Source organism: Pelecanus crispus, chromosome 2 (genome assembly GCF_030463565.1).
Source record: "Pelecanus crispus isolate bPelCri1 chromosome 2, bPelCri1.pri, whole genome shotgun sequence".
Lineage (NCBI taxonomy): Eukaryota > Metazoa > Chordata > Aves > Pelecaniformes > Pelecanidae > Pelecanus > Pelecanus crispus.
This window is the reverse complement of record NC_134644.1, coordinates 18,715,248-18,787,336: the sequence shown is the minus strand read 5'-3', so window position 1 is coordinate 18,787,336 and position 72,089 is coordinate 18,715,248. Positions and strand designations below refer to the sequence as shown.

Genomic DNA, 72,089 nt, shown 5'->3' with positions numbered 1-72,089 from the left:
AAGCTAAGACTCTATATTGAAGCTGCTCTGGCCAGAAATTGCATCTCTGTTGAAGCATAAAGAATCCATAGAGGGCAGGTGATAGAATTACTCAGTAGGGGAGAATAATGAATATGCCATGGAGAAAAAGTCCTTTTGTTTTAGTACAAGCTTGCCACATCTTATAGCACACAACCATAGTTCTCAAAGGCGCAATGGTAATACGTAACTTTAGCTTTGATTTTTTTAAAAGCAATCCTAATATTTAGTGTTTTGTTACAGGGGAATGGAGATGAAGTGGTGAATAAAATGTAAGTAAAAGATCATTGAAAGAATTTCAATGACTTGAAAGAATTTCTAGATAACACATTTACTGCTAGCACATGGATGCATGTCACCGCATTTTGGAAAAGTACAGGTTCCTGCCTTGCCTGGTAGCGGTACAGAAAAAAGGGTTTGACAGTTCTTTTCGATGGGAAAAAAGTGAGTGGTAGTTCTATCAGCAACCAGTTGATCTTATAATGTAGCTTAATTGGTTTGAGGGATGAGTTATGTAGGTGAAGAGGTAAAGACAATGTTACAAATAAGTCTGCTGGATACTTACATGCAAAGTTCATGTATATTATGCTTTCAATAAGTTTAAGAAAAAATAAAAGTATTACCTATGAGTGCTCACAACTCATAGTCCAGTACGTAGGTTCTGTTAGGGGGAGAAATTGCTCATTAAATGATGTGCTTTTGAGGCTAGCCTCTTTATTCACAGTGAGCACCCAAAGTTTTTTTTCCGCAGCACAGGAGGAATTGAACAGCAGAGGGCTGGCATTCTGCTCACAGTTCCTTGTCTCTTTTGCAGGACAGCTGGCCAAAGAATTTCTTTTTTTTTTTTTTTTTTTTTTGAGTTTTTCATGAAGCTTGTTGGGTCAAGATTCTTAATTTCCTGCTCTTCTGTTCCATTCTGTCACTACTTCAGACACCCAAGTCTCACAAAGAAAGACCAATAGAGACTTGTCTTTCCATACACGCATGTGTAGCAGTGCCCATGTGTCATATGGAGGCTGTTGATGTTGAGATCCACAAAAGGATTTAACTCCTTCCAGCTGAAAGGCAGCAGCTACATTTAATCCATAGAAACACCTTTACTTCATTGTCACCAATGTCATGACTCTGCAATGGTGGTAGTCTAAAGAGTATGTTCCAGACAAAAAGAAAAATGGTACCTATTGTAATCATATTTCAAGTAGTTATTGTTAAATTATAAACTATTACATAATTATGCAACACCCTCTTGTCAGAGTATTTTCATTTTGCTGTTCCACAATGATTTTATCCCCATCTAAGCAGTAGTGAAGATATATAAAGAAAACTTTTACCCCAAGGTGTGCTTCAGTAATACAATAAATCATCTGAGAGACCTGAAACTTTTGCTGCAATTGGGACACTTTCAAATCCTATATGTTGCTGTAGCAATACTGTCTCTAAACTATAAGTTCAGTCTCTGTTAGCATCTGTTTCCTATGTGAAAGGCAGTTTAAAACCCAGAAAAGCAAACTTGTGAATGGTCACAAGAGCCTTTGTAACTCCGCAAATGCTGAATTGTGTTCTCGTGACCATTGCAATGGTTTTCTGTCACAAGCTCACCCAAGCTAGCGGGTGTTGTGCAGTATCTGCAAGCTTAGAAATAAACCTCTTGTTTGGAAACAAAGTCCTCTCCAATCCTGCACGCCCAGGAGGAGCGGCTGTTTCTGGACAGCTCCGCTGTCATTGTGTCAGCAGAAATTCCTCCTTCACTCCCCAAAGCAAACTGCTTTTTTATTAGGAAAAACGCTCTTTCCTGGGAGTTTTATTGCAGTCGGGCAGACTTAAGCTTGTCTCAGACCATCTGTAAACCCACCAGGTAGGGGCCACAGCTTTTGATGTGTGCAGCAGAACTGCCTCACCAAGGAGCCAGAGAAGGTGGCTCCCTCAGGGCATGTCACTGCTCCCAGGGTGAGCTGCGACATCCGCAAGACAGATGCACCAGTGTCATGTGGAGATGCTTAAAAGCAGTTTGACTGTGCCTCTGCAGGGCTGTGCTTGATGTACGACCCCTTGCCCCATGGCAGGGGGCAAGCAGCCATATTCACTGGCCACTGGGGTCTTCACTCTGCCACCGTGAAGCAGATACTTCTACCGAGGTCCACAGCTGTTTGTCAGATCCAGAGTGGAAAACCAGGCTTCAGTGGTCCTTGCAGCCTTGAACAGGACATGGGGCTGCCCTCCTTCCTCTGAACAACCAGTGAAGCCCAAGGTGATGTGAAAACTCATTCTTGCCTTCCTGACATTCCCAGCTGCCCAGAATATCTCCTGCACTTGGTGTCAGTTAAGGAGTGAAGTGGCTGCTCCATGGCTACCTTCCTATATTTTGGTCCTGTGCTGCTTTGGCAGCGGGAGGGAGGACAACTCCTAGACCCTCAGCAGCAAAGGTTTGTAAGCCATCCTCAGCACTGAATACCAAGCTCCCTGCATGTACCTCCACTCTTCTTTCCCTGCTAGATTTCTTCTGTATATTTACTCCATCTGCCTACTTTGTTGTGCTTTCTGGCCCTCATTCCCTTTTGCTGCCCTTTTATTTGCTCCTCGTCAGCAATGTCTAGCACACCAAGGGGGAACAGTTTCCTGCTTCCAATATACCACTTGAGCAGCTAAAATCCCTTTGAGATCCTAGGTCTCAAAACAGGTTTCAGCCTCTGGGAGTTGACTTTTTTGGCTGGAAAGCTCCCATGGTATGTCACTTAAAACGGTGCCGTTCCCTGTTCTCTGCAAACCAGTTTTCTACAAATCATTTTGCTCACCTATGCCACATCTTTATAAAAAATTTTCACAGGCAGGGTCTGTAAGACATGGTTTCCTGGCACTTACTCAGCTATTAGGCGTAATGAAATCCAAACTGTTTATTAGCTCATCCACTATCTCGGCTATCCAGAAATCTAGCTCAAATTCCAGATGTCCAATTTGCAGACCTAACTTTCCCAACTGTTGGACGAATGCATGTTTCCCTGTCACTGTCTCCATTTGAGACCAATTAGTTGGTTCACTTTTGGACAGTCTACTCCTTACTGTTTTTAGCATGTCTGCTCTATTAATGGTTAACCTTGAGGCAGTGTCCACTTTTTCCATGCATTTCACAGATACCAGCAGATGATTTGTAGCCAGTCTCCTTCTTCTGTTGTTCAACTGCGAGGATCTAAACAAAAACCTGGGGCCTCATTTGTGTACCTCTGGGCTTCACTGACATAATGTGGTGTCCTTGCAACAATCAGACTGGGAAAGAGGCCTTTTACTAGGCTCTTGTGATGTTTTGTTCTGGCCCAGCCTCATATTATAACAAGTTGACATTTTATAGCGAACTTTTTCACTGTACCAGCACTTAACTCAACTGCTTTCTTTAGTTTTTGCATTATTGCCAACTTCTCTTGTTTTACAAACCAAATCTATCACTTTTTCTAATTGTTCAAAAATGCCACAGACCAGACTAGAGTCACCTTTTCCATTTGACATATCTGTGCTTACGGGGCTCATGGCAATTAATGTCCATCTTTCTTGCTAGCAGCTGCTTCCTTTCCTGGTTGGCTGCTGCAGAGAAACACTCAAATGGTGGGGCAAATTCCCCAAGCCCTTGGGGTGTCTGATTTCCTTTGCTGATCTGGCCCTGCAAGTTGAAGTCCAGCTAAATGTGTATAAGTTGTTCCACTGTCCATTTATCCTGGGAGTCCTTGTTTGCACCGGATTATGCCAAGAACAGGTCTCGTCTGGTCCTCAGCCAGGCCAGAGGATTCAGCTTTCCCCTTGCTGCGAATTCTCTGATCCGGCTCTTTCTGCCTGATGGCTGCCTGCGCGCCACATCTCAACAGCTCCTGCAAACTTGGAGCGCTTGGTTGTCTGTCGTGGGCTGCTCTGTAGCACGGACAGAGCTGGCATGCGCCGGCTGGCTGCTGGAAACCTCTCCTATTTCTCTTCCTAGCCACTCACTTGGGTGAGACACTGAGCAGAGCCAAGAAGCCTGTCAGGGAGTTTTCTCTCAAAGAAATCAAGTTTTGCATTATTTGAACTGGACAATCTCTTCTCTCCCTGATTGGTCTCTGAGGGTTACAAATGGAGTCGAAAATAGTTTTACTGAGGTCATTTGGCTAACCCACTTGTGCAGCCAGGTGGCTAAGTGAGGTCTGCTCTGACCTCTGCCCCTTTCATTGCTTTCTCAACACAGTTTCTGAGATCTGTCATTCCTTGCTGCTGCTCACGTCTATTAGCAGGCTTTAGGTTGTCAAGACACCTTTGAGTCTCCCTGGCTCCATAGAAATCCTCCTTGTTCAGAGCAGACAGGTCTCTGCCTTCAGCTATGGGGCTTCCCGGTCTGGCTAGACACTCTGTAGCTATTGCTCCAAAAGCAATTTTGTCTCCATCTACAAGTCATCTCTCCACCATTATCAAGAGACTTCTGGATGTTTCTTCCTTCTTTATTTGATGCTTTCTCTTTTAATGATGCCTCATGCTGTTGGCTGTAGGTCAAGGGAGACTTTGTTGCCCCGGAGGGTTTGAATGAGCTCAAATGTGGTGAGGGTTGTCCCAGCCCTTTCCCAGCACCACACTGGCAACACAGGTAGCATTGACAGCCACATGGCTGACATGGGACAGCTCTGTCCTTCCACCACTTGGCACTGTAGAGTCAAGAAGAGTTGAGGGTGGAGGGGGAGAGGACCACTGGGGAGAGAAGGAGGCAGGAGCACCACAGAGGGTGAGATGGAGGAGGGATGAAAGTAGAGCAAGGACTTTGGTTGCCCACAGGCTCCACAGGATGCAGCTGCAGATCAGATGTAGCCTGTGAGCCCCATGCTTCCCACTTGGCTTTCAGCTCTGCTTCCACCATGGATGAATCTCCATTACCTTATCTCTCTTGAGCCTGTGCACACACAGCTCCTCAGTTGCTCCTCCTGGAGCCTGGCTCTTGCTCCTGATATGCACAGCAATGCTTTGCACTCCAGGTCACTCACCAAAATTCAGTGTTGTGGGCTGTGTTGATTAGGAGATGAAGGGAATGATAGAGTCAGGCTTCTTTACTATGGTCCTCTGTCTACAAGGAATGTGCAATGTGCGGTGTGCCCAGACACAGGAGGAATTAGGAGCTGTTTTTTCATGTTACAATTGTCTTTTAATCAGCCTAGCCAAAATCTCTCTCCTCCTCCACACTGCCTCTGTTCTTGGAGCCATAATCCTAATGTTTGTTTAGGCTGTGTCCTTGGCTTCTCTGATCTGCTCTGCCTTCTTTCCATAAACACACAAAACCAATAGCCAGTGAGATATGAGACACCTGTAAGTAAAGGTAATTTCTTCATATTATTTATGCAGGAATGCATGTGTCTGCATGGAGGCCACTTTGGTTTTTCTGGCTGCACAAAGCATCTTGAAGGCTTTTGTTTCTTGTAGTTATCCCAAAGGGATGGTGGCTGTTACAGTTCTCTTTGACTCCTCTGAGGATAATCTGTGTTCGCCTGCCTCTGCAATTGGCATCTTACTTCTTTAAAGAGAAGGCAGGGTTGTGTTTTTGTAGGTTATTATCAGCCATTTAGCCTCAGTGTCACTAATTTGCTTTAGCACTAACTAAAAGGGCACAAAATTAACACAAAGTCAGGTATCTTCATGGTGGCTTTAGTCAAGTCCAGTTAGATTGATGTCTGCAGACAAATCACTACCCTAGCTGAGAACTATCTTAGGACCATTAACAGAAAGTCACAGTAATGTGTAGGTCTGGGGGAAGGAGTACCCTCCTCTGCCCATCTGAGATGGATTAGCACATCGCCATCAGAAAGGCAGCTCAGCCGCTTCTTGTGCCTGCTGTGGACAGCAAATGGAGTCTTCAACTTCAAGAACAGCCTATCAAGGTACTTTTGCCAATGCTAAATTCAATCATTAGGAAAAAAGTACTCACTGGGGACCTGTTCAAGTGTGATGCAAAGCAGCATGGGTGGGGAAGAGAGGTAGGGAACCAAAGAGTGGCTGGACCAAAGCTCTGACTTTGTAATTCAAATGGAATGAGCTCAAATCCTTTGAAGGTTGTCCATTTGAAAACATTTCTGGTAACTTTTTTCCTCACATCAATTTGCTTACAGATTAATTTTTATAAGCTTTCCATGGGGGGAAAATTGATAATGTGACCCAAAATATTTCTCTTCCAAAAATGTCCAAGTTACAGTGGAAAAAAACAGTTCAGCCACATAAAGATGTGATAGTTATAAAAGCAATGTGAGGGACTTGCACAGCTCTCCACCTGCAGCAGCTAATTAAGAAGCAGCAGCTGAAGCCAGGTCTTTTGCCGTCCTCGGAAAGGACTGCTTCCTGTCCGCCGGCACGGCAAGATTTGGGGCTTGCTTCTGGGATTATCCACTGCCTCCAGCAGACAGCCAGCATGGGAGGAGGGTTAAAAGCCCTTTCCCAACAATGATTGCTCTTTCCTGGAGGGACCAAATTGCAGAATTAGGCCCTAATTCTGCCTTTCTTGTACGGTTGCAGCTAGGTGAGTGATCAAAGCAGCAGTCTTAGGAAAGGATTAGGTATTTATACAGCCAAATAAACTAGTCCAGCACCCACACTGGTGCTGTTGCGTTAAGTCTTCTACTTCCATGTGGAAGGACAAAGCCAGAGCACCTTGTCCTTGGCCATGGTGCTCTGGGGCTCAGTTCCTCTGTCACATCTGCACTGTCCAGGGCATCCATAGGGTACCACATACTGCAAGACCTTTTGACATCTTTGGGCATTGTCAATGGTCACCTCTCACTGACGCCCCTCCACCCCTTGCTGCCCCTCTGTACTCTGCCTACCCTGGGACTCCCCAGGATCAGGCAAGGTGGAGAGGATGCTGAAATCTCCACTGAAGGAAGACTGGACAGCCACCAGTGGTGGGGTGCCAGCCACGCAGCTTGTCTCATTGCCTGGGGTACATGCCAACACAAACTGTCTCAGATGGACCTGGAGCTTGGCTAGCTGGGGGCCACACCCTCTTTTGGGATTCACGTTCGTGATCTCATTTTTGTAATGATTGATGCATGCTCTATATTTGTTTGTAAACCATGGTAGTGGTCAGCATCTAATGATGCACAGCCAGCCAGCCAAGTGCTGGATTCAGAGACTGCAAGCACAGAAGAGAGGAGCTGTGTGGCCCTCTTTAACTTTCCACTTACTGTACCTCTGTAGGCACATGCTGGTGCCTCATATTTGTTCCTCACATGCCTTTAAGATCCAAGCCACAACAGGTCTGCATGTCTTTCCTCTTCTCTCTATGTAACATATGTCAAACTATAGCCTAAAGAAAGTCTCTGGGTACAACCACTGAATAAGGAATAGGATGCATTTCTCAGCCAGGGTGACCTGAAATGACTGAGCTGAAAACACTTTCTAGTTCTGAACACACCAAAACTTTGAGGAAGGTGTGCTAGTCCCAGGAGGAAGGCCGACTGCTCCTTCTTGTCCTGCTCTGAGTGTTAATATTATCTCTTGCTTCTGCAGCCAGAAGTCCTCAGAAGGCTGCTCAGCACAGCCTGGCTTTTGGGGCTTCTCCTTGTCACTTCAAGCTGGGCAGTGCTGGCAAATTGCTGCTACAGGGTGCTGGGCATGTCCCATCCAGGGGACAAGAGAGGGCTTGGCAGAGAGCAGCCAGCACGTGGCTGTGATCACAGTGGTGCTGCAAATAGAGATACTGCTGCTACTGTGCTGTAGCTGTTACACATCTCTAAGGGCAGGGTTTCACTTGGTGACAGATGACTAAATGGGGGTTTCTGAAGGTAGATGTCCACAGGTATCTGAGGTAGAGGGGGGTGTAGGCAGTGCAGCAGGGAAATTGTGCTTTAGGCAGGGCAGAATCCCTCTGCATGCTCCTCCAGCAGTCTCGATGAGATCTCCATCATGTCAGTGGGAGTTTAAGTGCCTGGCTCACATGGAAGCCTGCATTTTGACTCCAAGATTTGGTGTCTCGAACTGAATCATGCCCATGGGGGCTCATCAGGATCTGTTCTCATGAAGAGATGCTCATCCACCTCTGGGCTGGCTCATGGACCTGGAAGACAATCCTGGGAGTGCTGTAAAAGCCAGGCTGCTCCCCACATTTTGCAGTCATCCTGCCTTTGTAGCTCAGGATTGGGGTGTCTGCAGTCCCAGCTCCTTCTGGGTACGGTCCTAGGAAAAGCCCGAGGGAGCGTGCCCAGGTGGTGCTCTAAGGACTCAGCAAACGCCCTGTAACACCGGCTGTGGCATCCAAGGGGCACCCCGATGTGTTCCTACAGGTAAACACTATGGGAAAGTATCACATCTGGGCTTGACCATTCTGCACGGGCTGCTATACGTGACAGACTAGTGCAGCTGAGTTTTTGGACTAATCTGAGTCCTTTCTCTGCCTGAATCAAGCCACTGATTTGAACCTGTCCTTCTACCTCCCAGCTATCTCCTGCAGCCGTTAAACCCTGACAGCAGTTACTGCCTCTGTCCTCATCCCAATGACATTCAGTTACCTTCAGATAGAGCCTCAAGAGAAAGATGCCGAGTGGTAGGCTCAGATATTAGGCTGAACCTGACTAATGTCCCACAGAGACTGCTTCAGCAGCCGGTCTCAGGGCTAAGTGTCAAATCTGTCCCAGCCTCTGCCTGGCAGCAGGAGAAGGCCTAGTGACACCTTCCTCCTTCCCCTTTTAGGGTTGAGCCTCAAGTTCACAACACTCCCCTGAACTTCGAAAGAGAAGGCATTTCTTGAAAGTCCCAACTCAGCTGCCACAGCCATGCATTAAATCAGTTGTCCTTGCTGGTCACTGTGGTCCCAGCGTGCAGCACTAGTGTAGGTTGGTTCTTCACTGTCTGCACACGCTCTCCCAGTGCCTTCTGGTGCCTCGCACAAAACCAGGCATGACCTCTGCCCGAAGGAATTCGACCAGGCAGCAAGATGTCTAGCTGCTAGAAAATCACCTGCAATTATTCACACCCTCAAAATTGCAGGAGCAAAATGAGAGCCTGCTTTTCAAAATCAGGTCCATTATGTGTCTGCAAAGTATATAATCTCCACATAATTCATCAACACCATTAATCTAAACTCCTAGGTACTGAGCTCAATAGCGCATGTGTTTTCCATGTGTGTGTAATATCAAACAAACCTGTGTTTAACTTGTCAGAATATAATCAACTTCCATTAATTACTTCAGTATGAAGTCTCCAGTACCAATGGTTCTTCATATAATCACTCAAAAAGCTTTTATTGGGGAGCTAAACAGCTCAATAACACTAATTAATTGTGTTTCTTGGACAACTGAGATTGTATAAGTGGAAAGGTGGTTTTGGTACATTTCCCACTACATTGATTTTCACATTTCTGGAACGCATTTCCCCATAATAGTCATTACTGCACAGAGAGAAGAGTTGGAAAGGTGGGGTAGAAGCACGGCATTCCTGAAATATGATTTGAGATTTGTACTGGATCTGCACTGTTTGCCAGAAATTCAAACTCTGGCAAATAACTTAGCCTTTCTAGGCTGTTTGCCCAATAGGCTGAGTGAAAAAACCAGCAAACCTAAAAATCTGCCAATATTTATGTACCAGCGTGTGATTCAATTGTTTTATTGCAGAGTAAAAGTGACACAAGAGAGAGAGGAGGAGGACAGAAAATCTGGGAGTCTGGGGGCAAAATATGAAGCATTTGAATGTTAGTATTAAAGAACTTTAAGAACTTTAATTAAACCACCCCAAAACTCACAAGCTCAACAAAACCAAAGAAGAAAGAGAAAGAGAGCAATTGCTCTCCTGGGGCTTTCAGGGCTTTACTTCTACACATATTTTTCTAATTCCACGTAGAGGAACAAAGAATGTGCTTTTCCCACCTGAGAAGTGTTGTTTGATGATTCATGAAGTTTTCTCCCTTGTCTGAAGCAGAGATTTCTCAGTTACGTACCCCAGGGCTGCGCCGTTGCAGAGCGGAAGAGAGCTGGCTGGGAGGGGGACTGCCGGTGGGGAGGGTGTGAGGCCTGGGAAGCATTTCGGATCAGCAGGATATTACTTAGTGTCGTGTGTGTATGTATTTCTATATTGGGAGTAAATGAATTGTTGCGCTCAATGGCATGGAAAAGTAAACAAAAAGCCTCTCTCAGCTGGATTGTGAATGCTGGTTGTGGGTTTGGATTTGTGTTTCAAGGCTCCGTTCACTGCTGGGTTTTATGTTTGCAGGCCCTCTGTGCAGCTCCAGTGTTATCTCAAAAGCACCACCTTTTTGTCTACACAAATACTCAGCAGCACTCAAAATACAAATATTCTTATCCACGTGTTCGTAGCTTTTTTCCTCTGAAGTTTTTTCGACACATCATCATAAAATACAATTCCACTCAATGGAAATGTATGACATAGTAAGTGTCTTGGTAAATCAAGATCAAAGTATGTTTAAATCCTGTGAGATTATTCTAATTTAGTAGTTTATTCTTCTTGAGTATTAAACATTGCCACAAAGAAGTCATCATTAGTCCAGTGCCCTATTGAGCCAGGCTCTGTAAAAGTGAATCTGTCCCTGGAAAAGCCAATCTGTCCCTGGAAAAGCTTCCTCTATAAGGTGGCAAACATGTATTGGGAAGTGTGAGGAGGGAAGGAGAAAAGTTTCAGATAAATGTATTGCAATGGTTCAGGGCTTTACATTTTCCCTTGGTCCAAAAGGCAGAGTTAATTCAGACCTGTAATTAAGCGAAGAATGAAGTCTGCACTTTAATTCAGTAGTTGTAATAAAGTAATTAAATAATTAATAATAATAACAATTGACAGGAACTGGAACATCCACTGCTGTGTTGCTTTTGTTGGCAATTTGAAAAATAGGTGGCCCAGGAATTCTACTAAATGGAGAAAAAACTTGCCATTACAAATGCCCAGACTGTAATTTCTTGAAAGAGTGATTATAGATTCTTGATGTTTCACTGTCTTTAATTCTGACTGTGGAGTTAATACTACATTCTCCAGGCAGACCTCTGAAAAGCCATTTGATAAAAAGCTGGTGCCAAGAGACAGACAACAGTATCAGTATTATGCGTTGCTCCTGTGCGGATCTCATGAGACGTTTCTGCTGTTTCCGTAAGTAAGGATGTTTTCATAAGTCAGGTTTTGCAACTCTTGTTAAAGGAGCAGAATCTTAATACAAGAAAATGGATGTTGGCCTAAATATAGAACTAGACTTGTAGTCTCACTGAAATATTGGCAAGTCACAATCAGGGTCTCTTTAATCCCTGGCACCTGGTGGAGGTAGAGGGAGAAATCCATGTTCCGTCGCTAACAGGTAATGTCCCATGTTGGTCAGATCATTTAGATCTAGGACATTTGACTGGTTTCCATCCTCCAGTGATCGGTAGTTTAGTTTAATAACCAGCTCGCATTAGCACTGTTTGTGATACTCCTCTTTCCTACCTTGAGAGCCAAAGCCTATTTCTATCATGCAGCACTTGGATCTGTTTCAGGTTTCATCACCCTCCTGAACATTTCTGACCACTTATGCGAGTCCTTCGCATCAAGCATAGCTCATTCGGCACACACAAACAGTTGGATTGTCAGTCTTTGCAGTGAACACCTTGTGAATCATGTAGCTGGCAAACGAAGGGGATTGAATTTGCTATAGTCACTGGATCTGATACAATGGTAATAAAATTCTTGTCTCTTTTGTATCAAAAGTGATTGTGTATCTCTTTGGCTAATGGAATTGCTGGTGCTTGCAAAAAAAATAATATATCTTATCGTAATGAATATATGCAAGGCTCTTAAATTCTGATTTACTTTCCCCCTTTCTATTTCTGGCTCAGTCTCCATCTTTGCACATAGCTTGACTTCGCTTTGCCTCCTACTCCTGCCTCCCCATTTCCCTATCCACTAGTTTCTTTCTGAAGTGATCTGCTCATAGCTAGAAACATATTCAAAGTGTCCCTTTGAGTCAATATACCAAGTCTTTTCATACCCAGCAGAGCCTTCCTTCTGAATGATCCATCTTGTCACATAAGGAACATTCCTGATGTTTTTTTACACATCCTGCCGGCCTGCACACTCTCGCAGAGCAGCTCTGGGGATTCTCCAGCAGCAATTTCCTTGGCTTTGTGGTGCAGAGTGCAATTCCCCACTCGGACTACAGGCATTTGTTTTCCTGTTAGTTAGCGGCATTGACCGCAAACCAGCCTGTCAAAAAGGGTGTCAGTTAACATGTTCAGCAACCCTTTTTGAAGCTTGAGGCAAACTGTGAAATAATTTCTTCCCCTGTTGGCATCTTTTGTGAAACTAGAATTTCTCAGCAATCACCAGAGGCTCTGGAGCAAGTGTTACTTGAAGCAGCTTATAGGATCTGTTCCTGTGTTTTTCTTTGTGGTCTGTCTGCCTGTGTCAGGCTCCAGAACACAGTGAAAACGTTCAGTCTCCCATGACATTGAGTAGAGGGAATATAGGCTAATCCTGCAACACAGCCTTCAGAAAACTCAGTGCAGGAACTCCAGATTCTGCTCAAAACAAACATACCTTCTAGAGGGTTTCTGCCCAAGTATTTTCTATGGAGGCCAAAAGCACTTACAGAGCACAGAGATCCTTCAGGAGTCGTTCCATTGCACCTAACTGGAAATTTCCTTGCTTTCTTCTTCTGGCAATTTTAACTTTCATGTTAAATGCACATCCCTCTCTGTCAGCTTCCATGTTTTCAAGTGTGTTGTCTTCCATCTGGGAGCCACCTTTGTCCTTTATGTTAGGCTCTGAAAGGCCAGGAAAGTTAAACACCCTCTGATGGATGGCTGCCTGGTCTCCTCTGCTGGCTGGCCGGTGGGATCAGAACTCGCTGTCCTTCCTCTCCACTCTTACACCTGGAATGTAAACACACCTCCCAAAAACAGAGGAATAAACCAGCTGCTATTCACTCTTCTAACCATCTATTGAGCAACAGACCTCCATGCCATGTTTATAAGGCAGACTGCTGAAATGGAAAATAAGGGTGGGGAGGCGACCTCGAGAGGCCATCCTGCCCCAAAGTATGATCAATTACACCTATTTAATTCCTGATTAATATGTCTCTAACTTGTTCTTAAAAAATCTTCAGTGATGGAAAGCCTACCACCCACACAGGCAACGTACTCCAGTGCTTCCCCGCTGATCCCCCTTCTTCTGTTGGCATGTTCTACCCAATAACTCACCATCTCCTTTGTTGCAATTAAAACCCATTATTAGTTAACTGTACTATGGTATTAAGAACAGGTTATTTCCTCCATCTGTCTGCTGGCCACATATACCTGAAGATTGTTAGCTTTGCTACACTTAATAACCCTAGATCAGTCAGTCTTTCCTTCCAGATCACATTTGTCCCTATCTCCTTGTACAGCCTCAACAGAGCTCAGCAGAGCAGAAGACATTCACTGACACGTCATATAGTCCAACAGCTAGATATACAACCCAGTGTGTCATTGCTTTTTTCATAACAGCAGGATGGTTTTGGATCATCTTCACCTTGTGATCAGCTGCCATCTTCTCCTGCAGAACTCCTAGCTACCTCCCCATGCTCTGTGCAGTTCATCACTTTTGTTCACAGGTTGATTAATTGTTATTTTTCAGGCCATTTCTCCAATGTATCAAGGTAATTTTGAATTCTAACCCTGGCCTCTGATGTACTTGCAAGCAGCACCAAGTTGACAACAAAAAATGTAACAAGATTCTGGATTGCAAGAACTCCGGTTTTTCCTGCTCAAGACCACCACAAAGAACAGCAGAGGCAGAGAGAGCACGCCCTGGCAGCAGCAGCCAGAGGCTTTTTCTGGGCTATATGCCCCCAAGGAACTGGTTGTATAAAACTAATAGCACATGTCCCACAGCTGGGGAACCTCTGCTTTATTTCTTTAGACAAGCTATTGATGAAAATACTGAACACAAACAGCCAAGGACAGACCTCTGTGGAAGTCCTTGATGCATACTTTCATTTTGACAATGAGTCAAAATACTTCTCTGAGTATGAGTTTTCAACTTGTTTTATACACTCTTGATTGTAATTTCAGTTCCGTGATATTTCCTCTGCTTATTTATGAGAATGTCATGTAAGACTTTGACAAAAGCCTGACTAGAGTCCCAGTAGCTGTCTGATCTACTGCGAATCTTCCATCCATACAGTTTGCAGTACTGTCACAGGAGGAAATCAAATTGGCTTGATGTGATTTGTTTATGAGAATTCCATGCTGACTGCTACTTCTAGCACCTTGCTGTCCTCTAGGTGCTTACGCACAGCTTGGCTGGCTGTTCCTGCCATTCCCTGATACATGAGCCAACTGGACTTGCCCAGTTTGTCCCTCATACAGATGAGTGGCACATGTTTTGGAGAAGCAGTGGACACCCTTGTACCGTGCAAACAGCTAGGTATGGGGCAACTTATCCTGCCCTACTGGATCAAGAGCAGCTACATCTCTTCCTGCCCCACTACATGCATTGCGAAGAAGGTGGGGGCAGGATCTCGGTGCAGGTGAGCCTCAAGCATTTGTTCTAGTGGTTTCCTGGTTGATTTGCAGGGGCTGGAAAACTAGGCAAAACACAGATGAAGGGGACTTGGCTGCATCTTAGAGAACTTTGCCTGTGATCTGCCGTCCTGTCTGGGTTGGTGCAGCAGTGCCTCAGGCTAGAGCAATGCTGAATCACCAGCACCCGAGGGTTCGCTGCTCAGTGTGTCTCTAAGCTACAGCTTCTCTAAGTGTACTGCCTACCTGAGCAATGGGAGCCACCAAAACAAACTACTGAAAGCAAGATGTCAAAGTATATTACCAGGATTCTCAGTAAGAGGGGAAAAGCTAAGTCTCTGGGATCTTTCATGCTCAAGTGGAAACCAATATCAAAGCTCCATTGGTTTTGATGAAAGGAGAATTCAGCCCAGGGGCTGTGACATTTAAGACTTCACAGATGAAAAAGTAACAAGTCCTCATGGTTCTAAATGGGACTGTTTTTCTTTTCATTCTCATAGAACAGGTTTAAAATATTATACTTGGCATTTGGTTTCCATGCTACCATTTTGTTGCTGTTGAGGGAATGCGGCAAGAAGTAACTAAGTATTAGTTTACATAATAATGTTTCCACATGCCTATATTTAATTTCCAGTTGTAAATCCAGGTTCCACCAAATCCCACTCTCATGCTGGTACATGTCCTTGTGAAACAGATACAGGGAATATTTCATGTTATAAATTGGGTATAGAGTTCCCACCTCAGCTGTCCATTAGGAAATTGGAAAAAAGATTGCAACCTTCTTGTATTTTTGTTCCTGAACGGGAATCTCATTGATGCTTCTTAGAAGATGTTTGATATCGACTGCATTATATATAGATGCATATATAGTTGTTTTCATAGTAAACACTTTTATTGCAAGTAGCCTTGTTTGAGATAGCAGTAACAGAAATGTGGTTTTGTAGGAACTAAGACCATGAAGGAAAGCTTTTATTTAAAATGTGAGAGAGGGTGGGTAAATATAACTTGAAACTGTGTAACACCTTACACACTTCAAAGTGACAAAAGCACCAGACTTTACAGCCAGAGTCCCCTCCACTTTGGCCCTGGGTATGGTTTGCTGGGGTTATGTCAACCTGGGCAGGCTGCTTTCAAGAAGACCTTTCTGCGGCCCACCTACAGACACCCTTCTCAGCAGAAGTGAGCTTCAGGAGTTTAGTCAGGGGTTTAAAGGACTAGAAATGACAGAGAATTTCTTTGCTCTGCATCTTGAAATGTGGAGAGTCACTGCTGGCTGTTTGGTTTTTTTGTCACATTAATTGCATGTGGCTTCACTGCCAGTGAAATGTTGCAGCAAATCTTGGACCACTTTGAGTTTTCTGGTTGACATTACACTGCTCCATGCCATCTGAGAAGTGCATTTATTATTGCTATTGCAGTGTCTTTTTAAGTGTTGGGGATGCCCTCTTCAGTCTGACACCTCTGCTTGCTCTTGCTTTCTCTATTATTCTCCTGCTTGACCAACCTGATCTCCTTTTATGACCTGGTGACCCACCTGGTAGACGATGGAAAGGCTGTGGATGTCATTTACCTGGACTTTAGCAAAGCTTTTGACACCGTCTCCCATAATATTCTCCTTGGGAAGCTGGCAGCTCATGGCTTGGACGGGCGTAGTCTTCGCTGGGTAAAAAACTGGTTGGGTGGCCGAGCCCAGAGAGTAGTGGTGAATGGAGTTAAGTCCAGTTGGCGGCCGGTCACAAGCGGTGTTCCCCAGGGCTCTGTTTTGGGGCCAGCCTTGTTTAATATCTTTATCGATGATCTGGATGAGGGGATTGAGTGCACCCTCAGTAAGTTTGCAGACGACACCAAACTGGGTGGGAGTGTTGATCTGCTGGAGGGTAGGATGGCCCTGCAGAGGGACCTGGACAGGCTGGACCGATGGGCCAAGGCCAACTGGATGAGGTTTAACAAGGCCAAGTGCTGGGTCCTGCACTTCGGGCACAACAACCCCATGCAACGCTACAGGCTTGGGGAAGAGTGGCTGGAAAGCTGCCTGGCCGAAAAGGACCTGGGGGTGTTGGTAGACAGCCGGCTGAACATGAGCCAGCAGTGTGCCCAGGTGGCCAACAGGGCCAACAGCATCCTGGCTTGTGTCAGGAATAGTGTGGCCAGCAGGAGCAGGGAGGTGATTGTTCCCCTGTACCTGGCGCTGGTGAGGCCACACCTGGAATAGTGTGTCCAGTTTTGGGCCCCTCACTACAAGAAAGACATTGAGGTGCTGGAGCGTGTTCAGAGAAGGGCAACAAGGCTGGTGAAGGGTCTGGAGCACAGGCCTTATGAGGAGCGGCTGAGGGAACTGGGGTTGTTTAGCCTGGAGAAGAGGAGGCTGAGGGGAGACCTTATCGCTCTCTACAACTACCTGAATGGAGGTTGTAGTGAGGTGGGTGTTGGTCTCTTCTCCCATGTAGTTAGCGATAGGACGAGAGGAAATGGGCTTAAGCTGCGCCAGGGGAGGTTTAGGTTGGAAATTAGGAAAAATTTCTTTATGGAAAGGGTGGTCAAGAATTGGAACAGGCTGCCCAGAGAGGTGGTGGAGTCACCATCCCTGGAGGTGTTCAAAAAACGGGTAGATGTGGCACTTGGGGACATGGTTTAGTCTAGTCTACCCTTGATTGGTTTAGTGTGGACTTGGTAGTGTAGGTTAATGGTTGGACTGGATGATCTTAAAGGTCTTTTCCAACCTAAACAATTCTATGATTCTATGATTCTATGATTTGTAATCAACAGGTATGAACTAGTATCACATAGGTTCTTCCATTACCACACTGGGTGTCTGCTCTCCAAGGATGAGGAATACTAGCAAATGCTATGCCCACTGTCTTCATTTTCTGGCCAAATAAAAATTATTTTCATCATCCCAGAGAGCAGCAAAAGTCTCACAGTTTCCCTTAAACTTTATTTTTTTAAGGTACTGATACAAAGGTGACCTACAGCAAAAGCAGCATTGTGTTTGCTGAAACAATTCAGCATAGAAACTAGTACTCCCAAAATGAAGTACTGAGATACAGACTTTTATATCTACAGATCACCATGCAAAACTGCTCTGATTTTCAAAACACTGGGACTTAAAAATTCTTCCAAGTCGGCAGGGGGTGGTGGGGTGGTGTATTTTTCCATCCTGTGGAAATTTTTGAGATGGTAAAACTTTCTTGTTTTAAACTGGATTGGAAAGTGTAAATATATAAACAAATGAATATGAATAGCCAAAAGAACATTTTTTAAAAGTCAGTAAACATAATTTGGTAACTTCAATATTTTGGTAAGTTTCAATGATTTCTGTTTTGGCTTTGATGTCAACCTTTTTTGCTATAATTGTCTTACATTTCAAGACAAAAAAAAAATTAATCTGGAAAACTAGACTTTTTCGTCATCTCTAACCTTTCTTAAAAGAAATCCAAAGAAATTAAATGCAGTTGTCCTATTCCACAAAATGTTTAAATTTTGCTGACCTGGCATTTAATTTGCAAAGATCTAACTGAAATGCTGCTGACCACTTTTCACGACTACACTGGCTGCTGTTGAGTACTTGGAACATTTTAAAATCTGGCCACATATTTTGTGGCCATTTCACAAGATCCCCAAAGTTAGATTCACATTTTAACTGCTGCCCAAAGAGTTTAGCCATGGATTTCAGTTATACACCCTCACTCCTCCCTGTGAATAGAAGGCTGGCTTCTTTTTTCTCTGGATGTGAATGGGAAAGGTACTGTTGAAGAGGAACCCATCTGTGCAGTGCAGTGAAGGCACTGAACCCCCAGCATGATGTCTATGGATCCACTGTCCTTTTCCATCACACCATCACACAGATGCTGCAGAACTTCTGGCTTTCTTTTGAATGTGATGAACACAGGTTTCAGGTCTGGTTGAAAATTTCTTAAAAGGGTGTGGAAAAGGAGCATAAAACCCCTTAGAGTGAAGATTTTGATCCTCACACCTAGTTAATATGAGGAAGATTGGACAGCTTTGCTGAACATCCTGAAGTCACAGGGATGGTCCTGAGTGAAACATTTTATCTTACACTTAAGCTTCTACCCACAAATTCCTGGACTGCAAGAGGTCTTTTTTTAAGCTGGAAAGAGACATTTCCCCCTTCATAGGATGAGGTTTTTCAGGTTATTCAGTGTGCTCTTCAGTTGATGTTGCAGAGGAAGGTAGGTAGTGGTAGCCTGAGCCCACCAGGTCTCTTCATGGTGTGGGACCCAATGGTTTGTTTCCTGAGAGTGTGGTTTGTCTTCCCTGTGTCAGGTTTGGGCATCTGGTCTCAGTTAGTAGCTTATTCTCCTGCTGCAGTCAATGAAGAGATGGAAGTGCTGCAGAAGGTGATGGGACATGTGCCTGAGATGCAATTTTCAATTATGGTTAACATAATGGTTAATGGTTAATTAACATATGGTTAATGCCTACGGTTCCTGAAGTGCATCAAACTTAGTGTGCCACTTAGAAAACAGCATTGCTCTCTCCTACCTTCAGAGCCTCATAGCAGCAGGGTGAGCAGTGAGGGACATCTCTTAGACATGATCCTCATCCCACATTCCCTGGTTCTTAGAGTATTCCCCAGGGTGGAGAGCCAGCCCCTCTGCATTGACCAAACCCTGGATCAGGCTTGCTTGGGCTCACACAGGAAGCCTGTTGCAGAAAAGATCCTGCACTCCAGTTCTTCACCAATAAACTATCTTTCTTATGCTCAAGATAATGTGCCTTTACCGTAAAGAAAGAAATGTCCCTAATTTGTGGTTATTTACAGCACTGTAAATCAGGCACATGCCACGAAGTACCAATAAAAATTGTTTAAAATCAGCCTTAAATAGCTAAACTCTCAACGGCAGCTCATAAAATGAGACTTGGCAGTTCTTAGGTAGTTATGGTTAAATTGACAGTCCTTTTGGGACTTAAGATAGCCAAAAGCAGTAGTAGTTAGGAGTGAAGTGATAGATGGTGGAGCTTGGTGGTTGAAGAGCCTCTATTGCACACTCCTGAGACTGCATATGTTCACTGGCCCTGGGCTGGGAGAAGGGAGATACTAGACTTTGTCAGTGAACACCAGCTTGTTGAATCATACATCCTTCACCCATATGGCCCTAGAAACTGCAAAGCAAGAAGAATGAGCTTTGGCATGAAGGATCCCATTGCTGTCTGCATGTAACAGGAGACTTTTCAGGCAGGAAGAAAGATAGAAGGAGAATCAAGTCCAAAACTAGCTGAAAGGAAAACTAAGGAAATCTGAAGAAGGGACCAACACCACGAATGAAAAAAAGCCCATCCATAAAGAAACCAGATCTCAACTCCTTTTAAAAAGTCAGGTGCGCGAGTTATATTAGCTCCGAGCCAGGTCTAACTTCCGCTGCCAATAACCACTTCCACTGCCAATAACCCAAGCTGACATAACAGCAACATTAAGGAGGTTTGAGATTTTTTTTCTGTTGCATTAGGCATTCATGTCTCTTTTCCACTTCTTTTTTTTTTTTCTTCTTTTTTTCACAAGGTACTTGTATTTTAGCCAACTTCCTCCCTTCTTGTTAAACAAGCGGAGTTTCAAGATGGGGCCCAAACCTAAACACTGGCTCAGCAACCCAGCACTGTGAAAGCCATGGGTCTGGGTCTCAATTCTGCTGCTAATGGGGGCTGAGCACACCCAGATGCTGGCAAACTGGCTCGTACAACATGAACTCACATCCAGGCTGGATTCCTGTTGCCTCCCTTGCAGTGTGTTGAAACAGTGGTCTCAGGCAATTCAGCCCTTTGCGTCATGCTTCATCTCACTTTCCTGCCCTGGCTAACTAGGCTAGGTAGGTATTGCACCAGAGCATCTCCCAGCTGTCAGTGTCCTTCTACACACAACAGCTCAGCCATGTAGAGCAGTATTATTGTCCTCTTTGAAATGCCACCCCAAAGCACAGAGAAATTTGAGGACATTGCTGTGGACAAGTGAAGGCATAGAGCAAGCAACGGTCCAAAAGCTGCAGAGACATATTCACACTGTGCTGAGTCCAGTCCATGCTCTGCTGGGGACCTTGATGTAGCAGGTCAGGCTTGATGCCAAACTTCGTTACCCAGTTTCTGAACTAGACAATGTTTCTGTCCAGCTGGCTCATAGCAGGCATGCAACTGTCTGCGCTTGGCCATGGAAACACATCTTGGCCCTCGGACCTTCAGAAATGCTTGGATTTGTTAGGTTAGGAGCCTGGATCCCTTTGAGGTTCTTTCTCATTCTCCAAGAGTCTCACAGATTGTTCATAGTAACACAGGAATAAAACAAGGGTATGTCATGCTTGAAGCTGTCACTGTGACCACTGAATTGGTGCCCACTGGACTTTAGAGCTGCTTGTGGAGTACTGGAGGTTCTGGTGTCCTCAGTCTGTGCCGAGTCCGGGCTCCATTTTCCTGCAAGTAACAGGCCAGGGTTTAGGAAAGTATAGTCACACTAAGGGCTGAGTGGAAGCACAACTTGAGTTGAAGGCTTCATAGCAGAACATGGGATTTCACAACAAAAACCATTGGTATGTGTGAGAAAGTCAACCATGATAGAAGACAGCTGCACCCTTCCCTTTGCCACAGAGCAAATGGGAATCTGAGGCAGTACTCAGCCCAAGGAGCAGTGACAAGCTTTGTTGTCGTAACTGCTTTTGTCTCCTGGCAGTACTGGGATCCCAGCTCTGCCAGGGCTGCTCTGAGGTCCTCAGTGCTCTTTTGAATGCAAAAATTAGGAATAAGACTTGTATAGCCCTGGTGGAGCTCAACTTATAGGAGCTTTGTTGCAGCTTTGGGAGTTGGATGACTAGCCACGCTTACGCTCATCTTCCACCCCACACAGGGGACTTACCAGCAGATACACCTGTCTCCACCAGCCCTTGGAAGCCAAGCAGGGGAATATGGCCCAATGCTTCCTCAAGACCAAAAGAAACAGAAGCATCACTGAGCCTGAAAACCTCTGGAAGGATTCCTGAAGGATGGTCTCAGCTTGGTGGCTGCAGGCCTGTTGCTTGGCAGTGTCTTGGTAGGCAGGGCGTGGTGTGCCCCACTGCCACACTACCCGACAGCCCCAACTGGCCCTGAGTTATTCTTCACGCCAGTATTCACTCACTATGGCAAAGCAGGGAGAGAAGGCGGTTCCCCAGTACTCCAGAGCATACCCACGGCAGCCACAAATTCCTTTCCCTGGTGCAGGTCCCCTTTTGACTGATGCAGAACGATTTCCACATTCTCTCCCACTGCTGGGGGATGTCACAGGGGCTACAAAGGAGGACTTCCCCTTTGGAAGTATGGTGAGTTCCAGAAGCTCATGATTATCAGAGATCCCACTCATTTTTATAGTCAAGGCTGCTTCCTGTAATAGCATCTCATATTTGGTGTTGTGGATCTCCACTGATGGATAGTTTAGGTGGCTAAAAACATCATTCATCAAAGCCAGGGCACATAATGAAAAACTAGTTAAGTGATAATGAAGAAACAGGTTTAAGCCCACATAGCCTTTCCCCTAGCCTAAGCTAAATCCATTCTTCCTTGCACAGTACAGAGGTGCTATCAACCTCCCTTCCCCATCTTCTGCTTCTAACCCACAGTGCAGTAGTTACTTCATGCACTTGCATGTGGGCATCCAAGTCTAGCTGCCATCCTTTGCCAAACTCCAAGTTAAAACTTGAGCCACCAAGTTATCAAATGTCCTCAAAATGGCCTATGTGTTGCCCTGGGACTTGCTCTCAGTCTCCCCAGGGGAACTGCTTCACCTGGTGTACATTAGAATCATAGAATCATAGATTCATTTAGGTTGGAAAAGACCTTTAAGGTCATCAAGTCCAACCATTAGTCTAACACTACCAAGTCCAACACTAAACCAATTAAGGGTAAAGTAATAATTAATTTCATGTCTCCTGGCTTGGTGGCTGGATTATTTTTAATGAAAGTAAAACTAGAATAAGTCATTAAGGTTGGAAAGGACCTCTAAGATCATTAGTCCAACCGTCAACCCAACACCACCATGCCTACTAAACCATGCCCCAAAGTGCCACATCTACACATTTTTTGAACACCTCCAGGGATGGGGACTCCACCACCTCTCTGGGCAGCCTGTTCCAATGCTTGACCACCCTTTCCGTAAAGAAATTTTTCCTAATTTCCAACCTAAACCTCCCCTGGCGCAGCTTGAGCCCATTTCCTCTCGTCCTATCGCTAACTACTTGGGAGAAGAGACCAACACCCACCTCACTACAACCTCCTTTCAGGCAGTTGTAGAGAGCGATAAGGTCTCCCCTCAGCCTCCTCTTCTCCAGGCTAAACAACCCCAGTTCCCTCAGCCGCTCCTCATAAGACTTGTTCTTCAGACCTTTCACCAGCTTTGTTGCCCTTCTCTGGACATGCTGTAGCAACTCAATGTCTGTCTTGTACTGAGGGGCCCAAAACTGAACAATTCAGCCACCAGCTGAGAACATGAGGCCACAAGTGAGAACTATAGCTCAGTGGTTGCAGCTGTTGCATGATGCTGGAAGAGGAGACGGTAGTCCCGATCCCAACGTATATTCTAACTACAGAGCAACCTGGCAAAATTGGAGCGCCCCTTACTCTCAATGCTTTGTAAGAGGTTGGGAGTGCTCAGCTCTTGCAAATGATGTGACAGAGTAGGTGGGAGCAGAATGAGTTGGTTTCTTCATGTCAGACTGGGGTACAAAGTAGAGGCCAAGAAGCTCAGCATCATTAGGATGTGTTTCTACACACTCCCAACAGCAAAAGTCAGGCTGTACATACTCCCCCAGGAACTCATGTATCAACAGAATATCCAAATCTCCACTGACATGTTGGATGGCCACAGATATTACAGTGGTATACATATATCACAGATAAGCAGGATGTAAAACCTGAAGTGCCAAGTGCCCACCAAAAACCTTAGTTATGACCCCTCCCATGCAACTGGAGGAACTTTGCTGAGACACAAAAGTCAGGAGATCAGTTGCACTGGGCTCCCATTACTATAAGCACTGAACTTCTAGATGGGTTGATTGCATCTCCTTCTCCACCAAGGCTGCACAGCCAGAGTGTATCCATACGTGGTACTGTAGACAAACGTAGCCTATACTTATAAAAAAACCCTAAACAACCAAAGTCTGTCCCAGCTCATGGACCTTCTCCAGTGATTAGCTATGGCTTCCCTCTGCACTCTTCCAATGTGGACGATTTATATGCATCATGACATGTTGTCATTAGCAATCATTAGCCTAAACTTGAACAGTCACTTCCATCAGGGATGTGCTAAACTACTTTACATAACTGTGCACCATAAGGTGTATTAATCAAAAGACCAGCATTCCTGTTTTGTCTTTGCCTATCACATGCTTGTATCCCAGTATACAGAAACCCTGACTATAACAGGAAACCAGAAATGCAAATGACTAAGGACAGATAAATGAATATTTAATTCAAACCAGCAAGATGTTGTTTGCAGTTATTTATTTTACTAAAACGGTTACATATGTTGAAACAAAGAAGAGCAATAGTAATAATGTTTGTTTTTCCAATATCATAAATAATTATTGAGTCTTCATTAGCTGTTGGCTCAGCACTGATCATGATTTTTGTTATTTAAAAAAAGACACACACATAATTCATTAGAATTTGTGTTTTCAGAAAACTCTAAAGCAGCAGTAGAAAAAAAATAAATTAAAGGAAATGGTAACAAGAAATTATGCCAAGTATTTCTTAAATCTAAAACCCACTTGATGTGTTTTACAGATTATTCTTTGTGCTTTGATCATTTAAAAAAAGAACGATGAACAAGTTGTTTATACAATGGCTTGTCTTCTCCAGTTTTACTCCAGAGAAGTCCCCAAAAGTACCTTTTTTACATGACAAATTTTGTTGGTTTGTTGATACAGACAAAAACACTATGAGTATTTCTAACAGAAAATTTTGTCAAAACCATCAATTTATTGTCACAAAATATTTAATACCAGAATAACTTATAATAGTATGAACAAAAGTGAAGTATTAACTCTGCTATTAGTTATAAACTCACATTATTATGTCAAAATCCAGTAAAGTATCAAAAATTAATGTCATGGAATCTTAGACACATAATGATGCAAGTCAGTAAAACATATACTTCAACTGTTCATACAGTCATGACATACATTTCTTGCTTGGCACTTTAAGTCAATGCAAATCAGCAATTTAGAAAACAAAGTAAAAATATATATGTACAAAATATTTTCATATCAAATCATTTTCATTGTACACTAAATAAACCCAACAACATGTTATGTTACATCAAGAAGTTTCCTAAGAAGTCACACCAAGGCTGATATTTGCAATGTATCTTGACTATTTTAGTGCAACTGGAACAGCGTCTACTTGCAAGTTAGTTTCAACATTAGCACAGTCCTGCTTCCATTGAAGTGGGAGTTCTGCCATTAAACTCAGTGGGAGCAGGACTAAAGTCTTGTCTTGTTCATTGATGGCTCACCAAAAAGAGAAACGAGGAAAAGGATAAGTAGGAAAAAACCTGACAGGATACCCACAGGAAAAAAATCCAAATCCTAGCAACAATCAGCTCTTTTCCAGTTTTCTGTAACTGATTCAGTATAAATCATTTTTGGCTTTGCCACTGTTTATTCAAGCACTGTAAACCTCATTAGACTATTGTTATATGACTTAGAATAACTTGTACACATCCCAATAAAACTTAAAAATAAACCCGGTTTTATGCTAGTTATTACACTCAATAGCAGTCAAGTTCAGAGACATGACATTTAATACATGGTTTAGTATCTACTTAAAATGCTCCCACCTTAAATGCTAAGATTTTTCAATGTTTCATTTCCCATTTGTGTTTCTAGTTTGGCCTTGATAGTTTATATTACAGCTTTTTCTCACTGAAATGTGAACTGTCAATCAACTGTCCTCATTTATGCAGTACATATAAAATTAAAATGTTTAAACCACATTAAAGTAATAATTTCCACCATGGAAGCTTTTTTGAGCTCCACTGCAAATAATAAATGGCACTACAGATTTAGTTTTGTACAAGAAGAAATCAATTTTACTTCTATCAGAACTTCAGTAAGTCACTAGCAAAGCTTTAAAATTACAGAAATTCAACTTGAATTTACAGCTAGTCTGGCTAGAACCTTCTCAGCTAGAAATCTTTAATGAGCAACACAGCTGGGAGCATAAGTTCAAAACAATCTGAACAATTAACTTATTTCCTAAATTTTTGTGTTATAGAGTATTGCACTTTTCAAAGGAATGATTTTGGTATTTTAATATACTGCATATACAGGTAAGAAACATGCATAACAACCTCATTGTCACTTTGACAAAACATACTGTACAATTTTTATAACACTGTTGATTAAAAAAAGAAAGAGAAAATGATGTAACAATTTCATTAAGACTCGTCAATTTGTACAAGTCAAATAAGCACAATTCTCCAGGGCCTCCAGCAGTAATGTGTTTAGCCCTAGGCTGCTTAAGCCCACTTGGAATAATATACAAAGTTTAAGCATTATGGCATTGTCATTTTGAGGCATAATACTGTTGTACTATGCCCACGTTATAGCTTATTTTTTGAAAGCAAGGCACTTACTGTAATAGCAATGCAAACATCTTATGCGCACTTTGATTAACATAAAATAAGTTAATGTTTCGATAAAAACAGGGTTTTTTTATAATTTACATGCCTTTTGTAGAAGCAATTGAACATTTCATTTAATACAATGAAAACGTCTTAGTTCAGAAGGAACACTATTTCTTTAAACTGACCATACTGTAAAAGGGGGCCTATTTTCCACATTTGCCTCATATCTGCCAATCTGATTTTGCTGAAAACCAATCCTGTGAGGAAAATGTCCGTTTGACAGGAAAAAGAACAAGGACCCATCTCTTAAAACTGCTGAACTAATGGCACTTTAACAGTCTTTACTTCTGATATATGTGATGATTTCTGAATGATGCAGCTGGTAGTTCCCTGCAGTTTATCCTTCCCCTGGGCAAGGTTCGTTAGGGCCATAGCTGCGTTGATCTCCTTCCAGTATGTTTCATCTTTGCTGGTTCCTTTTCTGTTAGCTGCGCTAGATTCAAGCAATAGCAAATATTTACACGTACAGCTTACATAGCTACATGATGTCAGGAAAGCCATAATAATAATAATTTTGGAAAACTGTGAAGTCCCTTACTCACCTTTCACACTTATTTGGTCCATTCTCCAGAGTTTCTGAAAACAGAAAAAAAAGATGTCTATTTTCTTTTAATAGATTTTAAAACAAGCAAGTTCATGCAATAGGCATATGGAAAAATAACCCAAGATTAATTCCAAAATCGATACCAGATTTCCAAATAAAATCTTTGTTTTGACACATATAAAGGGACAGCTTCATGCAAGCATCTGCCTGGAGAAATCTACACTGAGCTTGGAGCATATCACATGTCAAAAAAAATGCTGTGGGGAGGTTCTTGAGCCATGACCTTACAGAAATAGGCTTTGGTGAGGCAGACCCTCACTGAGCCTCACCAGAACCTCACTGGCAGAACTGGTGCTGAACCCTGCCCAGCACATCCCACACCAGCCTATGTCTGGGAAAAAGTTATCTTGGCAATAGTGAGAATAAAGCTGGTCTTGGAGGTTCACCTACATTTTGCAGGGCGATAGAGCTAGTCTTTCAAATCATAAATCCCAAGGACATAAGGAATTGCAAAGCCTAAAAATAAAAATCAGCTTCATTGCCCTTCAGTGAATGCCTTCTTGTATGCACTAAAAATAGGACTTTCACCCACGCGCACTGATGTGTGTGGTTTTTAATGCGCCCCTTGCCCACGCTGCGACTCAGTCACAGAGGCAGGCTGAGAAGGGTACAAGTAACAAGCACACCTGGTTAACAGCCTTCAAAGATGAAATTGCATCACAGGCATAAGCTACACTTCTCCCATCAAGAGTCACGCTTGTTCATTCATTAAGTCCTCACGTTGCAGAGAAGCCAGAAATATTTACCAGGCAGAAATGTATAAGCTTTATTCAGTGGGCTCGCTATCCTGACACAGAAACACATTATAGAGGAGCGAGAAGCCGATGCCTAACTGCAATACCTGTGGAGAACCAGTCAAACAAAAGAAACAGCAACAGCATGAGCACTAATGGCTACAAGACCCAAAAAGCCCCTAAACACAGCATAAATCTCATAAAGTAACGCACTTCTTTATGAAGCTGGATTCCCAACTTAAAATCAACCTTATTGCTAGATCTCCATCAGATTATTAATTAAAAGTTGATCTTTTCTTTAAACTGAGCTTCCAGTGGAATAGGTCCCAAAGCACGCTGCAACCCTTGGTAGCTCTCCATTGACCAGCAACTTTGCCCACCACCGAGCAGCAGCCCGTTTTCTCACACAGCCAACCTGCGCTGGAACAACTCGGCCCAGCCGCACTCCCCAACACTTGGAGGTGACCACCGAAGACCACAGTCTCACCAGAAGAAATGCAGGAGACCAGCTGTAATTTCAGAGGTCAGATGTTTGCCAAGCTGTTTGATTTAACAGGCTTCCATCCTTTTGCAAAACAGCTTTATAAATAAATGACCACAAGTGACCAAGGTTTACATTTTGTTCCAAAAGAGCACATCTTAAATCAGTATCTCTTAAGCTCTCCTAGATCAATGCTTGAATGGGATTCAAGAGGGGGAAGTTCAACCTACGCAGAGGAGAGGGAACCAGGGAAAAAAGAAACATTTGGTCCAGACAGAGGTACTGAATGACACCAAACATCTCCTTCTTCATGCTGTACTTGGCTACAAATAATTTTCAGTCCTGCTTTTTTTTTTTTTTTTTTAATAGACACAGTTTTAAAGAGGAGGTTTAGGACTGAATAGGTCAGTAGGTATAGAAATGGAAATGGCAAGTAATAGAGAATGTCGTTGCCAGAGCAAACCTGGATATAAATACACCTCTCTCAAGCATCTGTCAGTTTCTTTTGCTGTTGGAAAATATTTCCTATGAACAAAAAAATTGCTTGTACAAACTTCTGAGGAAAGTAGGTGTGAATGGTGACACACATTCCAATTCCAGCGTTTATTTGAAGGAGTATTTGCAAATATTTTTTACTGGTGTTTAGCCAGCTCTAAAAGAAAGCAGCTTGCCCATGGTATATAAAAGCAGTAGCAAAGCTAAAAAATAAAATCCAGGAGCAAGAGCTACCCATTCTTTAACTTTGCTGAAGATTCTTCCTGCATTACAAGTCTTTTTTTTATTCCATTCAGATTTTATGTTTTTTCAAACAAATAATTTATGTCAAAGAAACTCGAAACTGGGTTACAATAAAACCATCATTGATAATTTGCAAAGCTCTTGCTAATAACCGCTGTAAAAGCATGTTACTACAATGAAGCCTGAAAATGAATCATTTCAAAGCACAGGCCCCCTTCTTCTTGCCAAAAATCCTTTTCTGCTATACCAAACCTCTGACAACATATCCTAATTTGCACTACCATAGAATCCAAGCAGCTCACATCTGTCTGAACAGCTCTTAGTGAAGGAAATAAGTATTACCACCACTTTTTGGATGGGGATAACCACACTGAGAGAGACAAAGATCATTCCCCATGCTCTCCTTGACATCCTGCCAGTCAAACCAACTTGATCCAACTCAAAAGGAAGAGTAGGGTTCACCTCACTTGCCATGAACCTGCCATCTAAGCCATGTATCTTTATCCAGGCTAGTTGTCCAGACTCCATTCACAAACAACAAGAGATGTCCTCCAAGAAGTGGTTTCAGCCCACCTATCTAACACCACAGTCCAACATCCCTGAGTGCTGCTGCAAAAACAGACCATGAAGCCCTCTTCTGTGGCCACCTCTTCCCGCTGTTTCCCTTTGGGCAGCATTGTCATCCATATGGATATGCTGTGAGCTGGATGAGGGTAGGACCATATCTCTTCTTTGGAGATTAAACTGGTGGTGTAAATACAGCCTTAACTGCTTAGCTCAGCCTGGGAGAACTGCAGTCTGGTCATGTCTGGCTCTTCACTGACAAGAGAGGGAACACAGATGACAAAATTTTATCAAATTTAGAAAAAAAAAAAGGTGAATCTTGCATGACATTTTGCTTTTTCTTCATCTTTTGCAATCTACTTGCTCTATCTCTGACTACTAATTAAAGCTTTTGCTAATTAAAGCTTTTGATACTTGACATCTGCACAGTATATTTCAACTGCAAAAGCAATGATTTGGTGAGACTGTTTCATGAATATAATTGAAGAACAGCATTCTGAATATGGAAGGTATTCAGTTTCTTGACCATCGCACAACACGCTCCTAGATTTCTTTCTGAGGCAGTGAGGAAATGGCAGTGGGACTGGGTAACATCTCTGGAAATGTGACGGAAGGAATGGAAAAATGATGCAGCATACTGAATCTCACCGAGTAGCCTCAGCTAAGGACTCACCCCAGAACAAGTGCTGATGGGCAGATCTTGCGCTTCACTCATGAGCCCTCCTTCACTACATGAGAGGCAGAACATTATACAAAGTACCAAGGATGCACCATAGCTGCCCTCTCCAAGCGCTGTGGTTAACTTTAATCTAACATGCCTTAGGTGGCAGCCACCTCCGGTCTCTCGTGAAAAAATGTGGTCCTCTCACTAGTTGGATCAAGGCAGGCTGTCACACAAATTTCAGCCCCTACATACTTGACAAGCTTAGATCAATGTGTCAAGTGACTCCAGAGAAAGCCAATGCTGATGCATTATTATATTCCACACTGTTCCCAAGATCTATTTGATAGGCTGTACACTGAAGTTTATCAACAGCATACCACTGGCCAGCACAAATAACTTTCCTAAACAAACTACAGTTGTGCTCAATAGCATATTTATTAATTGAAACCCAAAAAGAAGCTGCTGCTGATGGTGGTTTGTTCTGTCTCAGAAAGCAGTGTACTTCTTGTGAAAGGATGCTGGTAGGCTTTCAGCATATGCTGAGATCCTATAGTAAGTCTATTTAATCTTAAACATCAGAAACATCTTTTTGTTACAAGTTTGGAAATCACTTAAAACAGTGATCGCTTGTTGTACACCTGGAAAGTTTTAATGGAAACTCAAATCATTTCTAATTAGGGATTGTCATTTACACCTCACTTTCTGGTGCTTCATTCTGCTCACAGTTGCAAATATGCAGAGAATCAGCTTTTGCCTGGCCAGGAATGTCTCATTCTGCTCTCACCATCCACCCAAAGAAACCAACAAGGCGGAATATTTGTTCCTTCTTGTTTATAATAGGAAGTCACTATAAATCACTTACCAATGGAATCCTGTATACCTTTCCATTAGTATGAGTTTTCAGTATACAGTTTACTGTAGCACCCAGTGCCAAGAGTGTAGTCACTGGACAATGCCAGCTTTGTGATAGAGTATGGTATTTTTCAGGACTCACATAATTATTAATAATATATGTAACATATATTATTTTTTTTTCACCATGAAATTTCTTCATAAATATTCACTGGCTGATCCTGACAGCTCTCTTGCAAGGTAGCCTGCAGTCCCATTTTAGCAGAGATGGAAATGAGTCCCAGAAGTCCAAAGACAACATGCCTAGGTAATACTTTGACCATTTCAAAAGCATTTAAGAGCAGAATTTTCCAGGATTTCTCCCATATTTAAAATGTTTTCTTTTGTTCTTCTGCTATCAGAAAGGGCCACTCAAAGAAAATAAACCCCCGGGTTCTTGCAGGCAAACCATCCTTAAACTGGACAATAGCATCACTTACGTCCAGTACATTGCCATTACACCTGACTGTTGTCAAAATAATATACAAATAATTCACAAGAAGATATACACCTAAGTACATACACTGTGCCCTTTTACATACTGCATCCACTATTAGAGAAGAAAGCCAGAGCATAAATGCCAACTCCAATTTACAACATACAACGGCTCTCTGGCTACGTGGTGCTTGCGGCACATTCAAATATTTCAGAACAATTCAGACCCTTACCGTTTGCTGAGTCCAGACTAATAACTTTTATATACTTGGATGACTTCAGGAGTGTGCTAAATAATGTTAATTACAGTTACATTTTATTCTTTGGAGCTAAGAATTCTGACCTAAGAATATCGCATGTGTGTGGTGATGAACTGACTTCACGTAAAGGCCCTGCCAGGAACAGCAAAGGAAAGACCGACCACTTACGTAGGACGAAGAAGCATCCATGTTGCTCCCCTGCTTTGTGTTACTGCAACAACTGGCTTAAAACCCTGCTTCGTGTTATCAGGTAACACTGACAAAGCAAAGATGGCTTGAAACCAGCAGGGGAAAGAACGTGTGAATGAGGGGACGAGATAGAGAGGAGAGGGTACAGAACATTATGTAGTGGGGAAAAAATGGGCATGAAAGTCAAGACACAGTTGGTCATTCCCACATGACCGTCGTATTTCTTGAAACTACTTAAACAGGTACAGATTCCTGACGAATGACACACCTTCTATTCTAGCTCAAAACAGAGGGGAAAAAAGAACTGCTGGCCCCAAATGGTGAACACTGTAAAATATTTGTTGGTTCAGTAAAAGGTCCCATATAACTTATCTTAATTTTAAAATTGGCAATGTTATTCGGCTGTTTCTCTCTCTGCCTCTCCTGAACTTTCTTTTGTTGGTTTTGGAGACTCTGGCTTAACATGTGTTGACCAGCATTTTCAAAACAAGCAGGAGGAGGAAAAAGAGGGAGGAACAGGAAATAAATTGGGGCAGCTGAATGAAAAATGGAGTTTACATGTGTGAGTAAATTAGTGGTGAGATGAGGTATTTCTGTAGGTCACACACACACACACACACACACACACACACACCCCTTGACTCTAGTATTTTCCAAACCGCAATTTCAGGGCACATATGACTTTCAGATCTCTGGTTCTCGAAGAACAAAATTGGGTTAACTGGAGTTAATATTCCTGTACTCTTCTGCATTGACACAGCTCCTTTCCTCCCGAAGGATCCCACACTAAACCATGAATCACACAACATCACTAACATTTACCCACATCTGAGGAGGGAAGGTGGCTTAGCACAGGCTGCTCAGCAGTGCAAGGGAGGGGAAATTGTAGCCCAGAGCACCAGGCCAGGCCCCTTCCCCTTACAAGAAATGTCATTTAATCTCAGTGCAAAGACTGTAGCACCTTTTGAAAAACCCAAGCACAGCAAACGTCAGCTCCTCTAGCTTGAATTGGAGGAAGCAGGAGTTGGCCTTCCCATGCTTACGCTTGCAGTGCTCCCATTTTGAGCCTGATGTGAACAGACAAATGAGTTTCTGAACATGGATACCACTCAGCCAGAGACCCACACTACCAAAGGCTTTCTAGACATAGACAGGACTCATCCGATCCAGCACAGCAACTCTCAACACCCTTTTCCTTTTGTACCATCCTCCCAGGTTTCCTCGGGGACATCAGAGCTATTAAGGAGGAATTATGGAGAAGCACACACAGGAAAGCTCATGCTGGAAGAGACTCCAAACCACAGAGTCTCCTACAGAAGCATTCCCCAAACTCACCCGGTAGCTGACCTCCTGCAGACCCCGGGCCACCTCCACATGGGATCCGCTCAGCATTGTCCCTCGTGAAGCCACTCCTGCCCAGAGCAAGCCCTGGGCTGGGCAGGTCCACATGAAACGGCCCGGTCAGGGCTGGCAGTGCTCATGCAGCAGAGCCTTTCGGTGGAGGGATGAAAGTCCCCGTTTGAGTTTCAGACGACCTGCGGCCGCAGGCACAGCGAGGCACTGCGACCTGGGAGAGCGTGTGATACCAATCAGAGCTGGTCCGATCTCAGGGGGGTACTGGATGTCTACTGACAAAGACTGATTACCATGTCCTTTTGTTGGGTGCGGGGAGGAGAGCTGTCAGAAACGAGGTCTGGGCCCAGGCTCTAGAGAAAACTCCTTTTCAGCAAAGCTTTCATTTACCGCTGCTCTCTCTTTCTTCCAGGAGGAGGTCATGGGCAAGCTTGTAATGAAGTCACCCCCACAACCCCGTTACCTGACTCCTTTGGCTTCACAGGGACACCAAGTATAACAACTGACCTGTCATCAGCTGTTATGTCCTTTCAGATGAACAAACTGCATAATGATAATTTATGTTCACGGTGACAGCTACAGTGAATATTTTCCCCTGTTCTCCCAGTGTTTTCTTTCCAGGAACTGCTTTAGCCCTGGTCTGACCTCTTCTATTAAGACCTATAGGTTGGGTCTTGCCAGTGTTGGAAATATCCCTTTGCCATCACGCCTCAGACCAAGCCTTTTCAGGGAAATCTTTCTTTGAAATTTGCTTCTTGCACCAAAATATCAGATATAAGCTTTAACTGTGAGAGACTGGTACCACTCAAGTTGTTTCCTGAATACCTGGGAACTTGAAGACTTTTTTTCCCTGTGCAGCCTGGAGCCTGCTGAAGTGGGAGTAGGCTTCTAGTTACCTTTTAATACATGTGATTTTTATAAAATGAGAGTACATGCCCACAGAGACTGGGATAGGTGTATTTTATAAACCATAAAAGAGAATTGAGTTTGCACGTCTACATTAACATTTGCATTAATAAGTGCACTGAAAGCCCCACATAATAGTAGGCATGGTGCAAATGGGCTTACAGTCTTGGGCTATGCACCTGCATGTCAGAATTTATGAGTTAGCAAACTAGATACAAACCTGGTGTAAATCACCTCATTGTTCGGGCCGTCACGGCTGGCTCTAAATTTCCCACGACCAGTGACAGTGTGTTCTCCTTGGTGAAATGCAGGGCACTGTGTGAGACCTGTTTTCTTAGCCGGACTTCAGTAGAGCTTATAATGGGAGTCGGGGCTGTGTAGGGTTGGAGGTGAGTTGTTAACGAACTGACGGTTATACGGTATTACGTTCCTTTCAAGTTTGCTGCAAAGCTGACTGAAATCAAATCTTTCCTCATTGAGTTGGCATGTAATTAATAGTGTAATGTTGTCAGATTCCTTGGTGATAGTCTCCCACATCCATGTCATACTGGGTAAACAAATATCTGACCTAGGCTCCATTTTTTTGGTGTTATTTAGAAAGGCTTTTACAGCACATGCTGTGCTGACTGGAAGGACGACATAGTTACCCCTCTTACTGCAAACCATTATGGGTTAACAGTGAAAACCAAGTTAGGCAGCAGGGAAGGGGGAGGGTGAAATAAAGAAGAGAGGAGAAAGGAGACGAGGAAGGAAAAAAAGAAATAAAGGAAAGGGCATGGGAGATGTTAAAAAAAAGGAAATGAGAAAATGGCAAATGAAGATTCATTAGGAAAAAGAAGACTAAGGAGTACGAAGGGAGAAAACATACTCCTGTGTTCATTTTCTTTATTTTTAATACAAAAATATCCTTTTCCCACCCAGGAATCTTGTTGTTGTGCAGGCAGGCACGTTCAGGCTTTCACTCTGGATCTAAAAAGTTTAATTGGGAGCTCTTAAAACCTAAAATAAGGCTTTAAAAGTAAAAAGCTAAAGTCAAATGCAGCCAGGGTAAGCACTATTACACTCCAACCTGATTGTTTTTCATTAAAAAAGCGGGGTGAAAGGGAGGGTTTCAAAGCTATATTTCAACCCTAGGCTGACACTACAGCAGTAAAATCTGATTTCGTTATGCTAGTTGGCTGTGGGTTTGGGAGCAGACCCTACATATGCGGTGTAACGTTATGATATGAATGCGTGCACACAGAGTATTTTCAGAAGCCTCCTGCAGAATTCGGAGAAACATGCCCCCCGTTCCCGCGGCCCCGCTCGCAGGAGCCAGCTCCTCTCCCGCCCCAGGGAGCCAAGCAGGCTCAGACATGGCATATGCTGCACAAAGGCAATTTAAATTACAAGGTGCTCTATTTTCAGGCAAGTGGAGGAACTTCTAAGTGAATGCCAGAACTGATTTCCAGGGTGTGTTTAGCCAGCAGCATGGAGTAAAGAATGGATAAGTCTGTCAGGGAGACAAAATTCACTGTTTCTTTCACTTGCCTCTAAGATAAAGAAGAGATTGACGAACATGATCTTTTTAAACATAGCTACTTCCATCCACTGCATGGGGTAATGGGATGTGCACAATACTATGTCCAGAGATTAAACCCTAGGTACCTAAGTTATGTCCCAAACTTATCATGTTCTGTGCGATCACAAGCATAAAAATTCAAGCAGCTTGTAAGGAAGTGCATAAGCACATAGGGGCTCCAACAGTCAAACGGATGTAAAAATGGCTGTAGGCTGCAAAGGAGCTTCATGGAAGCTCCCAAACAACTGTTGCACAAGAGATCCTACAAATGAAAGGATCGCATGTGAAATTTCAAAAATTATTTCTATCTATAAGGAGATGCAGATATATTCATATAAATACATATGTGTATGAAGTGTGCATAAATATGGGAATGCCTAAGCAGTCTGCCTTCCCACTAAGCGTACTGTGAGATACAGCAGCGCAATCACACATGGTATTTTCTGTGGCTGCCGCCTCCCCGAAGGCGCAGGACAGACCTGCTCCAGGGCTGAACCTGGAGCGGTAGGGGAGACCTTTCCCCGCACATCCTCAGCGCCACGGTACAGCAGCTGCAATGCTGTTGTGGGAGGGGAACACAAGAAGATAAAAGACAGTCAGATGGATTTAACAATGCCAAGTAAATCATGTCAGTGATTGACAGTCCCTCTGCTTCTGCTACGTATTTGAGTGTGGGTCTGGGCGAGCTGCTTTAACCAACCTTCTCACAGATGCCACAGTACGTTCCCCAGTCTCTGGACTCCCGACTCGAGAGCCCGGGCTCTCATCTTCCCCAGTGCTGGGCACTCGCAGGTGCAAATGAGGTCAATGAGAGCTGTGCTTTGAATGTATAGAGAGCCGTGAAATCTTGAGCATCCACATGGTCTTAGGTATCTAAAATTACTTCAAAATGTAATTGTTCGGTGCCTCAGTTCCCCATTTGTGAAATCCTACAGACGTCTTATGAAAACAACTTTATTAAAGTTTGTGAAGGACCAGATGGAGCGTATCAAATGGCATGGAACAGCACATCATGAAATTAACCATCCTGTCCTCAGAGATGCTTTGCTGTGTTCATGTTAGTGCTTTGCTGGTAGAGAAGCAGCAACAAGCACCCAGTGAGGACGTGAGCTGGGTTTTGAGGCTTCTTTCAAATTGGGTTAGTCCACATACATCAGAAAAGTATCCCTTTCCTCATCTAGCTAGAAATGTGATGGGAACCCCTTTACTCAGCATCCTGAGGAATTACAGGAGCCTACGCAGAAAGCTGTAGTCACACACTTCCCTGACCATATGCAGAATAACCAGCAGAAAGAAACATTACTGAATGAACCACAGGGGGAATAGTTGCCCATGGATTATTCTCACCTCCACTTGCACAAAAATTATTTTAATGTTTGACTCCATTTTTTTTTTAAGTCAAGCTTTTAGTTCTGCTCACTTTGCTTTCCCTTGTAAAGCTACTGCAGTCTTCATGCTCCTGCTTACCACAACTTGCACTGTTATTATTTCCATTACAGGATTTCTTCCCAAACCTAAATACTCCCAGACACCTTCTGAACAGGCCCTCAGAGATTCTAGTAAACTGGGAGGTATCTCAAGAAGGGCTGTGTTTTCAGTTTTCCTATTCATCAAACGAGAGGCAGTGCAGCAAACCAGGCAAAAGGGGGAAGGCTCTTGGAGCAGAAGAATTGTGTGCCCGGAATTATTCAGGAAGTTGTACCCATTTGCCAAGAGGTTTTGAAGAAGCAGAAACAGCTCCTCCTTCTCCAAACATCATCTTGTATTTACAAATGGTTTGAATCCTAGCACAGTGCAATTTCAATGACTCTGCAGGAGAATCGTACTCAGAAGAGCTGAAAGACTACCCTGACTATCATGGAGATGGGTGCAGAGCAATAAATCAGCCAGACTGAGCTTGAATCCTCAAGGAGCAGCAAAACCTTAACACTGCAGATGCTCACTAATTGAAAGTTGTAAGAGCCCTTCACAGCAGAGTCTTTGCCTAAGACAGATGAGGCTCCTGCACTCCAAAGGAGCATGTGTGGGAGGTCCTGAAACAGTAGTAGGCCGGTATTTAACATTGCAAAGGCCTTGGATGTGAACAGCTTTGTGGAAGAAGATGGAATTGCTCTTTTGGCAAAACATGTGAAACTGTCTGTGATAACGAGAATGAGAGCAAGGATGACTGAACAAATATTTGCACTGAATGCCTTGTCAGGACAGGGGAATTGCTACTGATATGATCTTTACTTTCAATGTTACTGCTTCTGACAGTCTTACAGACTTTGCAGATGGTTATTGGCCACTAAATCATTCTTCAAGAATGTTGGCTCTGTTCCCAAACCTGAAGAGTCTGAATGTGAAGGGGTTTGTTATTCAACACACACTGCTGCTTTTGGAGACAGTGATTTTCAAGAAACCAGCAGGGAAGCGTCGTCAACTGATAACAACACGGGACTGATTTCAGACTTCTCAGCACTCGGGGCCTCAGACATGAGGCACGCTTGAGCAAATGTGCACCATGTAGCAGGGCATCGTGTATCCACGTGGCACAGCACTCTGCCTGAGCCGTGACAGCAATGCTATGCCACATTAATCAACCTATATCATAGCAAAGATTGCTGCGGAGAGGCAGGGCTTACTAGCTCATCCTGACCTTAATGCACTGCTTGCCGGTCTTGGTATAGCACAATCGCATGAATTTTGGGGCTTCTGTAAAACTCACTCCATGACGCTGCAGAGGTTATTACTGTTCCTTTTGGCTCCTCTAACTGTAGGACACGCTGCATAACAACGAGGCGCATTCAAACCCTCTGCCATTCATCCCAGGAAGAGCAGTTCGCAAAGACGCAAGGGCTGAGCTGTAGTGGACCCTAAGCAACCATATTTCAAGCCAAACAGATTTGCTTTCAAATAGAGAGTATCCGAACCACGGGCAATATGCCCAGGCTGTTTCTCTGAGTGAAGATGCCGATTCTCTGAGATCACTGCAAACAGCTCTCACCTGAAAAAACCACACTGGCCGCTGGAAACTATACCTAAATAGCAACTACACCAAAATAGTAGTGTGACAGTAATAACACATATCTTTTAAATAATGAGTGATAAAAAGTAATCCAAGCCTTTGTACTAACAGAATGACAAATTATTGAAGCACAATGTATTATTACCACAGGGGAAAAATGTATTATCCAGAACTATTAAACATGTTTCTCCCAAAAGGCACTGATTATTTTGACCAGTGTAGCCCAAGTCACAATAGTGGACATGATCTAACAGCAGTTAAAGCCAATAGCCTCCTCTAAAACTTAATTGAATTGCTGGCTATCAGCCTCCAAGCTCAAAGACAATGTTATCTAAAGCAGCTCCTTGTAACATTTGTCCCTCAAATAGGGTGAATACTGTTCGTTTAAAAATGTCGGGTTGGCGCCGAGATAGGGTGCTTCACAAATATGTAAGACAGGTGCAGAAGGCAATAATGTTATATTTACTACGTATTTCTTTTACATTAGCTCATACATGTTTTCCTGGATGCCAGGAGATTTCTATTAGGGAATTCTCTCCTGCAACAGTTTGCTATATCAAACTTAAAACACACATATGGTATTTATGGTTAAATCAATGGACATACTTCAAAAAATATGAATTTTGAATAATTTGAAAGATCTGTAGATCAAAACCAACTCAGAACCTTTATCGGCATGTATAAATAACCAGTCTTCCCTCCTGTTACCATAAATCAAAAAAAAAACCCTTCGCCCAGCAGGGTTTGCAGTCAGAGGAAACTGAGCTACATATATATGCATAAAAATATGGAAAATAGCTACATTCATAGAATGCAATTCCTCACACAGATGCAGTTGGAAATTACTGTGGACTTCTTGCTCAAGGAGCAACCAAATTAACTTTATCTCAGAGTAACTCACACCTTTAATTTGCTTATGCGTCTCCCCTGACCTGCTTAGATGCTTTCCTAAGGGTAAGCAGCATCTGCAATGACCATGTATTTGCACAGACAGCCTTGCATCCTCATCTCCCTTTTAAGAATTTCCACTTCTATAGAGAAAAGCAATAAGACAGGAAGCCATGGTTCCAGACATAAATGACATTCATATTTTTTAGCGAATAACTGTGGTGAAAAAACTGAGATCCTTTGATCCCTCCAACACAGTCCAACTCTAGGCTTTGAGCCTTTGGACGGAGGATGAGAGGAGGACTCTGAGCAGCCACGCAAGCCAGGCAGCAATGACAGAAAGGCTCTAAGCTCTGTGAACGGAAATGGTGCATGTTCTCTAATTAACTAGCTGCTATTATTGGTAGTACTTGTGTTTCCACTTTTAAAACAATAAAAGCTTTTTCTTTCATTTTGCAAGAGTTTTTACTTTGTACTTTTGCCCGTGAGCCAAAGCTTTCCCGTACAGCGGTAGCCTATACATCACAGTTTGTGAAGTTTATGGAGACCTGCAAAGGGTCTGCAAAGCAGACTCAGCAAATCCCACGTGCAGACAATGCCTGCTTTGCTCACCGCCCTCTGCAACAGCGGGCAAACAGACCATGCACCACCAGCAAATGTTGTATTTGAGGGTACAGATTCATCAGGGCACACAAAGTACTCACCCAACCTACCTAGTGGCTGCCACCAACCGTTCTACTTCAGATGAACAAACCAGCAAGGTGGTGGCAAAACCAGCCCCTCGGAGCACCGCTGAGCGAGTGGCTCACCCACAGGCAGGACTCGGCAAGCACTGCCATACACCACCAACCCCAACTGCAATTCAAGGTTAAGCATATCTTTTAAAAATACTCTCCTGATACCACTTCCTAGACAATTACCATCTGAGATAGGAGCATCTTGAGGGCTGCTCAATGCACCCTTGAAAGCCGTTGACCACCCATAGCCTCCTCGAGGCTCCAAATACTGTGGCCTTTAAAATCAAGAGAGCAAAATGTTTTCTGTTCAAATGGTTGGTAATGTAATAGCAGAAAATTTGCATATTAAAACTAAGGTTTAAATTGGACTCCTGTTTGTCAATAAAATCAGACTAGTTTCTTTTTGTGTCTCAGAGAAAAACAGGATCTGTAGAAAGTGTTTAGTAGGGCACTAAGTTTTAGAAAAATGGGCAAAATTTATATATGGAAATACTACTTTTTCAAGGATGATGAAAACAGTACCTAGATACGTAGTAGTATAAAATCTACTGCCTAAATGCTACGTTTACTTGCACAGCACATTTAAAAAAAAAAAAAGCATTTGTATTTCAAGGAAACAGTAAAGAATTTTCTCGGATTATATAATGAAGCTTCAGATGAGTACGTAGCTCTTCTCTAACTGTTGTTCTTGTTCTCATAGATACGTGCAAGACACGTTCCCTTACAAAACATTCCTACTTTCTAAGCAGCAGAAAGGATGTCCTCCTTTGGGCAAATACACACTTTTCATTTATTTGGACAAAAAAAATTTAAAATTATACAGAACAGATTTCCAATCAACACTTGTTAATTTGAAGCACTAAAAATTCTCCCATATTAAAAGCAGATTGCTCTGAAGAAACGTTCATTTTCAAGGTCGTAACAGCGCTGGCAAAACTCAAAAAAAGTTGTAGTCCAACTTGCTTGTGTTCAGCTGTGTTTACTTAGTCTCAATTTGACAAAAGTCTGCCTCTGATTATACATAGCAGTCATTTGCCCACAGATAAATAGATATTACAGAAATGTTTGGAGGGAATGACGTTTGGCTACCACTATTTTTGGAATAATTTACTCTGCATCCTGAACTTAAAACACCAAAATGATTCATAATGTTTTTGGACCCAAGTATTTCCATTTAATAAAGAAATTGACCTCTATGACCTTTCTGGACTTTATATTGTACACATTAATGGATTAAAAAAAAGGCAATTTATTGTTAAATACTGGGAAAGGTGGATTTATACAGTGGCACATGCGGTGCAGTCACTGCAGCAGGTCAGAGCCCAGCACCTGCACTGCAAAAGGCTCAGGGTGCTGCTGGCGGGGGGGCTCTAACTCAGCTCCACAGGACATCCCACCCCATCGCAACCTGCAAGCAAACGTATACTACGCAGCTCTCTGCAGAGCATGCACCTGCAGTTAAAGCCCACACTAGCAGAAAACCTAACGGCAGTGCTTGAAATACAAATGTGTTTTCTATTTCAAATGTACGTATTTCAGATGTAAACTTAATAGATTTTTCCCTGTTATTTGTAGGAGGAAAAATGAATACATATTGGATGCCAAACTGAAATTCTGCCTTATCTGAAGCAGGCAGTTGTTTCATGACATTTATAAAATAGCTTATATTTTAAAGCAGACCTGCAGTATTTTTCTGATGTGGATAGAAATTTTGTCCAGTTAAAGACATTACTTAGCCTAAGGCATTTTGTGGTATAAATTATCCAGGAATAAGGTAAAATCTTATGAATAAATTATAGTCCCTACTCCCATTCCTTCCCTCTTCCTAATTCTCTCCCCTTTAAGCCCCTGTCAGCTCCCCAACATCAATTACCCCGAACAGCGCTTCCGTGTCAAGCACCGGAAGTATCGAGGGCAATTCAAAGTCCATGAGGGATATTGTTACTGCTGTACATTTGAAGTGGAAGATGTTCCCAGAGTATGGTGATAGATGGAAGAATAAAACCTAGACCAGACGTAAGGTCAGATAGATTAGTTTCTGTAAAGTTAGCATGCTTTCAAAAATGTCTTTTCAATTAGAATACCAACATTAAGAAAGCCTCTGATGCAATAGGAACCATATGTGTTTGACATATCCAGCTTCTCTATCTTTGACATCGAAATATTCAGTTTAAAGAAAATTAAGACATTTGTTTACATAGAACTAGTTTATGTGTTTACAAGACCAAGCTCAATGTTTTTAGATGGAATGATTATATACTAGTCATTTCCCCTCATTTTCCCTTGTTTCAGGAAGGAATATTACTGTGAAGAAGGAATGTGTTTTCAATGTGGACAGCTGGAGGTACAGAAAACAGATTTCTGTCACGTGGAACAAATGCAGCAAATTCCTTCTTTACGGGCTGTTTTCTTACAGAGACTAAGTATTAGGAGCTCGTCACACTATGATGAAAACCCCACTCATTCAGAAGTGTGCTAACAATCGCAACCCAAAGAAGAGTTAATTCAGATGGAATCCAGGAAAATGAGGCAGCACAGAAACCTCATCAGCAGTCCAATCACATGACAAAATGCGAGGCATCTCCAAAGCCACTGCCTGCCAAAAAAAGAAAGGCTGCTGCAAGAAAAATACTTTCACAGCTTGATATCTGGGTCTTGTGACTGCTATCCAAACAAGGAGTAAAAGTGGTACTATATAATGTGGCAGGGTAAACAGAACCACCCACTCGTCATCACCAATCATGTTTTTAATTCAGATAAATTCTGTTTCTTTAAAAAATGATGGGGGAAAAAGAAACAAAACCTTATGTTGAACTTGAAAATTATATGTATAATCTGATCTGGCATGACATGTTTTAGGTTCATATATATCATGAACTATATAGGAATGCATGATTTGCCATGCAGGATCAGACTATCGGTCCATCCCGGGTGATGTCCTTTCTATGTTACCGACCGATGCTCGTCTCGGAGGAGAACAAAGACGTTGCCCTCAGCCAACTATGCAATAGGTTAAGAAGATTTTCTGCCTGCAACTTACAGATGGTGACTTGAAAAACTTTCAAACCGATCTGATCCTCAAAATTTACAGAAAGGAGTAGGCCTGGGAGAAGTTCAAACTTTGAGGAACACTGGGTCAGAGAAGACTCCACATTTGGCCAAAGTGCCTTACAGTAGCCTGAAAACCAGTTACAGTTTTCAAAACAGGTCTTGGTAGGATTTGCCAAAGTCTGGGTTGGGTACGGTGAAGCCAAAGTATGAAAACTCTTCTATACTTTTGTGTCCAGCTTAGTCAGGGATTGTGGATGTACCAAGAAACTGGGAATTAATAACTACACACCCCATACAGACAGACACCCTTCACCACCACCACAACTGCCATCAGATCTAGAGTATTTCCCAGCCTAAGTTCCGGGTTTTTTCCCTGAGTTGTGAGCCACAGTTTGGATTCATTTGCTTTGTATTCTAAGCAAGGTCATACTCTTTTCTAGAAGTGTATTTGCTCTTAGCCTGTGTAACATGGAAAAAAATGCCAAGACATAGTAATTAGATTCAAAGCTGCCTTCCAAGAAGAGTGGCAGTATCTTGAATGCTTATCTACCCTCATTTGTCAAACACTTAGAAAAGGAATGTCATTCTCAATCCAAACTTCTAGTTTTGGACTGTGAAAAATGTTAATATCTCCTATGCTTCTCTAATTTATTCTAGAACCCTTCCCTGTTGCACTCCAGATTCCTACCCGTATTTCCATTATATCTGCTTCCCTAGTATTTTATCTTCTTACCTTCTTCCCTTTGATGTCTCTTCTTTCCTCTTCCTTCCCCTCTATCGCTCTCCCCTTTCCTCTTCCTTTTTGTTCTTGTCCTCAATCCTGCATTCCCCTTTCCCCATCTTCTCCCAGCACTCTCCTCTCTCTACAATCTTCCAAAAGTTTCTGTTCTTTATTTTCCCACCTGTATTTATTTCCTGGCTGTGAGTTTTCCTTTTTCCCTTCGCTCTCCGTCCTTTCTTCTACCTTTTGCCTCCTAGAACCAAAATGATACTCCAGCCATAACCTACCTGAAAAGCAAGGTACACCTTTTAAGTCCATTGTCAGTACTAAAGGGATGGAAAGTGTCTCAAAAAGAGGTAAATGACTATTCCAGTCACTGTCCCGGACAAACAAGTGTAGCTTCCACTCACAGCTGGAGAAGTTCAGCGCCTGAGTCAAGTTATTCCCCATTTGCTACCAGTCACTGTTTGGCGTGGGAGTCCTGCTATAGCAATTCGTCCCCGCACCAGGGCATGAAGAGACAGACAGAATTTCTTGCAGTGGCCGCAGGGTGTTGGTGATGAGAAAAACAACTCAGATAATGTAAGTCTTTTCTTCACTCTTAACTGAGAACGGCACCTAACATAAGCAAAAACTTTCTCGAAACTTAAAAGACTAAGGAAGAGGACTGTATAAATACGGAGATAGTTATGCATGGCTTCACCCCCTGTATTCTGTTGGATCTCTAAGAAAATACCAAAACATCACAAGAAAAGTTCCTTGTATGGTATGAATTAATATCACAACTAATGAAAATCTCTGTCTTGGCTTCAGGTGAAGTGGTTCAACATCCTGTGAAAGGACAAAATTACACTACACAAGCAATTAGGTCAAGAAGATAAAAGACTAAGAAGCATTGTTTCCCTGAACTTCTTGAGATCTGCCCATCAAAACAGTAAAAGTTTGCTTTCCAAGATGAAACAAGCTAATAGAAACATGCACTAGAAATCATCCTTATGGCCAACGGTCCAGAGAAAATAGTGGGGAACGCTTTTGTTTTTCATGGTGAATGTATTGCCCCTGTAACACCCACAGCTGAAAGCCTGGCTGCCCCCTCCAGCTAGTGCTGCCTGGCCTGGGCAAGCTAGAGCTGTCTATGTACGGCCCAATCCAACTTGCACACCCAATCTTTCAAAAGTTTCTCTGTTTTCTTTGTCTCACTCTTTTTATATTGCTTCTGGTGGTTTTTTGTGCGTGTTTTTGCTGCTGCTCGCTTCCCACCCTTACCGCTCTCCAACTGCTTGCCGGGCAGGCACAGCAATTCCATGTAAGGAACGCGGGGAAGAGAAGCATTCCTTGATTTTTCTGTGCACAGTAACTTGCACGACATTTGATCATACACAGAGATTAAGTCATTCATGAATAGGGCCCAAAGGGAGGAACAACTCCAGAAAAACAACCCTCCTCACTGGTAGTACAGCATCCAGGACTCCACAGTCATTACTGCCACAGTTACAGTTCGTAGCCGATCTGGCAAAGCAAGGAATCCAACTGCAGGCTCTGTGGTTTAAACAAAATGTATCTACAGCAGCTTGGATCAATGTTTAAAAATGTTCCATGTTATTTTAGTCCAAGGACAAGCTTTTAAAATTAAAAGAAAACTTTGGCTTTAATTACAGATTAAAAGTGAAAGTTGTTTAAAAAGAATGCAGTTCTGAGAAGAACAGTAATAGAAATGATTTAAAATTTAAAACTTGTTCTTCTCTCTCCCAGCATGTGACAAGTCTCCTTGTAAATATTTAAAGCAAAAGTTTGAAAGCAATTAATTTGCGGACAATATTTAGGGTGCTTCTGCCTTGCTGTCGTGGATCTTTGGCATAGCTCAACTTTTTCCTACGTTTATGTTTGCAAGCTAAAATAAGTGTCAGATTTTGATGTGTGTTGCAATGGCCAAAAAAGAACCACAAATGTAACTTCTACCTCCTTTTCCCCTAAATTTTGTTACTACATGCGTGATGCAGCACATGTCACCACCTTATACATAACTGCAAAGGGTTTATTACAGATCAGCTACGAGCAATGCAATTCCAAAGTGGTTAGGTGCTACAATGGAGAAGCTGCTGCTCTTGGGATGATTTTCAGCAACAATTGCCCATCTGAAAATCATTAGTGCATAGCAGTGGATTTTCCACATGTTCATATGCTGGACAAGCAGGTTGCCCTTGAAGTATGGTTCCCCGGGGGAAGAAGGAAAACCCAGAGAAAAGTATTCTATTGTCAGATCACGGTTTCACTAGAGCCAGACAAAAATATGGTCAAGCATTCACTTGGCTGCTCTGCTGGCAAAACTATAGGGTACCGAAATGGAGACAGCTAATGAAGAAGGCAAAGAATGAAGCTCAGGAAGAAGAAGATCTTAAAGGAGTACAGATATTTTTTTCTTTTAAAAAATCAGAAATAGGGTTAAGTATGCAAATTTTATGACTTTCATACTACTGACCTTTATTTTTATAAGTCCAAAAAGGTTTAGAAGGGGTAGTATTTTCCCGATAAAGTATCTTATCTTTTAATTCAGCTGTGTTTGAAGCACCAACGAGAAAGTATTGAAGGAGCCTAAATAAAAAAGGGTATGAATATAACTAGGCAGTATTTGATATTTAATGCCCCATTAATCGATAATTTGGCTTGAAGGAGGAAAAAAGTTGGCAAAAGGGAATGGAATTCTTTAGCTCCTTGTTTTACTTAAGAAAAATTCCCAACGGGCTTCACTTAAACAAAGAACTTTAGTTTTCCACTGGAAAGACAAAAAGAAAATCTTGGTCTAGCATGTCCTGCCACATGCTTTAACTACACAGTAAAAGAGTATGTACTTGGATCCCAGGCACATTTCAAAAGTGTAGTATTTATTAGCTGCTCTGTTGCCAAGTTCCACTATTATCATTTTATTATAACTAAGGTATATTTTTACTAACTAAATTATATTTAGGTCTTTAGTTTAAGCATTTGAAGGTCTCGGAGTGTCACGTACAAATGACATACAATATATCACAGGAATTTGTTGATTTTCTCCCTCCTCCTCTCCTCTATAAACAGTTACCCTGTATCTGTGATCTCGGGGCATTTAACTTTCCTAAACCCATAATCCAGCTGTAAAGATACACAGGGGCTGAGGGAGTGAAATCCTCAGATGGAGCAGAGCTCGCCAAGGATGAAGGGGAGCCCTGTTACCGGATAACCCACGGCACGCACGTCCCTCACACCCCGAGAGGCAGCGCAAACCCACCGCTCCCCACTGCCCGCTTCAGACACCTTGCTCCAACCCTCCTCTGCTGCCCTTCGCCCAGCTCACCCAGACCTGGCTTTCTGCTGAGACCTGTTCCCAGCTGGGGCCGTGGGCTGGTTTTCCGTACGCAGGAGGTGGTGTGTGGTGGGATGCAGCCTCTCCATCGGTGAGGGTGGGCAGGGGCCAGCAGCTGAAGCCAAGTTTTCCCCAGCAGAGCCATGGCCCACGCCCCCCCGTTAAAGGATTTTGGGTCGCAGGCGGAGCATGGAGCTGCTGCCTGGAGGCTGTTGGGATGGGACAGAAAGAGGATGTGGCCGTACGGCAGGAGAGGGTTTTGGTGGGCTCACATCGGGATAGGTGTTGCCGCTGCTCCGGGCAGGGAAGGGGTGTCTCCAAGCGGCCACGACACCCACAGAGAGATGACAGAGCTCCTCAAACCTCTGCAAGTGCCACAGTACCATGGGGCTGAATAAAGCCTTTATTTTTCCTATTTTGTACAAGGAATGAAGGAAGAGCAGTACTCAAGTATGAGCACTTACATTCTCTGAGGGTCACAGTCTTTGATCTGTGAGCAAAGATCCCACTGAAAGCAGCTGGAGTTCACCAAATGAAGTTTGGAAAGCTTTGCAAACACATGAACATTGTGTGTCAAACCATGTAGTGTGCTTTGGGGCCAAAACACTCAAAAACCAGACCAGATCTTGGCACACTGGATTTTTGCTTTGTCCAACATCAAGCACTTCCAAAGGCTTGGTTTTAAAACATCTGAGTGCTTGTCCATCGATTATGAGGTGAAGCTAAAGGCACTTTGAGTCGGACATCAGATATAATTATTAGCCCCTTTTGAAGTACCGGGGCAGAGAATCAGGGATATGAATCTGTAAGTGAGTTGAATGAAGTACAGAGGACAGAAGAATATTAATGACCTTTTCTCTATGTAGATCCACAACAAATGTAACAAACACAAATTAATGCTTATGTTCACTTGTAGCCAGGAGACATTATCACTCACAGTCTCATTAGACGAGGAGTGAAAACAGCAGCAGAAATGCTGAGCGACAGTACTAAAAGGAAAACAGGCCTATAAAGACGCCTGACATTTTTATTCATTTAAACTGATTAAACAAGCATTTCTTTATTTTGGTTTAGCCAGCAAAAAGGCCTTTGCTTAAAACAAAGGATCACTGGGATCAATACCTGCAGGTCAGCCTCGTCTTCTCTGCTGACCTCCATGAACAGGATTTTGGGCTTTGCTGGGCAAGCTGGAGTAAGCACTTCAGCGAGGTATGGGACTTGAAAGGGAGATATCATATCATTTGTGGATAATACAATTGGGAGCCTCTTTTCCTCTATCTTTGCAAAGTTGATTGCCATGGTGAACTACTGCACAGCTCCGAGCTGAAGGAGTAAGGACAGTGAAATGGCAAGGCAGCAGGCTTGAATTCCACGGATTTCGTAATAGAGCGTGTGTGTGTGTGTGTGTGTGTATGAAAGATTGTACGGTATGCAACCTCCACTGCAGGTTCTGGAGCTGGCCAGAGCAGGACAGCTTTTCTGGGGGTTTTCCCCACTTCAAAAGCGCCTCTAAACATCCAGTACTACTGAGATTCAATAATTAGGAAGCCCATAACAATTGTGATTCTGATACTGCGGACAGGGACAGGTCTCAGGCTTCACCCAGCACCCGTGCTCCCCCACCTGACATTAGTCTCCGGGCGCTTACTGACACTGCTTTCGCTGCCGACACTACAGCCACCCGGAGCTTTCCCTGATAAAGGACCCAAGGCCGTTGCCTTCTGGAGGGAGCTCCTATTTGAAGACGATCCTGGGGAAATGCATTAGCGCTGCAGTAACCAACAGCTACACCAGCTAAACAACATGAGAGGGAGAAAAGTAAGACAATGAATTTTAGTGCGTCTGTGTAATGGGCAATCCACCACCCCTCCCGTGCAAAGCTGTCATAAATACTCGGGAGCAGACCGTGTAATTTGCACACCAGCTCCAGGACCTGCTCCCCGAGCAGCCGCCGGTCCAGGCTTCCCACAGCTTAGCCCGCAATGGGGCAAAGCCAGACCCTGCTCCTTGGGGTGGGACGAGCAATTAGGAGAGCAGGGACCTGGGATGAAAGTCTCCCTGAAGCCAACGGCTGAGGCAAATTGTCCAGCACACCAAGATCTCGTTAAAACTGCCCACAGTGTCTAGTCCACAAAGCACATCTAGTGCAAGGAGAGCAATCCCGCTGCTGTTTTGCAATGCATTACAAAATACCTTGGCTAGCAGAAAGAATTTGAGGCAATTCGCTCCTGAAGAGCCAGGTCGTGAAGAGCCTTCATTTTTCCAGCAAACTGGATTTAAGTTGACAAATAGGAACTGAGAGAAAAAAAGCCTGACAAAGTAAAGGGGAGATGGAGAAACCGACAACATTTAACTTGATCTTCGATGGTGTAAATCTGTCAATACCCACAAATGACCACAAGGCCATATGCCAGTTTTCACTCTGAGATACCGTAACTAAGACATTTGGCTGGTACCTCACATTGGAAAGAAAGTTTTTACATTTAGAAATGTAAAACATTGTAACATTTAAGGAATTTTGGCTACAGCCCACTAGCCAGCCTTCCCCCAGCTTCAGCTAAGGGATTATTTGGAATGTTGCTTTGCTTTTCATGCATCTGTTGCCTAAATCAATGTGGAGGCATGAGGGAGGGACTGAAAATTGGCCCTAGAAATAGTGGTATATTTTAGTGTCATAACTGAGAGTCTTGGCAATCCCTGTTAACTTGAAATGTCAGTGCCATACCAAACGATCTGGTCATCATAACCTCAACTTCTGGCCATCAGTGAAAGAACAGAGATAGAGTCTCCAACATCAGGTTTCAAGGCCACTGTGAAAAATTAAGGAAAACACATTTCACAGCTCGTTGGAATTTCACTTTACCTATTTTTGTGTGTTTCTTTTCAGCTGTTCCAGCTCTAGCTGTTTATCTGATCTCTTTCTGTTTGAATTGTTTTTACTTTTTCCAGATTTTCTACAATGCAGTTTACTTCTCCAACTTACTTTCCTGCTTTAAACTCCTGCTCCATTTTTTTGTAACTTACATAAAACTCACTTATATTATACAAGCCTTCTGCGTGCTTTGACTGTTAGGACATACTTCCCCTTTAACAGATCTGAAGTGGCTATCTGATGCCAATTTAATGCCATAAAGCATAAAAGACCTGAAATGGTCTTTAGTTAATCACTGATAATTTCCACATCTACCCCTTGTATCTCATACCCAAAGTTTTAAGCTTGGAGTGAAGTGGATTAAATAAAACTGAATCCAGCTCTGCTTTTCTGGTTTCGGATAATTAGAAATTGAACTTTACAGATGAAGATGAGGGACTTTTTTCCAGAACAGGTGTTTTTATGAGTTCTCCCCTTCCTCCATCAAGATGGCAGAAATCTCATACACAAACAATACCCACAGGTTCCCCACATTTTCCGAATACAGTCAAGAAGTTTTCCGAGTGGCCGGGTATAAACTCATCCGCAGCCTAACATTAGTCCACGTAGAGATCCCTTCAATCCACTTCTCAAATTGTGCCAAAACCCTCCCGAAAGCTTCTCCATGAATACACATGGAAGATCACAAGTCTGGTCTCACTAAACTGCTTTCATCATTATGTTTCTGCTATTCACATTATGGACAAATGACCTAAAAAAATTCAGTTAAACACATAAAGGAGTTTTTTTAAGTTACAGAACGACTTTCAAAAACCACAAACCTGCAAAGGGAAATAGGATTTGCTGGATCAGATAAGATTACTAGTCTATCTGGTCAGGCACGTTCAGTGTGTAGCTTTTTAGAAAAGAAAATTAAAATGGGAGTGATGGTGAATAAAACTAATTTGCAGTTCAATACTGAATCAGTTTTGAAGACATTTGAGGAAGAATCTAATCAAAAACTCCACTCAAAAGAAAACAATCCGGTCTTTTTATTTCCCTATTTTTTTCTGTTATGATCAATAGATAAATTCTACTGCTCGCACCAGCGTGAATACAATTTCTTATGCTACCTGGGATGATCAAACCCTGCTTTGGAGCAAGACCCTGCAGAGTTTCAAGCATTTGCCACCCACACCAAAACATTGCCATGGTAAGGAAAATGCATGTGCTTGTGCATGTAAGCAAATGCAGGAAAAGCCAAAACATTTTCTTTATTTACAGCTATATGGCTGAATACAAACAAGCTGCTTTCCACTAGTCTCACCACAGGCGTAAAATATTTCAAACTCCAGGACTACTGAGAAGCTCACAGTTTTATTCAGCAGTCATCATGCTCCAAATTTACAAGCCTAACTCGGATGGTTATTACTGGGATGTACCTGCTTAAATCCCTTCCACAGATGGGAGAACGAACACTGCCCATGCCAAGTTTCAGTCTGGATTGAATTTTTACAGCTGGGTCATAAATTTGTGGATTAAAAGGGTTCTAATGGAAACACAGATACAGCCTTAACTACAGCAACGTGAACAGCAGCACTCTAACACCGTGCGGGGCACAGTGTGCGCTACAAGCAAACCCAAAAGTCGCGTTATTTCTCCCCAGCAGCGGAAGGAGGCTGGGACATGCAGGAACCCCACGCCAGGTATGAAGTTTCAATTCAGACATTTTTCCAGAAAGAAGTGAAACTTTTATGGGCTCGCCATTCCTTTAAATTTACTGCCCCAGAATGTGAAAAGTCCAGCCCTTGTCCCCCTCCTGCTACTACCCCGTGCCGCCTGCGCCTGACTTTCCTGCACCCCGTCCCCTCCTGGTCATGCTTTGCTGCACTGCACATAGATTAGTGTGTTAATAAGTGTCACCGAAGACAGCGGTTACTCATGAAGGAGATGATAGATTTCATATGTAAAAGTAATTTACTGGGCAAAAAGGAAGGGTTTTGTCCCTGTAATTTCTCTTTCTTCTCCGCACAGGTGCCACGGGCAGGTATGTTGGCGCAGGGGCAGAACCAGCTGGCGACTCACGCGAGCCCTGAGGAGCAGAATGGACACGTTTCGGCATCGGAGCCTGCGTAAGTCTTGCTCGCAACCCAGCACCGGGGTGATCTGCCTCCAGCCACGGCTTTGCGCTCAAAGGCACTTTCCAATCAGTGATATGTAAAGTTAAGTGTGTGATTTCAAAGCCACTCCTGACGGCTTTGATGCGGCACATGTCTCTGTGTTTCTGTCTTTGCAAACACTCTTGGGTTTTGTTTCTCTTTTTCTCTCTTTCATGTTTAAAATTGTGCCGTATTTTTCATGTTCATTGGCCTGCATCCCCTCTTTGGCACAAACAGCTAATAATCACATTTTGCTGCCGGGTTTCCCGGGCAGGGGAGAGAGCAGACATGCCATCCTTCATGCCCCCCAAAGCATATCAGGGGAAAGCTGCAGTGGCAGGGTCCCTCTGCATGCACGTCAACGCAGCGCAGGGCGACCAGGCTAAGGGGACGAGCCATGCAAACCCGCGCTCCCGCCCAGCGCTGCACCGCTCCGTCCCTGGCCGCTGCACCAGGGCTGCCTGCTGCTCCGCTCGAGCTGGGGCATTTCCCCGTTATCTCATCTTGTTATCTCCCCCCGGACCCCCCTCTGCCCCCCCCTTTGAGTAGTGCTTCCTTTTGCAATGCATGCAACCGCTCGCAGTGGCGGTGGCTGCAGCCAGCCGGCGTTTGCAAGGCTGAGGATCCCCTAAATTAGTGCGAAAGCCACCGCAGCATGGAAGTCCGATGTTTCTGTTGTAAGAGATCTGCATGGAAATTTGGCTACTGGGGAAAATCCTGCTCAGGCAGTGGAAGGGGAAAAGGAATCGCATCCATTTCGCTAAATTAGTCCTCCCAAGCTGTAGTTTCATACACTCTTTAAATACTCCTTAAATTAACTGCTAATTTTCTTACTAATTTTCTTATTATATTCATTACTAGCCATGTAGTCTACAGCTAAAACTGGAAAACAAGTCTGATTTATGATCATGTGCTTTTCCATGCACATAATTTCCTGAAACATTCACATTTGGGCTGGCCCCAGGTTTTAAGACCAAGCATAATTCTGAAGACGTTTTGAACAATGGGAAAACGGGGATAAATATTTCTTTCTCTGTGAACACACACCTTCACTAAATGAATGAGGCCGAAGCTTGCCAGGGAACAGCCCTTGCTGAGGCCTGGAGCATTGGCTAAGTCTAAAGAGAGGTATTAAAATATATAGTTGCTAGAGATTGGTGACAGCACCATACATTTTTCCTGCTGTGTCTGAGAGAGGTCTTGGGCAAGCACAGGGGTCTGCTGCTTTTTTGGCCGCTGCTGCGAATATTTGCATTGGGGAAATTTCAATGGTCTCGGAGAAACAGAGGCGGGCTGCTGTACCGGCACGGGCAGCAGCAACCTGTGGCCATGGAAACATGGCTGATCCCCTGATTTTTTTGGTCTCTCTGATTTTTTGGTCAGATGTTGTCATCTTTTCCATTTCAAATCATTCATGCAAGAACATCTCATTCTCTGCGATGATAAAGCTGTCAGGAGTCCTGAGACGTGCTGCCCTGAAGCAAGCTGACTTGAAGAAAATCCTCTGTGGCCGAACAACTGGTTCGAGCTAGTTTTTACTGAAGTACGCAGAAAATTTGCCGTGACATCAACAGAAGCAAAACCAGCAGAGGTGCACACGCACCTCCTCCGCTCCGTGGTGTCTCCACAGCAATTATATCCAAATTATATCCAGGAACATGCTGCTGTCAGAAGCACATCTGGCCAGCACATAGCGCAATCTCCAGAATCTTTAATAAAATAAAAAAAAAGCCCAAAACATTCATAGCCATTTGCATCTGAAAACAAACAGGTGAGACAAGGATGCACAACGTTTGCATGCAGCACCTGGGAGAAAACTAGCACTTTCTCTTCCTACAAAGCTGACCATTAAAAGCAGGGAGTGGAGAGAAATGGCTCAGAAAAGCTGCCAGGAGCGCCGCTTCCCCTCCCGGTGGGGCTGGCTCCAGGCAATGCTCTCCCCTGCCCGCTGGCATCCCCTGGGTGCCCAGGCTTTTGGGAGGGTGCTTTGCCCCTGGTGCCGTCGATGGTCCCGTCCCACCCAGCGCTCTTCTTCCTCCATTCCCCCACCTAAGAGAGGTTGAAACTGCTCCCTCTCATCAAAAAAGATTCAGTTTCGATGAAGCGCTGTTTTCCAGGGTCAGGCTGAAATAACCCTGACCCATTCTCCTTGCAGCTCAAACACTGAGAAACCGACAAACTAAAGGGAATTAAAAACCAGCTTATTTGATTTTTGCTGTTCAAACTGAAAGAAATGCAAAAAATGAACAACCAACTTAACTAGCGGGGAGCGGGCAGGATCTTTAAAATCCACAAGGTTGGGCTATCACATCTGGTATATTAAATCTGACACTGTCCCTGTAGTAAAGCCATTTCCTTTTAATCTTTCTTTAGAAAAAACAACAGAACAGCAAATTAAATGCAATCCTCTCCTCAATTCTCAACTCCATGCTATTTCGGTGTTGACGAATCAGGTCATGTAATAATAAAATTCCTGCAGAAATATGATCTTAACTGCGTAACCTTCAAATTGCAGTTATGCTGCTGTGTGCATTTAATACTGTACTTGACATTCTCCTTTTCCATTTCACTTCTGGATGACATTAGGATCTGCAGCAAGGACCTCCTTCAGCTCTCCCAGGTTACCATTTATTTTAAAGTATCCCCAAGGTCTCCAGCACCGTTTAGATCAAACTTGCAAAAGTCACTCGTACCAGTGGTTTTTGCGGGTCCCTCGAGTTGTTTCTGAAAACAGGTTCCATTGTGTTCATATTATGCTTTTAAATTTTATAGCTCATTTTTAAATTACATGTTAATTTCTAAAAATGTTAAATTGCGAGGAAAAGTTGGCAAGGACCACACAAAATCACAGCACTGCTCTGCAGCTTGCGTGTGTGTCTCTGTAGTACTTATGTGCATGGCTATACCCTTACATTTAAGTGCTCTGTATGAATGTGGGCCTGATCCTGCAGCATGCTGAGGGTCTCATCAGAGGTGCTCAGTGTGCTGCAATAAATGACCCAGGATCACGCTTATAAATCACAAACTTTGCAGGATCCAAATGAAAGAAAGAAAGGAAGGCGAGAGGAAAGAAAAAGGCAGTAGTAATGAAAACACCAGAAACAGAGCACACTCCTGAGTATAAACGTCTAAAAATAGAGATCAAACATCTTCAAAAATCAACCAGTCATTCAAGAGGTTTTTTTAAAAGCCACCCTGCTTTCCAGGCCTGCAAGTCTTTAGTTTCCTCACTATTTTTATTTGTTCTGGCTTTTCTACTGTGCTAAGTAACATATAAAGTGAAATCAATGAAAATCTGCCTACAGAAAAAAGTTAGAAAACTCCCTGTCCTGCCATTTCATCTCTCTTTCTCTCATTTTAATTTTTGCTTTCGTTCACCAAACGCAGCTCACCAGACAGCGATATCCCAGAAAGTTGGGATTTTTCATTTCCTTGTGCGATAACGATGCAGAACATTTTGTTCCCGCAGGTGACTGCCAATAGGGTACTCGCAGACCAGTGCAGCGTGATTACAGAAAAAGTCAGCATTTTAGAGATCCGTAAACCAACAACTGACGTTGCCGCTTTAGATTTACATCCAGCCTCACTATAAACATTATTACAGCTTTTCGTTCTAAGATTTCTGGAGGGCTTGTTGCAGCCGGACTGTTGTTTCTGCGTGCGTTTGTACAACAAATACAGATAGGCGAGTCTGGTTTTAGTTATTCCTGCCACACGGAGAACCTGCTGTGAATGACAGCATGCCAAGGAGTTAATGAAAACTTGTTCTCCAACATGGATTTTTAACTAAACAAAAACACCGAACCAAGCCTTTCAGTGGTCAGTTTAAGACACATATTTGACCAATTATATATATTTATATAGTATACCTGCACTAGGATTAATCCGAACTGAAATTTTCTGCCTTAAGTGAACACATTCGCATATGTCACGTTATATACATAAGCGTATCAGCTTACGACAGAAACGCTTACATATGTGACATATCCGAGTACGGCTGCACCCTTTCCCGGCTGCTCCGTCCTCCCCGCGCCGGCCGCCCGCACAGCCTCCCGCAGCGGCTCCCCGGCCACGCAACCGGAGCGGGATGGAGCGGCCGGGGGAGGCGGCGGCGGGGGCACCGCACCTGCGAGGGACCCAGCTTGGGATTGCTGCTCCTGGCCCAGCACTGAAGCCGCTTCCCACGAGCTCGCAACAACCCTGCAGAGGTACGAAGCGAGGCCACTCTCCTGACCGACGCTTATAGCCTGTCCTTGATCTTTCCACGGGATTTCCCAGTTGGGTGAAGCTGGAGTAGCATATGGTCCCGTGTTTATAAGCATGTTAATGACTGAAATGGGAAACTGTACAACCCGTTTTCCTTATAAACTTTAAACTGCAGTTTCTTGGGTTTGTCATTGGACGCTGCACTCGTACCCTGTTAATTTGGCGCAGGCTGTTGCGACGCACGTGGCCACGCTGACCCTGGCTGGCACCGGGCGAGAGAAGTGGCTCCCGAAACACCGATGTGCCTGAAATCAGGGTCCGGCCCGTAACATGAACCAGATGCGGTGAGTAAGCTTTCTACTCATGATCTGCTACGAGAAGTTTCTTTTCCAGGGAAGCACGATAAAGAATTTGCTTCAACACCAAAGACCGCCCGCTCTTAGCACAGCAACCTTTGCCAAACGTTTCTCAAAAATGAAACGTCAATCGGTTTTCACTCTGTGCTTTTTGAAATACTAGCCAAAATGTCTTCATAAACGAAAACATCTAGTAGGGACTTCACAATTCTGCTTCAACCCCTTTGTGTTAAAAATTAGCTGTTTCACTTAAAAAATTGCAGCAGGGAGCTCCTTATAAGTGGCGATATCTCACTTAAAAATACACTTGCTGCTTTCAGGAAGGCATGAGTGGTACAGTCAGACGTACTCTGGTATTTTGCTTAACCAAAATGGATTGCAGCTATTTTTGACCACACAGATACAGCTCTGCTACATGACTGCACTGAGAACTGCCATCCCAGGTATTCAAATTACAAGACATAAAAAAAAAAAAAGTCCTTATTTATCTCTTCCTATTTAACAATCATTTGGATAATTTCATCTATTTGTAAACAGATTTCATGAACGCATAATAACTTGAAAATATCTGCTTTGTTCCTGAAGGGCTCAATTCCTGCATGTTATCATCAGAAAATTGTTAATGGGACTGCAATCTTGTAGCTGAAAAAAGCCTATTTACACCTGTTATTTCCGGAATGTGCAGACACATATAGGAAGGATATACCAAATAATATAGTGTGTGCACATGATCTTTTTCTTTCTATCAGCAGGCTACTGCTTGCCTGCTTTGGAAGTGTAAAAAGAATAAAACTGTATCTTGAGAGCTGCTGGTGAATTCTCATCAAAGGCCACAGCACTTCAAAACATTAACAAAGATATTTAAGAACTGACTTAAACACTATCTCAAGAGGAGTTCCAGGAATGTCAGTTATGAACTTTAAGGACAAATATACTGGTTTTCAGTCATTCCAGCCCAGCTTGTGAACTCACACAGTTACAGTGTGCCTGCCTCAGCCTTCTCATTAAAGACCATATTTTTCAGTGCAGCTTGAAACTTGGCAAGAAGAACTTAATCCGGTAGCAAATTTATTACAATTTTTAAAAAGTCATTGTGTCCATTTTTAAGTTATGGTATAAAAGTACAGAAAAACAGAAGTTTACATATCCAAGCTGCTGCATCTGCTCTTGAGTAACTTTTCACTTAAAAATAAAACTTGGCAGACAATATGCCCATAATGCAGACCAAATGCATTTGGTATGTTGAAAAAGAAAAGCTAAATGAATGGAGAGAGTTAATTTTGAAACTTATTCATCGTGCATGCACTATCCTTGCTCCCCACAAGATCCCGTTTCTCTATGGGGCCCCCACTCCCCCCTCGGTCATCCCCTGATGACCTGCACGCAGCAACGTTCTCCTACCCCCACCAGATCATTCAGCCTCCTGAAATACTTATGGTCCCTCCACAGGGACAAAAAAATCACATGAAATGTGCCAGGAAAGAGAGGGCAAAGGCTGCAAACTTGAGAGGCTGCAAAGGCGAGGGGCACCTGAACCTGCCTGCCAGGGAAGCCAAGGGGAACCAAGTACAACATCTAAATCTATATTAAATTTAGTGCAAAGCCCTCCAGTACTTTTCATCAATATTCACCCACCCCAAAAGTGATGCTGCCCACAGGGTGGTCGCTGGCAGAACCCTGAGAAAGGGCCCGGGACAACGCGAAGGGCTGCTGCGATGGGTGGAAACCCTGAGACGCTGGTGGAGACCTTCAGAGCTTGAGATGCAAAACTTCATTTTTTTCAAAGGTAAGGGGACAGCCTTTGCCTTACATCCCCAAAGAAATACAGAACAAGCTTCACAAGAGGAGCCTTCCAGCACTCCGGGCCCCACAGGGACCTGAACAGGTCCTGACCTTGCCCTGATTTACAGCAATTTATTGGCATGAACCGGGCAGTCCCATGTGCCTTCCTCTGACTGGTAACACAACAGATCATATAAATCATGCTTTTATGTTTTTATTGATAAGATTAAAATAATAAATTATGTGTAACCCTTCAAAAATCATTAAGCCAAGATACTTAATGGCCAAGTCTGTGGCCCCTTAGCTCAGTGCACTGTGTCTGGAGAGTAATGCACCTGATCTGGTTAAAGCCGTCCCTGCTCACGGCAGGGGGTTTGGGCTAGATGACCTCTAAAGGTCCTTCCAACCCAAAGCATTCTATGATTCTACGGTTCTATGATTGGTCTAATCCATGCATTCCTAAGAGATTCCAAAGGGCCACGCACCAGAGAAGGCACTCTGAGGACAGAAAAGATGCTGTACAACAGGGGAAGGTGTGCATGTGCGCTCCATTGGGGGACATATGGCTCACGTAAGTGCCACAAACGGCCACCCCGAAATTTCAAAGCCCTCCTCTTCCTCCCAGCTGGGGCCATGGAGTATTTAGTCCTCCTCTAGTCCTCCCTTACTGTAACAGAATGCTCAAGAGTTTTCTCCTTCTTTAGGCTTTCTCCTGCTTTAGGTTTGTCTCAGTGCGGACAAAAACGACCTGCAAGTGTCATTTCAAAAATCAGCCCCATAGCTCCATTCAAAAAGCAAACCAGCTTCATTAGCAGTCAGTAACAGCATTTAACTTCAATACTGCTGATAGAACTTCTCCAGTGAATGAGAGGGTGGACAGGAGTTTTCCACTCTCGTACGAGAGGACAGCCAGGAGTGATCTACTCTCCTAAAAGGCACAATCAGGTGACACTCATTCCAGGTGACACCATCCCCCAGAGCCGGCTCTATTAGAAATGATGCAGAAAGAATCCCTTACCTGTCCGGTAGACAAAATTGCCTTCTGTCTCTGATGATGACGGAGACACCAATTCCTCCTCAAATTCATTGGAACTAAATGAGCCAGAGTGATTCCTTTGCCTTGTTTTTTCCATCATAGCTGCATTAGTAGCCATGACATGTCTCAATGAGTCATTTAGGTAACGATTCAATAAGCTGCTTTTGTATTTGGGGGGTGACACATAATCCTCATTGGCACTTGTTTCTGGTCTCACTCCTGTTTTTATTACTGAACTTTCAGTTTTAATCACAGTGTGGTGAACTGGTTTGTTGTATCCCCCTTCATTCATATGGTTTCTTGGAGGATTTTCTCCATCTGAAAACAAAGGAAGAAAGATACAGTATTGCATTGAATACCTAATATTTAACAAGATGCTTTCCCTTCATGTTTTAAATTGCTATAAATATAACTAAACCTAAACAAGTAATTTTAGGCTTCAGCATTAGACAGTGATGTTCATTTTCTTCTGTTCACACATTGCTCACAGGAGTTCCCAGGGTTCTCAGACGTTCCAGCTATTCCAAATTAATTAACTGTAGAAAACAGTGTCTGGGTCTAATTTGTTCATGAGCAACACAAGGCCAGTAGAAAAAACTGAGAAGTGCCCTAAATCAATGATAAACATTTCAAAATCTGGGTGAATAAGCCGAATTCTTACTATCATAACTTGAAATTTGCTTCCTCTGCGTATTATGACGTACTTAAGCACATTTGCTTAAACTGTACTCTTTTAATTATCCTGCAACAAATCTTTTAAAGGGAAGTGCAAACCAAAGAAATGTGAGGACAAACTGAAATCAGAACAAAGAGAATTGAAACTGAGTACCAATTGAAACATATTCTTCTAAAAAATTCACATACACATTTCTGACAATGTTCTGCAGCATTTGTTCCTGTCAGTGTATCTCCATGTCACAACTGATTAAAAAAAGCACCCACAGACGTAATTAGTACAAATGTTCTATTAAAAATTATAGGGTGCAATTTAAAAAATTCCTACATTTGTTAATTTGGATAAGAAAGAGAATTTCAGTGCACCTTTTAAGGAAAATGTTTGCTGGTAAAATAGATTAAATTAGTAACAGTAATATTCAGTTTACCATGTAATATGCCCCACTGAAGTTAATCACATTCTCTTGTTAATCAGATTCTCTTGTTAGTGACATGACATTGCTATAGCCCTTCGATCAAGGAAAGTACCAGTCAAGACATTTCTCATTTCCTTAAACCAACAATGTAATCAATTTTTTCCGTTAATGCAGATTAAAGCAATAGGCTTGTAGAATCTAATGAACTAACAATTATCTTTCTAGTAACTGTCTAGTAACTGTCACCCCGATTAACCTACACAATCCTGCTTTGCAAGGCTGCAGAGTAGTTGGGAGCCAAAACTGGCACCTAATTCACAAAAAGTAAAGGCGGATCCACTGAGGGCGTTTTGTGAGAAATCAGAGCTAACTTAGGGTATCTGGTACTTCATAAATATGTTTTAATTGGTTTAAAACTGATAAAAAGAGTGTCAACAAACCTTCAGAGCATGAGTCATCACTGCTCACGCTGAGTCGTTCAGCATTTCCCTGAACGTATTTGTTGTACAGTTTTATTCGTAAAGCCCAGCTAAGATCTGGTTGCCTGACAGTATTCTTCAGGCGACGTCTTGCATTGGCAAACCAGTTTGATACCTGCATACAAATGAATGGATTAGTTTCCCTTGAAAATGATGCAAATAAACACATCTAACCCCTATAGTTTTAACGAGGTTTATGTATAAAATATTTATTGATTGATTAGGCATTTATGCCTAATAAAATGGCAAACAAGGGAAACATGAACTGGAGTCCATGAAGCTATCACTGAGCAGAGCAGGAACCTCAGACAAGGCGGCAGGTTCAGGTTTCCCACCCTTCCCAAGTGTTAGCAAACCCTCATTATTAACAAGGTTTTAATTAAGGTATCCCAAAATACTAATTTTATATCCATCTTTCTTTTTTTTCCAAAGATAATGCCCTGAACTTTCCATACGAATCTTCACTGTATTTCTGGCATCCTAAATGAAAACTAACAGCTAATGTTAGGTAATTTGCCTTTGACATTTATGTAGGCCATAATAATGCTGTCGAACAGAAAAAAACATTCTGAATTTGGTTATATAAAAGCCCAGATTCTCCCTCGTGCCTTATCAGTACTCTGACAGCTTTACACAGAACATAACCTGCTTTGAGTCACTGCAGAAATCAACTATTTGCTCTACAGAGCAGCAGCTTTTATGAACTCTTTCTGTTATGGAAACCCTAAAAAGCAGTGAAGATGCAGATTCCTCACACAGGGACTACTAAACAAGACACTGGCTTGTCTTCGTTCTTCGTTTTCTAGTTTGACATTGCAAAATGGGTGCATGTTAGCGTCCTTCTTGCATACGGGGTCACCACAAATTCAGGCTCAAACACAAGGATTTCCCAGTGCTTTAGCTACCAAAGGAGCAAAAGGGCACAGTATAGTCTTCTGTGCCAGCAGTGCTAATCAAACCACCAAATGGGCGCGTACTTGCAGTGATTTTGCATGAAAGCATACCTGAGAAAATGCTGGCCTTGATTCTGCTGCAACTTAAAAAGCCATAAAATAGGAAATACTGATACTGACAGAGTGACCTTACCATAACCTTACTACGAGCAAGAGCAGAGGCAAGCTACCTACACTCTAACAATATTTGTTTAATGATAAATCAGGTCTTAAAAATGCTATTTACTCCTTGCAGGAATAAGTGTATTTTGACATGACCTCTGCAAGAAGGAGGCAGAGTAGCATTACTTGCAAAGGAGAATGTAAAGAATGCTGGGAGAGTCTACAGCCCCGCTCACAACTTTGTGTTGTGAAAAGTGCACACAGAGGAAGCCCAGCCTACTGCAGTCATTTCTGACCTGGGAACAACCATACCATTTAATTTATGTTAACCTGCAAAGCAAGTTAACACATGTTTTATCAATACATGCTACCCCACCTACTAGAGAGCCAAACTGTAGACCGCAGTGTTGGATTTTGGCCCTAGTTTTGTCATCTGTCTATTGTAGCTAAGGCTGTATAAATTGCACAGAAGTATTTGGCTAATTATTCTGGATTGATAAATCTCTTCTAGGGTGATTACGAGAAAAATAAACACTATCTGCTTAAAGGAAAAATGAAACTTTGGTTCAGAGTCCAGTTCAGAACTTCGCAGCAGTGCCTTAAGCCTGTCACTTTGATTTTACTTAAAATCACGTTTACATGAAACAGGGTTCCACCAAAAATACAGTGAGCTCCGGATCAGCGCTTAGATGCCAAACACGTAACTTTAAAAACCATGCAGTTTGCTATGACAGGTTAGAAGACCAGAACTGTAGCTGGCAGAGAAAAGTAAGTAATTTTCATTCTCTTCCAAGGCTACTTGTTTATATTCATCATATTGACACAGCAATCATTATAGTAAACCAGAAAGGGTGGGCTGGAATCCTTCCACTTTCTAACGCTGTTAACAAACTCACTCCAGACTGCTCAGCTGAAGCAGCAGTCACCTGGCTGCTGCGTGATTTAGCGTAACTCTGAAATCAAGTATGTAATGATAGAGATGGATCCATCCAGGGTCCCACTGAGTATTATAGCAGTTACTGCAGCATTGTGCAAAACTGACAGCTTTCCAACATCTCACTAGAAAGAGGTTCATTATGCTCCATTTCATTACATAATGAAATATTTCATCAGTGAAGTGCCACGTACAGAAAAGAAAGATAGGGTAGCATTAGTGTGACTCACACATAAAAGCAATTAAATTTAGCAGGAGTGATTTTTGCATGGTACTCTTGGTTTATTTTGGGCTCATTCTTCCCATGCCAAAACTTTCCTTTCTGCATATCAATATGAAAAGATGAGTCATATTTTAAGACTTCTGCTATGGGAGGAGGAAATAGTAGTATTTGATCATTATGAAAGAACCTTAAGTCAACATTTACAACAGGAGCTTTCTGGTACAGTGCAAAACAGCAAACCCTTACTCCAGAAACTCTTCTCCCAAATGCAATTACAACAAGGCCTGTTAAAGCTGAAAGCAAATCCAGTGAAGAGATTTTTAGGTTACATCTACAGTGTGGTATCTTGGGGTGCCTTCCTGCTCTCGGGCACTGGTGTATGTGGCTGGAAAATCCTGATCTTTAAGACTTCACAAGACTCAACACCTCTCCCACTCTTCGGTCCTGGACAGCCTCCAGGTGTGCGGACTGGAAGGGGCTGCACGGCCACAGGCTGCACCAGGCAGCACGCTCAGCCTGAACTCCAGCCACGGGCTGGGTTACTGCAGGCTCTTCCGGCTCCCTGAAAGCCAAGGACAGTTTTGTCACTCATTTCAACCAGCCTCAAATGTTACCTTGTGTATCCACGCGGTCTTTAAAAAGTTGCGTGCCTACTGCTCTAGGTCCCACTCACTGCACGTGCCCGTTTGCACCGCACTTACTTAAGCTATTACAAAAAGAAACAACCTAAGCGGCCAGAAGCCAGCTGTCCTTTACGACGGCCCCAAGTTACACTACTGTGACCTCCAAAAATAATAAAAAACCCCAAAACAATGATTTACATACAAGCCAGTGGGGAAATCCTTGTCTCAGAAACCTCCCAAAGAACTAAGTGTCTTGAAAAAACGCATGATGCAACTCACTATTCTTATAAAGCAACAATCACGCAGTTCTTCAAGAAGTAAAAAGACAAAACCTGAGGAGAACGATAATAGATGTACTTTCCAGCATTCATATTTTACAGCAGCTCAGTCATTCCCAAAGAGCATCAGGTACTTATATCGGCATCATGAGATATTGACCCTCTGGCTTTGCTTCTGAAGAGACTCTTCAATTTTATTGTAATTTGTTCTACTTCACTGCTTAAGAGTGGCCAAAGTTTCAGAAAGGGAACAGAAATCAAGCGATTCTCCTCCTCCAATAATCCAGATATGCCTTTATGGATCTGAATACCATTAAATCTATAGCAGCACATAACCAATATATTAATCCTAGTATTGCAAAAAACTTCTCTTCAACAATACGTCCATTCATATTTCTTTCTGGAAGGAATATACAGCCATTATTCTTTTTTATTTCACAAGAACGTCTAAACCAAAATTTAAAACCAAATAAATCAAGCACTGCGGTAATAATACAAATGAAAATGTAGCATATTAATAGCATATTAATAGGACAAATTATTGGATTCTGAATTGGAATCTAATTGGAGTAAAACATAAAATGCCTTTTCAAACTATATTGCTTTTTTGGTTTCCTGCTTTGGCAGTTGGGGAAGTAAAAAACTTTGCACTGTTGGACTGAAAGCTGCAATAACATTTGCCTTGAGGACACTCGAAGACCTTGTTGGCCTGCTCAGGAATAAGTCAGCCCAGAATTTGCCCCAGGTTTTGCTACTACTTATTAAGAAACAAGATGATTTATGATTCCTGCAAAATCCTACCTCCTTGAAAGAGTCTGACTTTCCTTCTGCAGTACTGTCGGACACGCAGCTGGAACGCTTGCTGTCCCACTGCACCCAGGAACAGGGGATTAAGCCCAAGTGTTAGTGAGGTAGAATAAATTAATTTAGAATCAGCCAACTGGGTGATAGCAAAACATGAAAATAAAATAGTAGGAAGATTTGACATGCAGACACTGTCCTAATAATAACAGTAGACAACAGGGCTGGATGTTCACCTCCTCGTCTCACAGAAGGATAACTACGCCACAGCCCTGCAAAAGGTCCTTTGGGTAGATGGTACATACTGCAATAAGGTTCCTTAGATGAAAGAAAAGCACATGGAGAAGAGTTACAGCCGTAATTACTGTGACCAACATCAACGTCCAGGCAGCTGCTGAAGAGCTTTTCCAAGGTCGGCAGTCAGGTGAAAAACAAAAAACCCCAACCATTCATTCCCTAAGCGGCACTTTGGCGGAAACTCAAAGGGATTTTCAACAGTATCTTTTGTCTTCCCTAGGGCTTCCAGTGACAAGGTGTCAGCACACGAGGGATGCTGGGACGACGTAATAGCTGTCAGCAGACCACAGCCTCCACAGGACTGGAAAGCTGTGGGGGCAAGCGTGCAGTCCCACCAAGAGCGAACACCACGGGACAGCACCGAGAAACGGAACGACAGCAGGAAATGTGAGACAGGACAGCGAACGTCAAGGCATGTAACCCGCAGAAAACATCATACACTGACTCCTGGTTCTCCAACGATGTAAGGTGTTACTAGATTAGAAAAGCAATCACAGGAGACCCTGGCTGATGATGCTTTTGCAAAGTGCCCCTCCTGGGAGAGAAGCAAAGCTTTCCCACACATACTGAAGCCCCGTCCCGAGCCTGCTCTTGGTTATACTGCTCAGCTGAAAGAGCGCTGCCTTGGGGGAAGCTATTTCAGATGTACCCAGTCTGACTGAGATCACAGCCTGGCGCTTTCTCTCTCACTCTCAGAGAACAAGAATTTTGATCTGGATTACAGTCTTGTTCTTTCTGGGCATCCAAAAAGTAGATGTGGGGCGTGTGTTGTTTTGTTCTTCCAGGCTCGGGAATTACTGCCGGTGCCAGACGTATGTATTTACCTCTCGTACAGATGCTATCGTATTCCTGGACTAAAAGAGCATTGCACCCAAATGATGGAAGAAACATCTGGGCCTTCTTTTTGATGGTGTGCTTCTGGAAATGAAGATAGATGTTCTGGTGTGCACAGCTCTTTCAAATACTACCGTTCATAGAAATAAGGCTGGTCAAATTCAGCTTCAGCGTAAATCCACTAGCATCACAGGGTCTAACGGAGATAAATGTAGCTCTCCACGATTCTTTTTAATTTTATTCTACACCTTACATAGATCGCAAAACTCTATGGAGTAGTGGTCACGGCTCACTTGATGCTTTTACAGAGGCTAACACCGCACATCCCCATCGGGATTTATCAAAGCTGCCACGACAGAAATACTGCAAAAACCCACCAGGTTTTTTTTTCCCTTGACTGTTCGTTCTGAGGCATTTATAAAAGAACAGGAGAAGAACTCCTCAAGATGTCATTAATGCGAAAGTCTCCCAACATGTAGTCTGGATGTATGTTTTAAATCTCATACAAAAATACAGAAATGGAAGAACAGCCATTTCTATTCTAAAAGCCATAGTCCAATAAACTACTCATATTGAATTGCAGCATTGAATGGACAGTGTTTATGTAATTACATTTTTAAAAGTCTGAGAAAACCTTTCATGTATATTTTTTAAAAGCGAGAGAAGTTGTTTTAACTCTATCTTCCAGTTATAACTGGCATTTTCTGAGACATTAATATTATTTTTGTCAAAGCTATAGTGTTTTTTCTAGTGCGATAGTTTCACAGTGAGGTACTAAAGTGTAAAAGTTTCCCATTTTGCTGTTACTAGGATCGAAGTTCATAGCACTGGCTTTTTTGAAGGAGTACTCAAAATAATAATGCTGAATTGCCACCTTCATTTTCTAATACCTCATGTTATTTTGATATCTTCATGTCCTTTGCAAAGCGATACATAATGTGTTAGGCAGAGTGCTGAGGACCCGATCCTGCAAACACATGTGTTTCATTTTATGCACCTAGCAGTAGCTCCCAGTAAGGAAATTAGATTATTCACAACGCATAAATCTTTGCAGCATCCAGACCTGAGATAGCATCACCCAGCAACCGATAGCATTTAACCGCATATTTCAGTAGAGTGCCAGATGGCAAAGGGAACAAAGGAGTAAGATTTATAAACATTTGCAGCCAACTTTATACCTCTTGACGGCACCACAACTGCCAGTCAGTTCAGGGGAGTTTTACCTGAGAGCAAAACAATTACTCCCCGTGGCTAATTACACCGTAATGATAATTCCCGCAAGCCTGCGAAGCACAGTTGCTGCAGGCTGAGCCGCTGCGCACAGTGAGCATGGTAACGCTACCGGCGGGGCAACAGGTGATGGCTGCTACCAGGATAATGTAACTGTTTCCCTTCTAGCCCGTTTTCAAAAGGGAAAAGAGCAGCTCCCTACAACTTCCTCAGCAATTCCTGTTCTGTGCTGAGATCTGCCGTTACTGACTTTTTTTTACCTGAAGATTTTCAAAGACTAAGAAAAAATATTTCCACGGTATTTACGAACGAGATTACACGGTGGGGGCACCTGTTCCTAGGAGGGGAAGCACACGCCTTCCGCCGACTGCCTTTAGCACTTCTGCGGCCGGATTAGCCCAGATGTGGGAATTCCTGTTTGGGGGACAGAGTCCTGCTGGAGGGGGAGCCCTGGGGGGGGGGTGGAGGGAAGGACAAGCACAGAACCTTGGCCTTGCTGGCTGCCCCTCGCTCAGCTCGCAGGGGGGGTTTGGCTGACGCCGTCCCTGTCCCCCCCGTCCACGAAACGCCCCAGAGCAGCCGCCGGAGGAGGGGGTAGGGGGTCCCTTACCTGCACCAGGGTCATCTGGGAGCCGAGGGCCAGCAGGATCTTCTCGGTCTTGGTGGGGTAGGGGTTGTCGCGGTGCTTGTAGAGCCACTGCTTGAGCGGGCGCGCCATGTCCTGCAGCGCCTGCCGCTTGTGCCGCACCTTCCCGCCGCTCTGCCGCGCCCTGCCGCGGAGAAGGGGCGCTCAGGACGGCGGCCGGGGCGGCGGGCACCCGCCCGGCCCCCCCCGGCCCCGGGCACGGCGCCGAGCTCCCCGCCGCGGCCGCCGCTGCGGGGGGCGCGCAGGGATGCGCGGGGATGCGCGCAGGGATGCGCGGGGCGCCCGGCCCGGGGGGAGCCTGCTAGGGGGGATCTGTCCCGGCCCCGGGGTGCGCCCTGCCCGGGGGGAGCCGAGCCCCGGCCCCGCGGGGCGCTCGGGGACCTTCCGCGGCCGCAACCCTCGCCCCGGGCCGGCTGCTCAGGAGAAGGCGACGCCCGCAGCCCCCCCAAAACGCCCCGGCTGAGGGTCCGGGGGAGCGGAGCGAGAGGGGAGGGCTCGGGGCCGGCTTCGCCCGCCCCGGGCGCTGGCCGCGATGATGCTGCGGGCCCGGGCGGCTCCGCCGCGGGGATTTCAGCGGGGCCGGGGCTCCGCCGGGGCGGCGTTTGAGCGTGCCGGTGCTTTCGGTGCTCGGCACCCGCCAGGCGGGCGGTCGGTCTGTTTACAGAGCGGCTCTGCAGAGCCGCCCGAGCCCGCCTCGCACAGCCCCGGCCCCGCACCCCCGTGCGCCGCAGCCGGGAGAACGGCGCTGCGGCGCGGGCTGCCCCCGGGGCCAAGCGAGCCCGCCCGCCGCCCCGAATTTATTTGCCAGTCATATCCAGAGATACCCGCGGCAGCGAGCACCTCCCGGGTCATTTCCCTGCTCGGGGCCGGCGGCGAGGAGTGCTGCCGGGGGAGCCGGCGTGCCGCTCCCTAACGCCGCCGGCAGCGACGCGAAGCGGCCCCCAAAGCCCCACGCCTGCCGGGGAAACAGGTGAAACCGGGGGAATCAAACGCGGCTCCCGTTAAAAAAAAAAAAAAAAAAAAAAAAAAAAATTAAAAAAGGAAAAAAAAAAGGAAAAGGTGGTTGGTTGTTAAAAAAAAAAAAAAAAGCGAGTGAACAAAGCCGGGGTAACCCGAAGGAAAGCCCAGAGGCGGGCTGGGGCCGGCGGCGCGCCCGGCGGGCAGCGCTGCGCGGGGCGGCGGGAGGCGGCTCCCGGCGGCGGCGGCAGGGGGCGCCCTGGGGCCGCGCCGAGCCGGGCCGTGCTGGGCCGAGCCGGGCAGAGCCGGGCCGGGCAGGGCCGAGCCGGGCCGAGCCGGGCCGGGCAGAGCCGTGCTGGGCCGAGCCGGGCAGAGCCGGGCCGGGCAGGGCCGAGCCGGGCCGAGCCGGGCAGGGCCGTGCAGTGCTGGGCCAGGCCGTGCCGCGCCGCGCCGAGCCAAGCCGTGCCGTGCCGGGCCGTGCCGAGCCGTGCCGTGCCGGGCCGTGCCGAGCCGTGCCGTGCCGGTCGGCCGCAGGCGCTGCCTCGTCCAGGGCTCCCTCGGCAAGCCAGCTCCGCCGCGATCGGCTGGTGTAACAACATTTCGATGCAACATAACCTGCGTCCTACCAACCAGCACCGCCGCTAATCGTGCGGGCTGATGCAATCGTTAAGGTGGAAATTCGGCAGCAAAAAAACCAGCTCCTGGGGCTTTCTCGGTTTCGGTGCCTCCCGACTGCGCTCCTTAGTCTTTACTTTGCAAAGCTGACCCGAAATGTCTGGTCCGCGCTCGCCGGATCAACCCTTCGAGCTACCGGCTGACAACCCGCCGGAGGTAACACGTCCTCTCACCGCCTCCCATTTCACCTGTTCCAGCACAAAAAAAAAAAAAAAACCAGCCGCAGACGGCTCGGCCTCAGCTGCCGTGTTAGCAAACCCGCTCCTAACATCCCCCTGCCCAGCCCTTGACCGGCAGCGAGCTGGTCCGTTTGAAATCCCGTCCCAGGGAAGGCACGGGCAGCGCAGCTCCCTCGCCGCTCGCCCAGCGCGCTGCGAGCCGGCCGGGCGGGCGGGGGAAGCGCTGGGGGCCGCGGGGCGCCCGCCCGCCTCAGCCCCGGCCGCGAACCGGCCGCCCCGGCACCGCCGGCGGGGTCAGCCCCGCGGCCGCCCCGTCCCGCAGGCGTCCCCCCTTCCGCCTGGCGCCTCTGTTTCGGGGGCTGTAATTACGTGAAGCGCCCGACCAAACCGGACGAGCCCCGGTTTCCCCGGGTTGTTTTTGTCTGGAGGCAGGGAGGGGGAGGTCAAGCACCGCAGGACAGGAGCGCTCTGTCTGGCACATTCCAGCCCAATCGGACGCCTCCGCATCACCTATTGCCGGAATTTCCCACCGTAGCTGCGGAATGAGAGTCCCAGAGAGTACGGACCCGGGGGAGCGGGGGAGGACCCATCTGGAAACCCGTCTCGCAACCCCAAACCGGCTCCGCGGCGGCCGGGAGCCCGGGCGGCGGCGCGCAGGGGCCGCCCCGCGGAGCCGGTGCGCGGCATACCCCGTCCGCCGGTTCCGCAGGCTGAGGCTCTCCTTGATGGACGGGCTGTCGGGGAGCAGCACCTCGGCGTGGTGCGGCCCCTCCACCACCCCCACGTAGGGCCGGCCGCTCCGCTCCCGCTCCTTGGCGTCCTCCTCGAAAAGCACCTGGCCGCTGAGCTTGCTGAAGACGATGGTGTTCATGGTGGGGGGCTGGGGGCCGCCGTCGGGCTGGCCGCCGGCTCCGAGGTGCGGGGGCTCGCTCTGCGCTGCGGGGAGGCGGCAGCCGTCACCGGGCAGCCGCGCCGAACCGCCGAGACCCGCCCGGCGCGACCGGCGGGGAGGGGGGGGGGGGGCAGCGCGGAGGCACTGGGAGCCGCCTGCCCACCCACGGGGGGGGCCGCCCGCCCCTCCCACGGCCCGGCCCGCTCCCACGGCCCCCCCACCCAAGCCCGGTCCGCTCCCGCGGCCCGGCCCGCTCCCACGGCCCCCTCGGCCCGGCCCGCTCCCACGGCACGGCCCGGCACGGCCCGCTCCCACTCGCACCTCGCCGCCAGCCTCCGCCGCGCTCCTCGCTCCGTGTCGCAATAGTTCGGAGCGCGGGTTTTCTGTTGGGTTTGGTGTTGCTCTCTCGCTTGCTCTCTCCCTCTCTCTCTCTCTCCTTTTTTTTTCTCCCCTTTCCCTTCCCCTCCCCTCCCCCGGAATGATTTTCCCCTTCCCCCTCCCCAAACGGGGAGGGAAACAAATTGTTTTTAACGACCACCAAATGCGCAGAGCCGGCGCCCGGAGGCACAGCCTCCGCCGCAGCCACTCACACTGTCGGCACCGCCGCTCCCCATCCCCCCGGGGGCGGGGGGGAGGGGGGGGCACCGCCGGCGAGGGGACCCCGGCAGCCCCGCAAGGGCACGGGCCCCGCCCGGGCAGCGCGGCGTCGGGGGGCGGTGCGTGGAGGGGCGGTGGGAGCCCGGCGAGGGGCAGCCGAGGGGACGGCAGCGCACGGCGGGGCAGTCCCCGGTGTGCGCGGGGGCGTCCCCCGGGAAAGGCGGCCGAGGACACGGGCTGGCGGCACCGCTGCCCGCGGGACAGACCCCCGACGGGGGCGCGGGGCTCAGCCGGCGCGGCGGCGGCCCTGCTGGCGGCCTCCGCCCCGCGCCGCTCATTAACGCCGGCGGTTAATGAAGCCGGACCAGGAAACATCCCCTCCGCCCCCCTTCTCCGTCTCCTCTTGTCGTCGTCCCCGAGGCTTAGAAAACGCGAGCGCAGCCGGAGCCGGGAGGCAGCCCGCTCCCTTCAGCATCCCCGGCGCGGCCGGCGCGCTCCCGCGGAGCGGCGATGCTCGGTAGCCGGCGAGGTCTGCACGACCCCCCGCCCGCTCCCACGGACGCGCCCCGGCCCCCCCGGCTCCCCCTGCCCCGCCGCTCCGCACCCCCCGCACCCCCCGCCGCCCTGCGGCGCGGCCAGCCCGGCCCC

The 72,089-nt window shown here is 44.8% G+C and overlaps 1 protein-coding gene across 1 annotated transcript; it reads right to left on the bottom strand.

Moving 5' to 3' along the window:
* Positions 1-26,385: 26,385 nt before the first annotated feature.
* Positions 26,386-70,823, bottom strand: MKX (mohawk homeobox). Its single transcript, XM_075706064.1, has 6 exons — positions 70,642-70,823; positions 68,106-68,265; positions 61,182-61,335; positions 59,633-59,968; positions 26,682-26,715; positions 26,386-26,572 (listed from the first exon to the last, which is right to left on the bottom strand). Exons 1-6 carry the CDS (start codon positions 70,821-70,823, stop codon positions 26,386-26,388), a joined length of 1,053 nt encoding a protein of 350 aa, XP_075562179.1.
* Positions 70,824-72,089: the final 1,266 nt, after the last annotated feature.

Bases quoted from the DNA above. Each gene is read 5' to 3' on its own strand.
- MKX (XM_075706064.1), bottom strand. From the start codon at position 70,823: ATGAACACCATCGTCTTCAGCAAGCTCAGCGGCCAGGTGCTTTTCGAG. The intron at 59,969-61,181 runs GTTTGTTGACAC...CTTTGTTTTCAG, and splicing joins TGATGACTCATGCTCTGAAG to ATGGAGAAAATCCTCCAAGA. The intron at 26,573-26,681 runs GTGAGTAAGGGA...GCTTGAATCTAG, and splicing joins GGACCAAATAAGTGTGAAAG to CGCAGCTAACAGAAAAGGAA.